The 72,089-nt window shown below is 44.0% G+C and overlaps 1 protein-coding gene across 1 annotated transcript; it reads left to right on the forward strand.

Moving 5' to 3' along the window:
- The first annotated feature begins 4,663 nt into the window (after nucleotides 1–4,663).
- Nucleotides 4,664–53,318, forward strand: C4H1orf198 (chromosome 4 C1orf198 homolog). Its single transcript, XM_068231952.1, has 5 exons — nucleotides 4,664–5,204; nucleotides 18,113–18,163; nucleotides 39,706–40,356; nucleotides 50,490–50,542; nucleotides 51,979–53,318. The coding sequence occupies exons 1-5, from the start codon at nucleotides 4,854–4,856 to the stop codon at nucleotides 51,992–51,994; spliced, it is 1,122 nt and encodes a 373-aa protein (XP_068088053.1). The 5' UTR covers nucleotides 4,664–4,853; the 3' UTR covers nucleotides 51,995–53,318.
- Nucleotides 53,319–72,089: the final 18,771 nt, after the last annotated feature.

The following is a 72,089-nucleotide window of genomic DNA, read 5'->3' on the forward strand; positions in this document are numbered from 1 at the left end:
TCTTCAATGTATTTATTAATGACCTAGTAGATGCAGTAGTAAACAATGTTGCTATTTTTGCAGATGATACAAAATTGTGCAGAATCATCAACTCTCAGGAAGATAGTGACATATTGCAACAGGATCTGGATAGGATGGCTATATGGGCGCATAAATGGCAAATGAAATTCAATGTTGAAAAATGTAAAGTCATGCATTTTGGTCGTACCAATGGTCTAGCACCATACAAAATAAACGGGATACAGATGGGGACATCAAACTTGGAGAAGGATTTAGGAGTACTCATCGACAACAAGTTAAATAATCAAACTCAATGCCAAGCCACTGCAACTAAAGCTAATACAATTTTGGGATGTATTAAAAGGGAAATAAAAACTGGAGATGCTAGCATAATATTGCCCCCGTTTAACTCTCTAGTAAGGCCACATCTGGAATATGGAATTCAGTTCTGGGCACCACATTACAGGAAAGATATTGCAGTTTTAGAGCAGATGCAGAGACAAGCAACAAAATTGATACGTGGGATGAAAGGTCTCACCAAGAAAGGTTGGATAAGCTGGGTTTATTTAGTCTAGAGAAAAGACACCTTAGAGGGGATCTAATTAACATGTATAAATACATCAGCTCCTTAGAGGAGATCTAATTAACATGTATAAATACATCAGAGGGCAATATAAAAGCTTGGCGGATGAGCTATTTGTGGATGAGCTATTTGTCCCTAGGCCTTCTCAAAGGACTGCGCATGGAGGAAAAACGTTTTAGCCATTTATTTAGGAAACGGTTCTTTACAGTAAGAGTGATTAAGATGTGGAATGCATTGACACAGGAAGTAGTTATGGCAAATTCTATACCTGCATTTAAAGGGGGCTTAGATGCTTTCCTTGGATTGAAAGACATCCATGGCTACATTTACTAGGTAATGCCCAGTGATGTTGATCCAGGGATTTTATCTGATTGCCATCTGGAGTCGGGAAGGAATTTTTTCCCTATTGGGGCTAATTGGACCATGCCTTATAAGGGTTTTTCACCTTCCTCTGGATCAATAGGGACGTGTGAAGGAGCGGGCTGGTGTTGTACTTTGTTCTCTGGTTTAACTCGATGGATGTATGTCTTTTTTCAACCCAAATAACTATGTAACTATGTTTAATAAGCCAGCGCTTATTCAGTAGGAGACCCTGGGCAAGACTCCCTAACACTGCAACTGCCTACAGAGCGCGTCCTAGTGGCTGCAGCTCTGGCGCTTTGAGTCCGCAATATAAATGTTCTGTGTCTGTAATGAAGAGCTATTAAACCTAGCAGGTCAAATAACTTCAACCACAAGCAGCAGATGAAACGTCATGGTTCATCCAACCAAGCACCGTTAAGGCTCTATGGTATCCAGAGCCTTCTTAAAGGACACCTGAGGCCGGCTTTACACTGCAGTTTGGCTGCAGCGGTACGGCCCGCACACCGCCATAAACAGGCCTTCAGGAATTACCGCGTTAGTATCCCTTTCTAGAATTTAGCCAACAGGAAGCAACGTTCAATTCCTGTTGGGAAATTAATGACGTGCACGGAAGCACATTTCTAAAATATGCTTCTGCGCATGCGGAACGCTGCGGCGGGTTTTACAAAGAGACACACGTTACCATAGACTTACATGACTTCTGGTCTGATGCAGATCACCGCAGGAGACGTGCACGGAAGCATATTTCTAAAATATGCTTCTGCGCATGCGGAACACTGCAGCGGGTTTTATAAAGAGACGCACGTTACCATAGACTTACATGACTCCTGGTCTAATGCAGATCACCGCAGAAGTCACACGGTAACGTTGGTATGCACTCACGTTAGATATGGAACTTCCGGCGCAGTGTACTGCAACATGGGGGTCGTGAACCCCTCATAGACTTTCATTGCCTGGAGGTGTGGTGCGGTAAATTTACCACACTGCAATGCTCCAGTGTGAAAGGGCCCTCAAGTGAAAGTCATATGGTGGCTGCCATATTTATTTCCTTTAAACAATACCAGTTGCCTGGAATCCTGTTGATCTCTTTGGCTGTAGTAGTGTCTGAATCACATACCTGAACCAAGCATGCTCTAAATCCAGTCAGACTTCATTCAGAAATATCTGACTTGCATGCTTGTTCAGGGTCTATGGCTAAACATTATAGATGCAGAGGATCAGCAGCACAGCTAGGCAATCTGTATTGTTCAAAAGGAAATAAATATGTCAGCCTCCATATCCCTCTTACTTCAGTTGTCCTATATCAAATCTGAAGTGAGTTTCCTCGATTCAGGTTCCCTTTAAAGAGAACCCGAGGTGTGTTTAAAGAATGTTATCTGCATACAGAGGCTGGATCTGCCTATACAGCCCAGCCTCTGTTGCTATCCCAAACCCCACTAAGGTCCCCCTGCACTCTGCAATCCCTCATAAATCACAGCCGTGCTGTGAGGCTGTGTTTACATCTGTAGTGTCAGTCTCAGCTGCTCCCCCGCCTCCTGCATAGCTCCGGTCCCTGCCCCTGTCCCTTCCCTCCAATCAGCAGGGAGGGAAAGGATGCAGGCGGGGACTGGAGTTCTGCAGGAGGCGGGGAGAGCAGCAGACTGACACTATAGAGATAAACACAGCCAGCTCTGACAAGCTGTTTGTCAGCAGCGTGGCTGAGATTTATGAGGGATTGCAGAGTGCAGGGGGACCTTAGGGGGGTTTGGGATAGCAACAGAGGCTGGGCTGTATAGGCAGATCCAGCCTCTGTATGCAGATAATATTCTTCAAACCCACCTCGGGTTCTCTTTAAAATTTGCTTCAGAATTACTTTAAAGTGTACCTGAGACAAAATTAAAGCGAAAATTATGAGATAAGGATATGGGTGGGTATGGCCTGACTGAACACAAACAAAGCTAGGTATTTCAAAAGAATCAAATCAAATTAAGTCTTTATTAATCCAACCATACAATGGTAAAATGTCATAAAACATGCACCCCGGACACGCAAAACATTACCCCTCCCTCCTCCCGTATCCCGAACCTCCCACAGTCTATATTCCCCACTGCCTGATGTTGTACACCAATGAAAAGTAGCTCATATATTATGTCAAATCCAGTTTGTAACAGATGATATTTCACCAACTTGATGGACAATGGAGCAAAGTGGATAATTATGCACGTTGCGTTACACAGTAACGCTGCACGTTCGGGCAAACTGCAGCGCACTGTGCATTCTGAGCGGCTTAAGCCGCGTTAGACTGTTTGCACATGCTCAGTGGGGGGGGCGCGAGAGGAGGCGGGGAGATGCCGCTACAATAGCCGCGCACATGGCTACTTAATATGCACTGCACTGGCGGCTGCAGATTGGCCGGCGGGACCACGTGATGCGGAGTGTCTCACTCCGCATCACGAGGTCCCGCTGGCCAATCAGAGCCACTCTGGTAGACCTTATACGGATAGAGCCGCCTAACGCGGCTCACTCTAACGTCCTCTCCCGCACCACCATACGTTGCGTTAGGTGCACATTATGCGACCTTAACGTAGCACCTAACGCAACTTTGCTTGTTTTGGGAAGAAATTCTGTCCCGCAGCCTTACTGTTACACCGTTACATTACAGTTAGCTCCGCCCATGTGATGTCATGACCACACCCATTTTTCTTTCGTAGCCTCACTTATTCACTCCCCCCCCCCCCCCCCGGCGGGTTGGTCACTGTAATTAACCTCCTTGGCGGTTATCCCGAGCTAGGGTGGGGGCGGAAAACCGCAGCTAAGAGTAAGTAATCCCGGCCTCTGCTCGGGGTAGCCGGCGGAGGCTGTATGCAGAGCAATGCATGCAGCGGGAGCATTTCTACATACCTCCGGGGATCCCGACGTCAGCTGGTATTTCTTCTTCCTCTCCTCCGGGGCTCTGCTTCCTGCTGGTGAGATCGCTGGCTGTCGTCATGACGACAGCCGGCAATTTCACTTTAGAGTTGCAGCACCACCCGAGGATGGAGGTCTAACTGCAGTGCTGGAGCCAGGGAGGTGAGTGATTATGGTAACTGCTGCAGATCTCCCTGGCAGCATGATTTTTTCCAGGTTTTAGGGTCTGAAAGGGTGCAAAAAAATTGCTCCTAAAATCCAGAAAGAATCATAACGCCAAGGGGGTTAATAGAATGTGAGCAAGATACCACTTTAAATAGATTTAATTGGGCATGTTTGTTTCAGCAATCAGCACACTTTTGAATAAAAATGGCATTGGCGTTACAGGTGTTCCCTCCCCCTGTACTGTAAACTCAAGCAGTGTTGCCAACTCATCCCTTTAATTACTGACACATGAATTATACAGGTTTTGTGGCTAGGTAGATGCAGTTAAGGCACTGATTATGTGCAAATAGCCCCAGAACCTGCATAACTTAGATGTGTCAGTACTTAAAGGGATGAGTTGGCAACACTGAACTCAAGAGCACTAAAGGTGTTCTTGCCGGGCTCATGGCTAGCAATTCCTTGGAACGATTCAGCTTCATCCATCCAGAGAGAAAGCAATCACAGCCTCCGCTTCATCTCCTGGACAGAAGCAGAAGCCTGAAGTTGCTGGTCCTGCAGCCCAGGAAGGGAAGGAGGAGGCTAGCTGTACAGCTGGAAGGAGGATGGGTAAGAGGTGGTTCTTGTATAAGAGGAAGTACAGAAAAGGCTTGCTAGAGGCTGGCATGTGTCTGGGAAGAGGCAGGTTAGGAGAGAGGAAGTGACTGTGCTTGGCTTGCACACAGGCTGGTAGGGAGGAGGAATGTGAAAGGTTGGCTTCTCCCTGTCGGTTTATGCCAGTGTGGCTTGAGGCTGCCAGGGACGTACTATTCGAGGAGGAAACCTCAGCACACAAAGGATCCACCACAGGAGCCGAGAGATGGCTTCTATGGCGGCTGCAGTAGCCGCAGCTCGGACTGCCGTGTCCTGTAACGTAAACCGACCTCTAGACGAAAAAGAGAGAAATCGTTTTGCATATTTCTCTTCTCTGAACTCCATGGCCAAAAAGATCATGCAGGATAAAGAACGGATCCGTCAGCGCTACGGCGCCCAGTGGGAGAAAATGCCGCCCAAAGAGCAGGATGAAGCGATAGACAAGAGTCTGGTGGAGCCAGAGCTGCAGAAGAGATATGTTCTGCATAGAGAAGCCACGGACGCCCAGCCTACTCCTTGCTGCTACCCGGCGCTGAAGGTTCAGAGTGGCCAGAAGGTGGTGCACTTCGGGGAGGAGGTAGGTGCCCTGCCACTGCCTGCAATGTACCAACTGATGTGCAAGGGGCATTTCCACTACTATCCTATCATTTGTTTTCATACAATATACAGTATACGCTTTATAGTAATCTTTAATAGTAAACCTTTGGTTATAGTAAACTAAAAATCCAGGTCCTGGCCAGGCACCGTTATTTGTAAATGGCAGTAACATAGTAAACCCTGATATAATAGAACTGTTATAGTAAACCTGTTTCTGGCTCCTGCCTTATTCTGTATCCGGTGCTCCAACACTTTATCCTACACGTCGAAATAACCTACATCCCATAGACTTTTACTAACCCTAACCCTCCTGCTATACGTTTGATAGTGGATGTAGGCAAATTCGACGTGTAGGTTATCACGTCGGAACACCGGCTGCAGTGGAAAGTGGTGGGCACATGTGAGCTGTGGTAGGTTGGTTGGCAGGCTGGCAGCCACTTGTAGCATGCTCATTATCCCAAAAGTACCAGCCAGTGAAACCTATGCTTTCTGTGTAAGCTGCTCCTGATTACTGAGGGAATTTCCTGTCATCTGTGACTTGCTTGTGCATGACTGCAACGCTACACTCCGTATCATCTAGGTTGCACAGAAATGTGGTCAGAGGAGCACACTATGGGTACTGTGCTTCTTGTGTAAAAAAACAAACAAACCAAAAACTGTTGCCTGATTATTGCATGTGAATCCGTGCATATTGAGCACTGTCATTTTGATCTAAACATTCTGTGCTTGCTTGGTGAAGCACTGGAAAGAAAAATGACTCACAATTATTGACTGATTTACTATAGTATACTTTATGTGCTTCAGCATAGCTCCCCACTGTCCCTCTTTTGGATGGACAGTCCCTCTTTGGGAACCCAATCCCCTGTCCTTCTTTCTTCCTCATTTGTCCCTCTTTCAGCCTTGAAAATGTGTTCATTTGACTCTAAACTTTATTTCCATCCTTTATATTGACATATTTCTTATTTTCAAATGTTAATGCGAAGGGAAATGAATCAGGATAGAATGGACCAGTGTTGTATAAAAATGTAAACCCTATTTCTTCTGAAAACTTTTTATTGTATGCTTGACTAAGTGTGTGCTGGGGGCTTGATTAAAGCGTGTGATTGGGGCATGGCTTAAGTGTCCCTCTTTCTTATCTCAAAAAGTTGGGAGGTGTGGCTTGAGTATGGCAATTTCTGATCTAGTAAACTCCTTTGCTTGCAACAGCCTCTGACCCATCTCGCCAAGCGATCCTCCTGGCAGATCTCTTCGGGCAAGTGACAGCCGAGAGCATTATTCTCTCCACTTACCCCATCCGCCATGTGACGTTGTCACACATGCTGCTTCGACCCCCGCATAGGAACAGAACATTTTGTTAGCCTGCAGTCTAACGATGTGTCTGTCTAGCCTCGGATTAGCCACGCCGCCTGATTGATCAGACACCAATCCCCAAAGGCTGACATACCCAGTTTGTGTACAAGGCCGACCACTTTGAAGAACCCAGTCCCTCTGCCCCCCACCCCACATGCTGTACACATCTGTACTGACTGGCCCAGCAATGTCGCCTAAATGCAACAAAAGTCAGCAGTGTGTATGGACCTTTTTAGGTTCTGATTAAGGGCTGCATGATTTTCTTTTTTTAAACTGAAATCATGATCCGGAGCAAGACTATTTTTAAATTGTCAAAGCTAAAGGTGCTGCGGTTTTCCCGTGCCGCCGCTGGTACCTGCTATGTTCCTGACCCACTCCTCCAGTGCATCCTGATCCCCCTCGCTGCACCGCTGCATGGTGAGCCGCTGTGAAGTGGTGGCGAGTGTTACCTAGTAACGTGATGTCACTTCCTGTTACAGGCTCCGTCTTTACTGGCTGAACACTCGTTGCCTCTTCACAGCAGCGAGGGGGATCGGGACTTTCTGGAAGCAGGGCAGGTACCAGCGACAGGAAGGGGGAACTAGAGGAGATCGGCTTATATACACTAAAGAGGGGGGGGGGGGTCTGACCATATGCACTAAAGGGGGGGGGGGTAATGTGCCTATATACACTAAGGGGGAGGGATCTGCCTACATACACTAAAGGGGGGACCTGACTATATACACTAAAGGGGATCTGGATTGCTAACCTGTACGGCGGCACCTATACTGGCTAACCTGTACGACGGCACCTATACTGGCTAACCTGTGCTGGGGCACCTATAGCTGGCTAAACTTTACTGGGGGCACTCATAATCTCCATTGGTGTGCTGATCCATTGTTGTGTATCGAAAATCTTGAATCAAATCAAAATTGCAATTTCTGGCAGGAATCGTGCAATTCATTCTTTTCCTAAAATCAATCAGGCCTAGTTCTGATGCAGATTGTGAGGTCAAAGATCACTTTTTGTTTGTTCTTTGTGGACATTTTGCTGCAAACAGTTGTAAAAGTTGGTAGCTATCCGCAATAACAGTTGTACAACCCTGAACCATATTCTTATCAAGCTGTGAGATAAGCCTTGCAAAATAATCTTGTTCATGGATGTTTGTTACTGCTTAAAATATTCCTGTGACCAGTTTAATTAAGTTAAAACTGGTGACTGAGCTCTTTTTTAAAGGACCTCTGTCGCGAAAATCTTAAAATTTAAAATACATGTCAGTGTTCTCCCCAGGGCTAATTAGGCACGCGGGCCGCCCGGCTGTTTTGAAACCCCATCCGCCTGTTTTGAAACCCCGCCAGCGCCAAGTATTTATCCTCTCTGCTGAGCGCCGATCCTCGAGAAAATGGCGGCTGTGCAGCCTCGAGCCGGGGACACTTTTCGCCGAAGTTTCCTCACAGTGAAGTAAGCCTCTCTCCCAGCCTCTAGCAGCGATGAACTGGGCGAGATGAGTCGGTGCCCTCCACCAATCAACACGCGACCACCCCGCCCACCGGACAATAGGAGGCTGCCTTGCCGTGGACCCGCCCCTCAGTGGTTGGCATGTGCGCCGCTGGCTGGCAGAGATGGATAGTGGGATATCAGCAGGGAGAATCAGCAGGGACAAGTGCCGCGACCTGCGCCCTGTCTGACAGCAAGGAGCGAGTGCTGCAGCTGGGGGACGCGCTCAGGGAGCATCCGAGGATCGGATTTTCACACCACACGATGTAAGGAGCAACCTACTGCTATGCTATCTGAGAGGGAGAGGGCACCTACCCACCCACCCTACAGACCTACCCACCCTTCCATCCACCAATCTGACCTACTTACCCACCCACTCCACTAGCCACCAGCTTGACCTACTTACCCCCCCCCCACTAGCCTGACCTACTTACCCACCCACCCCACTAGCCACCAGCCTGACCTACTTTGCCCACCCCTCTAGCCTGACCTATTTACCCACCCACCCCACTATCCACCAGCCTGACCTACTTACCCACCCCACTATCCACCAGCCTGACCTACTTACCCACCCCACTAGCCACCAGCCTGACCTACTTACCCATCTCACTAGCCACCAGCCTTGACCTACTTACCCTTCCACCCACCCCACTAGCCACCAGCCTGACCTACTTTGCCACCCATCCACCCCACTAGCCACCAGCCAGATGTACTTACCCACCCACCTACCCCACTAGCCACCAACCTGACCTACCTACCTACCTACCTACCTACCACACCACTAGCCAGCAGCCTGACCTACCTAACACACTAATCCACCTCACTAGCCACAAGCCTGACCTACCTACCCACCCCACCAGCCTGACCTTTTTGAAATTTTGATCAATGGTTTCTGCATTGGACATCTGGGGTAATGGAAATGCTGCCTTATTATGTGTTTTTTGGTGGGGGGAAACTAGTGTTTTAATTTTTAAAACCTTTATGGACAATTTGCCTAACTCTGTTTTGGGGGGAAAAAAGGGCCCCTTTGAGTTACACTGTTACAATACAGTTGGCTACGCCAATGTCATGGCCACACCCATTTTCCAGCACGTCATGGCCACGCCCAGTTTACACCACCCGGCTAGTTTTTCATGCCACCCGGCTGGAAAAAAATTCTGGGGAGAACACTGCATGTAAACATATACAAATAAGTACATTTCTTATAGAGTAAAATGAGCCATAAATTTATTTTATGTTGCTGTCACTGACGATAAGTAGAATAAATCTGACATTACTGACAGATTTTGGTCTAGCCCATCTTCTCATGGGGGGGTTCTCAGGGTTTTCTTTATGTTTGAAAGCACTTAGTGAATAGCAGTTGCTCCGTCCAACTGCAAAATAAGTGTATAGTGAGCAGGGAGGCTGGCCAGCATCTTTGTTTAAATCTTTTTCAGTGGATGATAGCATCATAGGAGAAAAGTAATGTATGGTTCATTTTACTCTGGAAGAAATGTACTTCTTATTTGTATGTGTCTTAAATTTTAAGATTTTCGCAGCAGTTCCTCTTTCAGTTAAAAGGACCGTTTTTCAATGCGTTGTCTTTCACCATGAAGACCAAGTCTAGGCAAGGGGGATGTTTTTATTTGCAGTGCAGACTTCATTTTTAATGCGGCTTTCTAAACCTCAGCTGTGACAAATCTTTGTGGAGCTGCAAACCAAAGAGAAATAATGACATTTTGACACTTTCCAGCACTAAAACTTTACCAACAGCCCTTTCTCGGTGAATATTTACTTCTCAGGAAAAGGACTGAAATCCACAAGCTGTTAAAGAGAACCCGAGGCGGGTATTTGAAATCTTAAGAGACCACAGAGGCATGTCCTGTGCATAATGACATGCCTCGGTCTCGCTGTTGCTGACTCTAGTGCCCCCGGCCCCCATTCTCCAGGGCCCACCGGTAAAAAGCGCCCGGCTAGCGACAGTCTCCTTGTTGCTAGCCGGCTATTTACCTTCTTTATGTCATTCAATGCTTGCTCTCCTGCCGCTGCCCGCCTCCTGTGAGGAAGATAAGCCGCGACCCAGGAAGTACCTCCCAGGTCACGTCTTAGCTTCCGATTGGAGGAAGCTCACAGGAGGCGGGCAGCAGCGGGGACAGTTGTGGGAGCGCACATTAAATGACAGAAGGTAAATAGACGGCTAGTGACATGGAGACTGTTGCTAGCCAGGCACTTTTTACAGGGGGGCATAGGAGACCCCTGAGGGGACTAGAGGCGGCAATAGCGAGACCCAGAGGCATGTCATTATGCACAGGACATACCTCTGTGGTCTCTTAAGATTTCAAATACCTGCCTCGGGTTCTCTTTAATAAGATAATTTGCATAGATAACTAGTTTTTTAAGAGCTTGTACACATGCCCAACTAATGTCGCTCCTGATCCCCTTGGGCCACATTGCTGGGCCGGGCTGCACACACGCATGTCAGCTGTGTAGCTAACGACACGCTGTTTTTGCTAAGTGGGGGGATGACGAGCGACAAATGCGTGACATCACGCGGGGAGTGGTGCGAACAATGGGATCAGCGGAAGGATCAGTGTTAATAGGGTTGAGCAGATCAGTCTGACAGATCGCTCACAGGTTGGGCGTACACACACGTGATTGTCAGCTGAGGGGTTCATTATTGGCCCCCAGGCATGTGTTTGAGGCTTAAAACATGCTGTACTGCAAAACAAAAAAGGACTTCAGACATTTTTCTTAGTAGGACTAGTACTATATGTATCTATGGTTATCCTGTCACCTCACTTATAGGACTACTATCGTAAATATCATAAAGTTTAAAGTACATGTAAGCATAAACAAACAAATAAGAAATCCATTTCTCCCCGGGTAAAATGAGCCATAAATTACTTTTCTCATATGTGGCTGTGACTTACAGTAGGTAGTAGAAATCTGACAGAATCAACAGTTTTTGGACCAGCTCATCTACTCATGGGGGTTCTCAATGTTTTTTTTTTTTTTCATTTTCAAAAGCTCTTGGTGAATGGCATTTGCTCAGTGCAACTGCCACAATAGTGTGCAGCTATCTGGGAGGCTGAGGAATTTATATTTGTATAAATCCTTTTCAAGAAGTGTCTTTATAAAGAATAAAGGCCATGCTGAGAATATTACATGAGGACTCTATTCTGTCAGACTTCTACTATCTACTGTGACAGCACCATAGGAGAAGTAATTTATGGCTCATTTTACTCTGGAAGAAATACTTATTTGTATGTGTTTACATGTATTTTCAATTTGACACGATAGTGGTCCTTTAAGGTGTACTTTAAACGTCATACACATGCTAGATGGCTTTTAGCTGAGAATGGTGTGCGTGTGTGTGTGTGTGTGTAGTGTATAGGGTCCCCAGTGCATCAACGAGAGATCTGGCTTGCTGAATCTTCTCCTCTGAGTGCAGACCAAGGTTGCTGATCTCTTCCTTCTGTTTCACATCAATAGGAAAACATGTGTGAGCAGCAATAGAGATGACCTGAATATACTATCTGCATTGTGGCCTAGTGCACACCAGAACGGTTCGGCAGCGTTTTGCGATCCGCTTGCGGCTGCAGATACGCTTCGGTAATGTATTTCAATGGGCTGGTGCACACCAGAGCGGGAGGCGTTTTGCAGAAACGCATACTCCCGGGGTGAGGCATTTTTTGGATTGCGGATGCGTTTCTGCCTCAATGTTAAGTATAGAAAAAAGGCAAACCGCTCTGAAAAACGCCTGTTCAGAGCGGTTTTGCCGGCGTTTTTGTTACAGAAGCTGTTCAGTAACAGCTTTACTGTAACAATATATGAAATCTACTACAACAAAACCGCAAAACGCTAGCTGAAACGCTACAGAAAAAGAAGAAAAAGTGTTTCAAAATCTGCTAGCATTTTGCGGATCTGCTAGCGGTTTTTGGTGTGCACCAGGCCTGTGTTTATCACTCATTACGGGCACACCATACAGCCACCTTAAGTACATCTCAACCCCTCTCCCAAATTACTTTTCACACTCTCTTGTTCAGTCTGTCTCAAGATGCGTACACACATTGGATTTTTCCAAACAACCAGTAGTTTGGACGTCTGTATGACTTGTTTGTTTGGACGTCAAATCGTGCGTGTGATAAGACTGGTTTTGACGGAACTGCTTGGAGGATCGGTCAAATCCAGTCTTATCAGCTGAATGACCGTTTGTACACACGCCCGATTTGTCTTCCAAACGACCGGTCATGCAGACGTCCAAACGACAGGTCATTTGGAAAAATCCGACGTCTGTATGTACCTTTAGTTTCATTAGATAGACAGATATGGAAGATATAGCAATGTTAAAGTGTAACTGTCAGGCAGAAAATCCTAAATCAATTCTCTATTTGTATCTATCAAATAGGTAAGAAGAAGAAGAAGATGCTAACCAGGCAATTAAAAAGTTCATAATCACTCTTAGTTTTCTTTTCCGATATAATTTAATTCCCCATATCCCCTTGCTCTAATTTCGTAATCTGCCGCACAAAGAAAGTGGCAGTGCATGTGTTTTTTTTTTTTTTTCTTCTCCTTCTTTACTTTTCTTCCCCTTCTCCTCAGACACAGCTAATTCAGCCTTATTGGCTGAAGCTTCTAGCCCTTCCACACCTGCTCCTCTCTGATTGGCCGCCCCTGTTCTCCACTATGCCCGTGTTATGTCAGATTGTGCTGACCTAACAAAGGTCAGCTCCTGAGGCTGCTAGGGTGCAAGGAGGGGGGCTGGAACCTGTCCTCCGTCTTTGGCCCCCCTCCTGTAGTGTTTCTTTGTCCGCACTCTCTTAGCATCCCCCCCGTATACCGTCTCCTCCCCGCAGCATTACAGAGCGCAGCGGGGAGGAATATAGGTAGGACACACATGTCCTCATGGTTCCAGGCGATGGAAGTTCCTGTCTATACTAGGTTTGCTGCGGTATACCAGTATGATGGTATACCACAGTTTGATTGTGCATGGTAATCATAGAGGCGCCTAACGTTGTCGGGACCTTCTGCTGTTATATGCTCCATTACTCTTAATTGCCTGAGGAAGCAGGAGATTACCTGCGAAACGCATTGCAACCTTTTGTGAAGTATGCCAATAAATTATTTTTCATTAATTGACAGTTGCTAGTGTCTGCTTATAGGAGGTAAGTCCACCACTACCTCTCAAGCATTTTTAAAAGTTTAAAAGTTTGCTTTTATTCTTCTGGCGCCTCTGTTCTTGTTCCTGAGTCTATATCCCCCCCTGGTGGAGGGGGAACCCCCCTATTTTCCTATCTACAGAGAGACAATCTCCCCACCTGCTTACACAGCAGTTGCCTTGGAGGTAACCCTGGTTTGTGAGTATATAATTTTTGTACTCTTCATATTATCCACATTCCAGTACATACTACACTATATTGGGCTCTCGGTGTCATTTCTTTACATGCACAATCCCGTTTTACTGGTTTTCGGTGGGCAGAGATGTGACGTAGCGGCGGGGATGCAACATAGCGGCGGGTGCATAAACAACGGCGGGGATATATAAAAATTCTCGTTGGTGCGTCCTGCAAGCTGTACTGGCTTCTTCCTCCTTCCTGTTCTTGCGTCCCATTTCCCTGAAACAGTGCCCTCGGGCGCTGTTACAAGGAGATGAACGCAAGGACAGGAATCAGAATGAAGCCAGTACATCGTGCAGGACCCGCCTGCAAATGAGTATTTGTACCCCCACCCCTGGATCTCTACTGCGGGCACCTATCCTGCCTACGCCTATCCCTGGCTACCTATGCTGCAGGCACCTATCTTGGCTACACCTATCCCTGGCTACCTATGATGCGGCCACCTACTACTGACTACACCTATCCCTGGCTACCGATACTGCGGCCACCTACTACTAGCTACACCTGTTCCCAGGCTACCTATGCTGCAGCCAACTACTGCTGGCTACACTTATCCCTGGCTATCTATGCTGCGGCCACCTACTACTGGCTACACCTATCCCTGGCTACGTATGCTGCGGCCACCTACTACTGACTACACCTATCCCTGGCTACCGATACTGCGGCCACCTACTACTAGCTACACCTGTTCCCAGGCTACCTATGCTGCAGCCAACTACTGCTGGCTACACTTATCCCTGGCTATCTATGCTGCGGCCACCTACTACTGGCTACACCTATCCCTGGCTACGTATGCTGCGGCCACCTACTACTGACTACACCTATCCCTGGCTACCTATGCTGTGGCCACCTATTACTGGCTACACCTATCCCTGGCTACGTATGCTGCGGCCACCTACTACTGACTACACCTATCCCTGGCTACCTATGCTGTGGCCACCGATTACTGGCTACACCTATCTCTAATGCTACCAGGACTTTTGCAGGAGCAGGGTGAGCCTTTTTACAGTTTTACCCGGCGCCCCATATCTCCCGACGGCTTAATCATATGTATGCCGAGGGAGTGGGGCACCCCACACTGGGGTGGGGCCACATTATTTAATGTAAGGAGGGGGTCTGGTTCAAATAATTGTATAAAACCTTATACCATAATACCATGGTATTTTTTTAGACCGTTGCCAACCCTAGTCTATACTCTGACTACTGCCAGCGGTAGTGCAGAGTATAGACGGGAACTCCATTGCCTGAAAACATTAGGAGGTGAGTCTGTGTGCGGTGCACTGCCTTTATTCATCCCTGCTGTGTTCTGTAATAATGCAGGGGGTGGGAGTTAATGCGGGGGAGTAAGGGCGGAAATTACATTAGGCTTGACTTCAGCCTGTGGTAGCCAAGATGGCCCCTGCCAGGAACAATATTCTTTATTTACTATATATAATTTACTGAAATAAAAATGTGGACAGTGCAATACATAAGTATGTAGAGCAAGTAGTTATTTTTATAGGTGTGTGTGTGTGTGTGTGTGTGTGTGCTTTTTTTTTTTTTTTTTTTTTTTTCTCCCTCCCTGATTTAGTATGGCTAACAGCTCAGAAATCAGGAAGATGTACAGCAGTTCTTGGGCTTGATTCACAAAAGCGTGCTAACAGTTAGCACGCTGGTGAAAAGCCCCTTATCACGCCTAAACTCAGTTTAGGCGTGATAACTATAGCACCAACTGGGTTAGCACCGCATTATACAGCTGATCAAAAGTTTTGCGCTAGCAAAGATATATATATATATATATATATATATATATATATATATATATATATATATATATATATATATATATATATATATATATATATATATATATATATATATATATATATATATATATATATATATATATATATATATATATATATAATTAATTATAGCAGACCAAAAGTTTGGACACACCTTCTCATTCAAAGAGTTTTCTTTATTTTCATGACTATGAACATTGTAGATTCACACTGAAGGCATCCAAACTATGAATTAACACATGTGGAAGTATAGTACATAACCAAAAAGTGTAACAACTGAAAATAGGTCCTATTCTAGGTTCTTCAAAGTAGCCACCTTTTGCTTTGACTACTGCTTTGCACACTCTTGGCATTCTCTTGATGAGCTTCAAGAGGTAGTCACCTGAAATGGTCTTCCAACAGTCTTGAAGAAGTTCCCAGAGATGCTTAGCACTTGTTGGCCCTTTTGCCTTCACTCTGTGGTCCAGCTCACCCCAAACCATCTCGATTGGGTTCAGGTCTGGTGACTGTGGAGGCCAGGTCATCTGGCGCAACACCCCATCACTCTCCTTCCTGGTCAAATAGCCCTTACACAGCCTGGAGGTGTGTTTGGGGTCAATGTACTGTTGAAAAAGAAATGATGGTCCAACTAAGCGCAAACCGGATGGAATAGCATGCCGCTGCTAGATGCTATGGTAGCCATGCTGGTTCAGTATGCCTTCAATTTTGAATAAATCCCCAACAGTGTCACCAGCAAAGCACCCCCACACCATCACACCTTCTCCTCCATGCTTCACGGTGGGAACTAGGCACATAGAGACCATCCGTTCACCTTTTCTGTGTCGCACAAAGACACGGTGGTTGGAACTGAAAATCTCAAATTTGGGCTCCTCAGACCATAGTACAGATTTCCACTGGTCTAATGTCCATTCCTTGTGTTCTTTAGCCCAAACAAGTCTCTTCTGCTTGTTGCCTGTCCTTAGCAGTGGTTTCCTAGCAGATATTCTGCCATGAAGGCCTGATTCACACAGTCTCCCCTAACAGTTGTTCTAGAGATGTGTCTGCTGCTAGAACTCTGTGTGGCATTGACCTGGTCTCTGTTCTGAGCTGCTGTTAACCTGCGATTTTTGACGCTGGTGACTCATATGAACTTATCCTCCACAGCAGAGGTGACTCTTGGTCTTCCTTTCCTGGGGCGGTCCGCATGTGAGCCAGTTTCTTTGTAGCGTTTGATGGTTTTTGAGATGGCACTTGGGGACACTTTCAAAGTTTCCCAATTTTTCGGACTGACTGACCTTAATTTCTTAAAGTAATGATGATGAACTCGTTTTTTCTGTACTTGGCTGCTTTTTTCTTGCCATAATACAAATTCTAACAGTCTAGTCAGTAGGACTATCAGCTGTGTATCCACCTGACTTCTCCACAACGCAACTGATGGTCCCAACCCCATTTATAAGGCGAGAAATCCCACTTATTAAACCTGGCAGGGCACACCTGTGAAGTGAAAACCATTTCAGGTGACTACCTCTTGAAGCTCATCAAGAGAATGCCAAGAGGAGTAATCAAAGCAAAATTGCCTACTTTGAAGAACCTAGAATATGACCTATTTTCAGTTGTTTCACACTTCTTGGTTATGTACTATACTTCCTCATGTGTTAATTCATAGTTTGGATGCCTTCAGTGTGAATCTACAATGTTCATAGTCATAAAAATAAAGAAAACTCTTTGAATGAGAAGGTGTGACCAAACTTTTGGTCTTACTGTGTGTGTGTGTGTGTGTGTGTGTGTATATATATATATATATATATATATATATATATATATATATATATATATATATATATATATATATATATATATATATATATATATATATATATATATATATATATATATATATATATATATATATATATATATATATATATATATATATATACACACACACATCACTTCCTGGTTAGCGGCCATGTTTTTTGTTTGTAAACCCTGCCTAAAACTGGCGATTAAAAGCCAGGATTGCAACGGCAAAGAGGGATCCAGGAGATCACAGTGACTCGATTGATATGTTTTGTTTTGTTTTTTTATTGTACAGATTCTCTTTAATCACCCAATGTTGCGAAAAATTTTAAAATTTGTGTTTACACATACTTTTGAGATGTACATTTCGCCCAGCGTAAAATGCACTATAAATGACTTATCTTATTCCTGTCGCTTGCAGCAGGCAGTACAAAATTTGACATTACAGGTTTTGGACTAGCCCATCTCCTCATTGGAAATTCTTAGAATCCACTTTATTTTTTACTAAAGCTCTCACTGGAATGGATCAGTACTAAGGTGCTGGCCATCCTGCCTATTTATATGCACACTATTTTGGTAGTTGCACTGAACTGCCATTCGGTAAGTGTTTTTGAAAACAAAACCTGTCCGATTTATTTTACTGTCTCCTGTAAGTGAAAGCAACATAGGAGACACATCATTTATAGGGCATTTTACTCTGGGGGGAAATGTACTTCTTATAAACCTGTACTTTTAAATTTTACAATTTTATGTGATAGCGGTCCATCAAAGAGGAACCATAATTACATAATGTAGAATGCAATGGATTAAATCAGGATACCTACTTTTATATTAAATATATCTTAGATTATAATCCTAACATTGGCTTATGTTTCAGCCATACCTATACTACCTTCTCTTTTCCTTCCCTTTTGATCTTCATCAGTAACTGACTTCTCCAGGAAGTTCCATCTAGTGTTACATAATCAACAGTCTTGGAATCTGGCATAAATACAAATGGGAATATGTTAGATTAGGGCACACATTATACAGTAATTGAGTTTAATCAGTATTTCAATATGAGTGTTCTATATGAGCATACTATTTCATGTGGTGTTTTTTTTTGTTTTGTTTTTTCTCCCCAGGATATAACTTGGCAGGATGAACATTCAGCACCATTTTCATGGGAAACTCGAGTACGTTTTATGTTGTTTAAGTGTAAGGTGTTGGATTTAGTATATTCCGATAGTTACAGTAACATGCAACCACAGTAACTGTATGTATCGTTCTCTCTCTCTCTCTCTTTCTCTGTCTGTTTGATTAATCTTAAAGGACAACTGACCTGATGCAAAACCTGTAAATAAAGATATGTACGTATATACATAATACTGATCCCCTGCAGACTCCATCTGGCACCTAATGACATACAGCAAACACTTAGTCAAAAGGACAGGCCCTATAGGTACATAATATAGCAAGTGTATTACTTGCACATAAATAAAATCATGCATAAGCGAAAGAGGAGGCACATAGTTAAGTAGCTCCACAGCAAGGTGCTAAATAGTTTAGTGAGGACCAATCTCTATATGGAGGTCTTTGCTTATCCCCCACACACTTTAAAGTCGTATGAAGGTGTGGTGTAGCTATTCCACACTATGGTCACTATAAGCCCTTACTGTACTGGACAGGGTGTACCAAGACATGCACCTACAATGGCTAAATAGCCCAGACTCAGCTGTCGACAGGTGCAGTACATCTTATTCAGTATAAACCTACAGGAGGTATACCAGAGGAGTGTATAATGCTATTTACAAAAGTGCTGCAATATGAGACTCTAACATGTTTAACCCTACGGCTTTTTCAAAGCGTGCTATAATTATTTACAAAGTGCACCCCCCCACCACCACCAACAGTATTTCCCCCAGCAAATAGCCCCAGTCAGAGCTGCAACGCCGTCTCTGGCATGTGATTAAATACTTAGAGGGTAAGTAGGTACTGTCTATACTAGGTCATTATACCTGTTCCAGGGTGCGCATCATGGATGGTCAGTGAAGGGCAGGGCGACCAGACGCCACGCTCCCGGTATTCACAAACAGCGGCATATTGTGAGTGGCGCGATGTCCGCGTCACTTTCGGTAAGCACGTGACGTCACTTCCTGTTTTTCCGGCGTTGGTATGGTAACAATTCGCCGAGTATTCACCAGCTCGCTCGTGTTTCTATGAGTTGGCATAGTAACTGGAGCCATCTTGAATGTTTTGTATATAAATAAATGGATAAATAAAGTCATCCGCATGCGCTAAGATAAATTGGAACATATGGTGACCATACAGATGTATCCGTATATTGTGCTAATGTCTAGAATCTAGAAATAGGATATATATATAACGTGTAATCATGAATCCTATATTAAAAGGACACGTGAGAACCAATCATTCATCCAGAAATGTGTGCATACACATACATGTGGACCAATATACATCCGTAAAACTCATTGTACACTGTTATATGCAATATTGTGCGTTGGTTATGCAACGTGTCCATACATTATGATCTACACATTAGATTGATTATTCGGTCGGTATCCAGATCAGGATAAGGGCCATATCACAGAAAGCACGCCAAATTAAAGTCTTCATTCAGACCATTGGGGGCAATTGTATCAAGACGAAAAATCCTTTGTGATTCAATCTGTGTTAGTTTTTTTTGTCTAGATTTCCCCCTCTCAGATGTTTTTTCCATTCCTGGATGCCCGAAAATGACAAATCAAACCTTGACTGCGGGTGTATCTGATTCGTATGTCTGGAGATAGGAGTGTCATTTTTATGTTTAATATCCCCAATGTGTTCTAACAATCGTTCTTCTTTCAGTGATCTCATGGTTTTCCCCACGTACCAGAGATTACATTTGCATGTGGCAGCATATACTACTGCTCTTGTGTTGCTATTGTGACAGCAATCCGGCTCCTCCCCTATAACTTCTGGCAGCCGCTATCCCCTAGCTACCTTCTATCTCCCCTTGCACCCCGTTCGTCACCGCGGCCAAGAACTTGGAGGAACAGGCATGCTGCAGACATTGCTTCTGCCAGCACCCGCTCTGGTGGCATGAATCCCTGCTCCTTGCACTTCCTGCAGTGATGAATGGTAATGTGGAAGATACAGGTTGGGTAGGGATACCAGCTGCTGCCTGTCAGTGGTGAGAGGAGAGGGCGGGGAGGAACTGGAGCCGCAGGACTATGGATGAATAGTGAGAGGAGGGAGACTGGGTGGATCCGGACAGGGCATCTAACTCATTTCTGACATTGGCCGCTGCAACACGGCCAATTCGCATTCTTACCGGCCAGAAGCCAAAGTGGCCAGACTTCGGGTTCTGGCGGTAACATTAAATTGCGCTTTTATCCTGGCAAACTCAAATGTTTCAGGGCTGCAGCCAATTAGGGTGCGCCACGGGCGGCCAGGACCATTAGGGAGCCTTGCCCAAAGACTTCTTATGGTTTTACCTGAAAAAAAAAAAGTTTGACCCAGGCACTGTAAGTTTACACTATTGTGTAAACACAACAGTTTATATAAACTAAACAGAATTAAAACTTAATGGAATACTGTACTGCTTAACCAGTGCAGATGATGGAACATATTGAACACTAACACAAGTAATGTATAGCTCTCCACAATCTCTCTCCCCGGTACATATCCTCACTAATTTCTAGATACAAACCCAATTGCAATCTCAGATCTGCACACGCTCTTCTGTTGTCCTCCTCTAGAATCACCTCCTCACATTCACGCTTACAAGATTTTGCACAAGCTTCACCCCTTCTCTGGAATCCCCTCCCACAACACATCCGTCACTCGCCAACCTTTGTTACTTTTAAACGGTCTCTAAAAACTAATTTGTTCCGACAAGCATATGCGCTACCTTAACCACTTATGGACCGCCCCCAGCCGATAGGCGGCGGCAAATACCGGGCCCAAACGACCGCAGTATGCCCATCGGCGGGGGCGGCTGCGGGCGTGGTTATGCGGCGATTGCGTCATTTGTGACGCGATCAGCCGCCGGCGACTGGCTCCGCCCCCCCTCGCGCTGTAACCCGCCGGCCGTTCGGAAGCGCCGGCGGGTTACTAGCACCCGGATCGCCGCATGTACTTCGTATAATAAGCTTTGTAATGTATATAAAGCCTATTATACTGGCTGCCTCCTGCCCTGGTGGTCCCAGTGTCCGAGGGACCACCAGGGCAGGCTGCAGCCACCCTAGTCTGCACCAAGCACACTGATCCTGCCCCTCCCTTCCCTCTGATCGCCCACAGCACCCCTCAGACCCCCCCCCCCCCCTGCCCACCCCCTAGACCCCTGTTTGCACCCAATCACCCCCCTAATCACCCATCAATCACTCCCTGTCACAATCTGTCAACACTATTTTTTTTTAATCCCTAAACTGCCCCCTGCTCCATCCTGATCACCCCCCCCCACCCCTCAGATTCTCCCCAGACACTCCCCCCCCCCCCCCCCCCCGTGTACTGTATGCATCTATCCCCCCTTATCACCTGCCAATCACCTGTCAATCACCCCCTGTCACTGCCACCCATCAATCAGCCCCTAACCTGCCCCTTGCGGGCAATCTGATCACCCACCCACACCAATAGATCGCCCGCAGATCCGAAGTCAGATCACCTCCCAAGTTCAGTGTTTACATCTGTTCTCTACCCTAAACACTCACTAATTATCCATCAATCACCCCCTATCACCACCTGTCACTGTTACCCATCAGAATAGACCATAATCTGCCCCTTGCGGGCACCCAATCACCCGCCCCACACGCTCAGATTGCCCTCAGACCCCCTCTTATCAATTCGCCAGTGCAATATTTACATCTGTTCTTCCCTGTAATAACCCACTGATCACCTGTCAATCACCCATCAATCACCCCCTGTCACTGCCACCCATCAATCACCCCCTGTCACTGCCATCCATCAATCAGCCCCTAACCTGCCCCTTGCGGGCAATCTGATCACTCACCCACCCACACCATCAGATTGCCCCAGACATACCCTCAGATCACCTCCAAAGTGCATTGTTTACATCTGTTCTGCCATCTAATCACCCACTGATCACCCATCAATCAGCCCCTGTCACTGATACCCATCAGATTACACCCTAATCTGCCCCTAGGGCACCCAATCACCCGCCCACACCCTCAGAACGCCCTTAGACCCCAGTCCTGATCACCTCACCAGTGCATTGCTTGCATCTATTTCCCCCCTCTAATCACACCTTGAGACACCCATCAATCACCTCCTGTCACCCCCTAGCACACCTACCCATCAGATCAGGCCCTAATTTGCCCTGTGTGGGCTCTTGATCACTCGGTCAAACCCTCAGACCCCCTTCCGATCACCTCCCCAGTGCATTGATTGCATCTATTTTCCCCTCTAACCACCCCCTGAGACACCCATCAATCACCTCCTGTCACCCCCCCCTAGCACTCCTATCCATCAGATCAGGCCCAATACAACCTGTCATCTAAGAGGCCACCCTGCTTATGACCGGTTCCACAAAATTTGCCCCCTCATAGACCACCTGTCATCAAAATTTACAGATGCTTATACCCCTGAACAGTCATTTTGAGAAATTTGGTTTCCCAACTACTCACGGTTTTGGTCCCGTAAAATGCCAGGGCAGTATAGGAACCCCACAAGTGACCCCATTTTAGAAAAAAGACACCCCAAGGTATTCTGTTAGGTGTATGACGAGTTCATAGAAGATTTTATTTTTTGTCAACAGTTAGCGGAAATTGACTTTTATTGTTTTTTTTCACAAAGTGTCATTTTTCACTAACTTGTGACAAAAAATAAAATCTTCTATGAACTCACCATACACCTAACGGAATACCTTGGGGTGTCTTCTTTCTAAAATAGGGTCACTTGTGGGGTTCCTATACTGCCCTGGCATTTTAGGGGCCCTAAACCGTGAGGAGTAGTCTAGAAAACAAATGCCTCAAAATGACCTGTGAATAGGACGTTGGGCCCCTTAGCGCACCTAGGTTGCAAAAAAGTGTCACACATGTGGTATTGCCGTACTCAGAAGAAGTAGTATAATGTGTTTTGGGGTGTATTTTTATACATACCCATGCTGGGTGGGAGAAATCTCTCTGTAAATGGACCATTGTGTGTAAAAAAAAAAAAATCAAACCATTGTCATTTACAGAGATATTTCTCCCACCCAGCATCTGTATGTGTAAAAATACACCACAAAACACATTATACTACTTCTCCTGAGTACGGCGGTACCACATGTGTGGCATTTTTTTGCACCCTAAGTGCGCTAAGGGGCCCAAAGTCCAATGAGTACCTTTAGTATTTCACAAGTCATGTTGCGACATTTGGTTTCAAGACTACTCCTCACGGTTTAGGGCCCCTAAAATGCCAGGGCAGTATAGGAACCCCACAAATGACCCCATTTTAGAAAGAAGACACCCCAAGGTATTCCGTTAGGAGTATGGTGAGTTCATAGAAGATTTTATTTTCCTGAGTACGGCAATACCACATATGTGGCACTTTTTTGCAGCCTAACTGCGCTAAGGGGCCCAAAGTCCAATGAGCATCTTTAGGCTTTACAGGGGTGCTTACAATTAGGCACCCCCCAAAATGCCAGGACAGTGAAAACACCCCACAAATGACCCCATTTTGGAAAGTAGACACTTCAAGGTATTCAGAGAGGAGCATAGTGAGTCCGTGGCAGATTTCTTTTTTTTTTTTTTTGTCGCAAGTTAGAAGAAATGGAAACTTTTTTTTTTTTTTTTTTTTTGTCACAAAGTGTCATTTTCCGCTAACTTGTGGCAAAAAATAAAATCTTCTATGAACTCCCCATGCCTCTCACTGAATACTTTGGGATGTCTTCTTTCCAAAATGGGGTCATTTGGGGGGTATTTATACTATCCTGGAATTTTAGCACCTCATGAAACATGACAGGGGGTCAGAAAGTCAGAGATGCTTCAAAATGGGAAAATTCACTTTTGGCACCATAGTTTGTAAACGCTATAACTTTTACCCAATCCAATAAATATACACTGAATGGTGTTTTTTTTTTTTTTTTTTAATCAAAGACATGTAGCAGAATAACTTTCGCGCTCAAATGTATAGGAAATTTTACTTTATTTGAAAAAATGTCAGCACAGAAAGTTAAAGTCATTTTTTTTTGACAAAATTCATGTCTTTTTTGATAAATATAATAAAAACTAAAACTTGCAGCAGAAATCAAATAGCACCAAAAGAAAGCTGTATTAGTGACAAGGAGGTAAAATTCATTTAGGTGGTAGGTTGTATGACCGAGCAATAAACCGTGAAAGCTGCAGTGGTCTGAATGGAAAAAAAGGCTCTGGTCCTTAACCTCCCTGGCGGTTTATTTATTTTGCCAGGGAGGCTGAAATGGGGTTTTTTTTAAATTAAAAAAAAAATATTTCATGCAGCCAACTGAAAGTTGGCTGCATGAAAGCCCACTAGAGGGCGCTCCGGAAGCGTACTTTCGATCGCCTCCGGCAATCGAAAGTAACAAGATCGGCCGCAATGAGCGGCCTATCTTGTTTCGCTTTCCTCGTCGCCATGGCGACGAGCGGAGTGACGTCATGGACGTCAGTCGACGTCCTGACGTCAGAGCCGCCCGATCCAGCCCCTAGCGCCGGCCGGAACTGTTTGTTCCGGCTGCGCTGGGCTCAGGCGGCTGGGGGGACCCTCTTTCGCCGCTGCACGCGGCGGATCGCCGCGGAGCGGCGGCGATCGGGCAGCACACGTGGCTGGCAAAGTGCCGGCTGCGTGTGCTGCTTTTTTCAGAATGCAAATCGGCCCAGCAGGGCCTGAGCGGCGACCTCCGGCGGCATACCCCGAGCTCAGCTCGGGATTACCGCCAAGGAGGTTAAGGGGCAAAAAAACTGTGGTCCTCAAGTGGTTAAGCCAATTCCCTTTGTCCTAAGATCAAATTGCACTCCTACTAGCTATCCTAAAACACACTGCCTTTATATATTTTATCGTATACTACCCCTCCTCTTGTCCCCCCCCCCCCCCCCCATTCCCTTTAGATTGTAAGCTTGCAAGGGCAGGGCTCTCTCCCCCTTTTGTGTCTTGGAAATCATTATACATTTTATTCATCATGTTGTTTTTATCACTGTCATTACCACTTCTGTATTTTGTATTCTGTATGCTGTATCATTTTTTTTGTATTTTGTCACTAATTATGTATCTTGTATATTAGTGTACACCATTGTCTGTATTATGTCCCATGTTTATTTCTTTGTACAGCGCCACGGAATATGTTGGCGCTTTATAAATCAATAATAATAATAATGTATAAGTAACATATACATGGAATAGACAAAAACAGAATTCTAAAAATTACATCATATTGGCTAACAGTCATTGCTTCTGGAAGTGGCCTTAATGGGATAAACTGTGTGCACTTAGCAGATCAATTGCATCAATTATGAGTTTTGTGACATGGCTATTGATCATGCCGAGAAACCCTGCAAGGCTGACAACACAGACTGCCTTTATTTGCAGAACGAAATGTGAAGGATTCAAATCCTTGAAAAGCTGGCATAGTAGTCCTTGTCACCTACAATTATAGTGAATCATCATTTCTCAATATCAATGAATCCACCCACTGTCCAAAAAGCTCTCTTGATTTGTTTACTATTTCAGTGTTACAAAGTGCATTAGTGCAGGTTAAAGCAGTAGCATCAGCCATAATATGCCAGGGAAAAAAACACATATATAAGTAGATAACTACTTGATCTACTTACATAACACATGCATTATACTGTCCACGTTTTGATTTCAGTGAATGTTATATAGTAAATTACGAGAATTCTATTCCTGGTGGGGGCCATGTCTTTTGCCCACAGTTAAGGCTAACTCGTGATGTCATTTCTGCCCTTTACTTTTTTTCTTGTCTCCTCCAATCGCTGAGTCTCCTCAGCCTTGCTTGTAAACACAAGTGAGTAGGGGATTAGGTTTCAGATAAGAAGCTGGCAGGGAAATAAAGGGAAGAGGAGGAATAGAATATAGATACAAATAACCCCCAGCATGCAATTCTTTGGCACGACTACTAAAGGGCCAATGTTCCTCAAGTATGTGATAACTCTAAATCATAACAGCAGAAAAAGTTTTTTGAAAGTTTTGAATGCAGGCTTAGCATCTTTATCACTTAATACACTCAGACCAGTTGATGTTGAAATTTGATTTTTATGGTGACGATACCGCTTTAAGGGTGTTCAACCGGTGATGGGTGCAGACTAGCATGTGACCAAGCCTCTCCCAGTAAAAAAACTGATGTAGTGCTGCTCTGTCTTCCCCTTGCACCCACCAATGTTGTACTCTACTAGACTGCACAGATGCAATTTGTTACAATGGAATAGTGGACAAATAAACAGAGCTGGACTCCATCTCAATTGATATTGATTGAACTGCTTTTAATCCAAGAGCACGTCCCTTGAAGGCCGCAGTGCTGACTTCAGCAGTTTACTCTTACGCAGTGGAATCTTCTTCTTCCCCATGCACCAAGTTTTGCTTGTCTTTTGCCCCTTCATCATTTCTTTCTTCAACCAGCTACTGTCATGCATGCTCAGACACATAGGCCTGGTGCACACCAAAAACCGCTAGCAGATCCGCAAAATGCTAGCAGATTTTGAAACGCTTTTTCTTCTATTTCTGTAGCGTTTCAGCTAGCGTTTTGCGGTTTTGTGAAGCGTTTTTGGTGTAGTAGATTTCATGTATTGTTACAGTAAAGCTGTTACTGAACAGCTACTGTAACAAAAAACGCCTGGCAAACCGCTCTGAAGTGCAGTTTTTCAGAGCGGTTTGCGTTTCTCCTATTCTTAACATTGAGGCAGAAACGCATCCGCAATCCAAAATCTGCAGCAGCCCGGGAGTATGCGTTTCTGCAAAACGCCTCCCGCTCTGGTGTGCACCAGCCCATTGAAATACATTACCCTAGCGGATCCGCACCCGCAAGCGGATCGCAAACCGCAGCAGAACCGCTCTGGTGTGCACTAGGCCTTAGACTGTATGGCAGGGATGACTTCTAAGAGCCTATTCACACTACACAACATATGCACAAATGCGATTTTATGCATAGATCCCCAACGCACACCATGCGTGTTGTGATGCGTTATTGCGTGGACGTCGGCAGCCGCAACACAGTAAAACCTGCGGCCAAAACACAATATAAAGTCGTTCTCTTTCTACCATGCAGAATGCACACTTAGGGGTTAATGCACAAAACATTGGCAATACTGCCATGCACACACAGTGCATGACAATATTATGTACATGTAGTCCCTGGTTAATGAATGAGATGGGGACTGCAGGTTCGTTCTTAAAGGGATACTGTAGAGGTTCGGGGGAAAATGAGTTGAAGTTACCCGGGGCTTCTAATGGTCCCCCGCAGACGTCCTGTGCCCGCGCAGCCACTCACCGATGCTCCGGACCCGCTTCCGGTTCACTTCTGGAATTTGAGACTTTAAAGTCTGAAAACCACTGCGCCTTCATTGCCGTGTCCTTGCACCCACTGATGTCACCAGGAGCGTACTGCGCAGGCCTAGTATGGTCTGTGTCTGCGCAGTATGCTCCTGGTGATATCAGCGGGTGCGAGGACATGGCAACGCAGGCGCAGTGGTTTTCAGACTTTAAAGTCTGAAATTCCAGAAGTGAACCGGAGGTGGGGCCGGAGCATCGGTAAGTGGCTGCGCGGTAGTGTTGGGCGAACAGTGTTCGCCACTGTTCGGGTTCTGCAGAACATCACCCTGTTCGGGTGATCGAGTTCGGCCGAACACCTGGTGGTGTTCGGCCAAACTGTTCGGGTTCGCCCGAACTGCTGAATGCCCGGCCGAACAGGGCCCCTGTTCGGCCGAACAGGGCCCTGTTCGGCCGAATACGGTCCCCCTATGGGGTCGCAGGCATAAGGGGGGGAGCATGCCCCGATCGCGGGGGGGGGGGTCGGAAATTCCCCCCACCCCCTCCGCTAGCGCTCCCCCCCCTCTGCCCGCTTCCCCATACAAAAGTTTGACGAAAGTAAAATAGTACCGGTGGTGGTGGCTGGCTGCTGCAGTGGCTGGCTGGCACTATGAAGTGACTGAGGAGGAGGAGTCGGAGTAGGAAGCGTTGAGGGAGGCCGGGCAGTGGGCGGTTCAGCGGTAGTACCCTTGTGGTACTTCCGCCCTTTCTCTGACCTCACGTCCTCTGCGTGATGACGCATACGAGGGTACGTGTGACGCGTACCCTCGTATGCAGAGGACGTGAGGTCAGAGAAAGGGCGGAAGTACCACAAGGGTACTACCGCTGAACCGCCCGCTGCCCGGCCTCCCTCAACGCGTCCTACTCCGACTCCTCCTCCTCAGTCACTTCATAGTGCCAGCCAGCCACTGCAGCAGCCAGCCACCACCACCGGTACTATTTTACTTTCGTCAAACTTTTGTATGGGGAAGCGGGCAGAGGGGGGAGCGCTAGCGGAGGGGGTGGGGGGAATTTCCGACCTCAAATAACCCCCCCCCCCCCCCTTATGCCTGCGACCCCATAGGGCCCCCAAAAGCGGGATGTTCGGAGAGTTCGGGGTTCGGCTCGAACATGCCGAACATCGCGGCCATGTTCGGCGAACGTTCCCGAACCCGAACATCCAGGTGTTCGCCCAACACTACTGCGCGGGTGCAGGACGTCTCCGGGGGACCATTAGAAGCCCCGGGTAACTTCAACTCATTTTCCCCCGACCCCCCCCCCCCCCCCCCTACAGTATTCCTTTAAACTGAATCTGTTCTTAAGTTGGAACACTGTGCCGTCTCTGCCCCCTGTGCCTCCAGTGTCCCCCTCTGTGCCACCTTTGCCCCCTGTACCTGCTTGTGTAAGTTTAAAAGCCATTTTTCTTAATTTTTAAAATCGGTTTTCTCAAATCTCTTTTTTTTTATACTTAATCCCACAAAATCACAGAATTCATGCCGTTCATATCGGCGGGTCGTTCGTAAGGATGTTTGTAAGTCGTGGACTACCTGTATAGGCAAAGTGGATAAAGTGCCAAAAGGATAAAGATTGCTAAAAAGTTTAAAATAAGAGGAGGTCAAGGTGGAATTACCTCCTCCAAGCAGACACTGTTGATGTTACTGTTGATGATGATATTCAACAAAAATATTTACATACTCCAGAAAGTTCAACGCGTTTCGCAGGCATATCCTGCTTTTTCGGGCTATGAACAGAGCATATAACTGTAGGATAGAGAAGGCTAGCTCAGTACACATACACGGTAGCAAATAATTGTTATTTCCTTAATATTAAATATACTTTAGAGTATATACAGTACATAGAGTGAACAATGTTAAACCACGTTTTTTTTGTCTATTTTTCCTGTCAAAACTGCACTAAGTGGTCACCCGCATAATTTCTATCACCCACACCAAACTTGACAGCTATGCCTTGATCTTATTGGCGGTCATCTCCCATGATGTAGATTGTCTTTCTTGGATACTTGTCGCAGTGCTTCCCGGAGGTCGGAATAGAATTCCGACTATAAATAGGCCTTTGATTGTGCCAAACATGATAAGCTGTGGAAAGCCTTAGGCAAACTGGGCATGCCAACTCATCTGGTTATGCTGATAAGATCACCATATGACGGCCTAGAAGCCACAGTGCGAACACTTCATGGAGACACTGATTAGTTCAAAATTGGAAAAGGTGTGGGGCGAGGTTGTATCCTGTCCCCCTTCCTGTTTAATCGATACGCCAAAGTAATCATGAGAAAATTGGCATGAAAATCGGTAGACGGAACATCAATAATCTTCGGTATGCTGATGATGCAACTCTTTTCTCTCACACGGCGGATGGCCTACAGCATCTGATTAATCAAATTAAAGATGAAAGTGCAAAGCTCGGCTTCCTCCTGAATATCAAAAAGGCCAAGATCATGACAACAGTAGATGATGGCAATATCAAGATAGCAGTTGACAATGAAAAGATTAAGTGTGTAGGAATTCATCTTTCTCGGTTCTCAGATCGATCAAAATGGAGATTGTAGTCATGAAATAAAACGTTGCATAACCTTGGGCAGAAACGCGATGTTAAGTATGAGCCAAGTATGGAAAAGCAAAGACATTAGCATTACGAGCAAATATAGAGTAACAAGCTACCCAGCAAGCTCATGGTGAACCAGAACTCTCCATGAGCTTGCTGGGTAGTCTGTTAGGCCCAGTGCACACCAAAACCGCTAGCAGATCCACAAACCGCTAGCGGTTTTGGGAGCTGATTTCAGAGCGATTCTAGGTATGTTTAGAGAGGTTTTCTAAACATACCTAGCGGTTTTGGGTGCGTTTTTGTGTAGCAGATTACACATATTGTTACAGTAAAAGCTGTTACTGAACAGCTTCTGTAACAAACATGCCTGGCAAACCTCTCTGAAGTAGCGTTTTTCAGAGCGGTTTGCGTTTTTCCTATACTTTACATTGAGGACGAAACGCTTCAGAAAAACGCAAACGCGCAGCAGGAGGCGCGTTTGCGGCTTGGCTAAAACCTCAAACCACTGGTGTGCACCATCCTATTGCAATACATTAGCCAAGCGTTTTTATAGGCGGATGCGGCCGGCGGATCGCTCCAAAAACCGCTCGGTGTGCACTGGGCCTAACTCTGGGTGTTTGGAAGTCCTACACCATAGAGCCCACATTAATCCATGCCATGCACTGATGAGGATCAGTATGAGCATTAGTAACATCTACTGACTTTTTTTTTATATTTCGCTTCAGATTCTCTTTAATGCACTGGTTTAAAGAGTAACTGTTAGGCTTAAAAACAAAAATCAATTTCCTATTTCTATCTGTAATACAGATACAATGGATGCTAAAAAGGCAATGCCTAACTTAAAAACAAATCTCACTTTTTTTTTTAATCGTAGATAAATCCTCATGTCCCCAGCTCTAAAGGCCGCAGCAAGAGGCCACATAACAGAAGATGCAGTGCAGGCTGGGGCGGGAGGGAGTTCTTTTGCTTTGTTCCCCAGACACAGCTAGTTCAGCCTAATTGGCTGCAGCCTGATTGGCTGCAGCCTGTGTCACTCACGCCTGTCCCTCTCTCATTGGCCGCCTCGCGTCTGCACTGTCCGCCCCTCCCCGCACTCTGTCGGCATCTCCGTCCCTTTATTCTGCAGCGGGCATCTCCGCATCCATGGGGACCCCCGGCCCTGCTACTATTTACAAAGGGATTCCCCCTGCATTATCCCTCCACTCTGTAACATCCCCGTTCGCCCGCAGCATTATAGAGCTTAGCGTAGCGGGGAAGAATATATGCAGCGCACACAGATTCTCCTCTGGTGCTGGAGCTGCATATATTCTTCCCTGCTAAGCGCTGTTATGCTGGGGGACGAGATGGACGCTGCAGGGCTGAGGGTAAATGCAGGGGGAATCACTACTGATATAGTAGCAGGGCTGGGGGGTTCTCATGAATGCAGGGGTGTCACTAATATAGCGCTGGCAATTGCTGTGGGTAGGAGGGAAGGGGGTAAGGGAGGAAATGACCTCAGCATTGGCTTCGCTGGAGGGACTAAAGATGGCCCCTGCCAGGGAACAGAATTATCTGCATTTCCATATGTTTGTTTTATAAAATTCACTGAAATGAAATCGTGGACAGTGCAATACATCTGTCATGTAAGTAGAGCTAGTATTTATCTACTTATATGTGTGGTTTTTTTTTTATCCTGGCATAGTATGGCTGACAGCTCCTCTTTAAACAAATGTTTTACTTTCTCTGTTTAGCCTGGATTTAAATGCAAGTTGTTGTATTTTTCATTCTGTCATTCTGGTGCATGTCTGTTATTGTTCAGGTACAGAGGCAGAAGCAGATTCCTCTCCTTCTCCTACTTAAAATTCTTCGGGCTGCCAAGTTAAATGGCTTCTTCTGGTCTCAGGAGGCCTTGCATGCCACTGAAATAGTATACATTCCTACCAGCTGAATAACATGTAAAAATAGACTCCTAAAGGCCCTGCCTTCTGCATTTAAGACAGTCCGGTTTAATTCAGTAAAACATCTCTTTTCTTGCATGTTTGGAAAAATACATTTTTGTGAAAGAGCGTGGAAATGGGACCATTTATTTTTAATTCAATCTCCTTTATGTATAAACACTATTCAGTGTTCTGTTCTTCCAACTGATAGAGGTTCGTGACATATAAAATGCCTCTTTCCATGGCCCTTGCATTTAAAAGCCAGCAGTACCCAAAATTTATTTTTCAATGAGACTGGTAGGTTAAGCAGAAAGTCCTTTGACATCTGTAGTGGCTGAATAGAGTACTGGTTAAGGGCTCTGCCTTTGACATGGGAGACCAGGGTTCAAATCCTGGCTAGGTCAAGTACCTATTCAGTAAGGAGTTCAAGGCAAGACTCCCTAACACTGCAGGGTGGCCTCTTGAGCGTGTCCCAGTGGCTGCAGCTCTTGAGCGCTTTGAGTCCAACAGGAGAAAAGCGCTAAACAAATGTTCGGATTATTATTTTTATTACCAGTCGTTCCCTCGTCATGTAGATTTTTGGAACCTGCCAAACGCAACTTGCAAGGGTCACAATGTGCAGTGTCCAAACAATTTTGATCCACCGCATTGTTCACATAATCACAGACAAAAGATGGCAATTGCATTGAGGTGAACACTTCCATTCATCTCAATGATGATTCTTGCATGTTAGCGTGACGACAACAAGCCTAGCTAAGGGAGAACTCTTCTGGATGTACGTATCTGTAATTATTATTTATAATTAAAGGAGAGATCTGCCTGTCTGTTTCACATGTCACATCTCATGATCACCACCTGTCCTCTCATGTCGCCTCTCTTACAACATTAAAAAAAAATGCCTTTCTGTAGTAAAGGCCTTGCCTTTCTGTAATTAAGAATTCCTCTACGACCACTGCTTCACATATTTTACATCTGGTACTGATTCATGGAGCCAGAATTCCTGATGCATGGAGCCATTATTTCCCCCAGTAAGGGCAAGGGCACTAATATATCCTTGTTATGTTATCCTATTGTCAATCTCCCCACAACTTCAATACATCATCCAGATACAAATGTAAAAGCCGCACAAACTGGATTTCTTAAAGTGGACTTGAACTGTTGCACAGGACAGAAGGAAAACCTAGAGAAATGCACCCTGTACGTATTTAGAGAGTTTAACATGTCTAATTCCCCCTCATCTGTGTCTAATCACAAGTTGTAATTTGATCTCACCCCATGTCACCTTACTATCGCGGCAGATAAGCTCATTTGAAAGCATAGGATGTTAACAATATGTCTGCTTCCACGAAAGCAGAAAATAGAAACACTGGATATTTATTTTAGGATTTGTATCAGCTGTAACAAAGACATTTTTTCTTCAAAGTTTATTATACTGTTGCGTATCTTTTAGTGCAGAGAAGAAGTTCTGAGTTGAGGTCCGCTTTAAGCAAAAAACATTCAGTTCCTTGTCTTTACTGATCCCGGTATACATTGGTTTATACATTTGCATTCCTATCTGGCGTCTTTTGCACGGTAGGAAAATTCTTTGGCTTCATGTTGTAGACAATACAAATTTAATTTTTTTACTACACAATCCTGGCTTAGTTCTAATCCAGGATCTAACCTCTGGTCTTTAAAAAGTAAAATACAAAATATTTAAACACTAGTCTATTGCAAAATTTTTAATGAGGCACCTATATTAGTAACCGCATGCTAAATAAAAATGTGATGCATTTTCTGTGCCCTGCCATCTGAGAAGTAGGAAAAGGAATGAACAGTTTGGAGTCAGAGAAATAAGTGTTATTATTATTATTATTTATTAGATTTATATAGTGCCAACATATTACGCAGCACTGTACAATAAATAGGATTACAGACAATGATAACAGGGGTGACAGAACAATACAGGTAACAGACCATAGATACAACAATACAGGTAATAGCAATAAGATACACAACACAATGCAGATAGTAGTACAATGCCAGATCATAAACTGGAATGGTAGTGGTAAAAAATTACCAGTTCCAAATTCTGGGTACAGTGCACACAGTCAAGTATGATACACAAGGGGAAAGGGCCCCGCCAAAGGCTTACAATCTAGAGGGAGGGGTTGGTGACACTAAAGGAGGGGGTGCATCAAGAAGTTATGGGCAGAAAGGATTGGGGTGGTGTTGAGTTGATGTAGGCCTCCTTGAAGAAGTGAGTTTTGAGTGCTTTTTTGAAGGTGGGAGCGAGCCTGATGGGCAGTGGGAGAGAGTTCCACAGGATAGGGGCAGCTCTAGTGAAGTCCTGCAGTCTGGCATGGGAGTGCAAGATGCGTGGGGTGGTTAAGAGGAGGTCGTTGGAGGAGCGAAGTGGGTGGCCAGGTGTATATCTGCTGACCAGGTCAGAGCTGTAGGTTTGGCAGGACTTGTGTATGGATTTGTATGCCAAACATAGGATCTTGAAGCTGATTCTGAAGTGAATTGGAAGCCAATGAAGGGATTTGCGTAGGGGAGTCGTGGAGACAGAGCGGTGGGAGGAGTAGATGAGTCTGGCTGCTGCGTTCATGATGGATTTTAGGGGAGCGATGCGGTTTTGAGGAAGGCCTGACAAGAGGGAGTTGCAGTAGTCCAGGCGGAAGATGATGAGGGCATGGACAAGGAGTTTGGTAGTGTCTGGGGTCAGGAAAGGCCGGATCTTGGAGATGTTGCGTAAGTGGAAATAGCAGGTTCTAGCTACGGTTTGGATGTGGGAGGTGAAGGAGAGGGTCGAGTCCAGGGTGACACCCAGGCAGCGGGCTTGTGTGGTTGGATGAATGATTGTGCCATTGACAGTGACATAGAGGTCAGTGGGGGGTGAAGCAGCACGAGGCGGGAAGATTAGGAGTTCAGTCTTATCCAGGTTTAATTTGAGGAACCTGGCAGACATCCAGGATGAAATAGCTGAGAGACCAGAGGATACCTTCTCCATGGTGGTGGTGGAGAGGTCAGTGGTATGGAGGTAAATCTGGGTATCTGCATATAGGTGATAGTTGAAACCCAGAGAGGAGAGGAGTTTTCCAATGGAGGCGGTGTAAATGGAGAACAGCAGGGGACCAAGAACAGAGCCTTGGGGGACCCCAACTGAAAGTGGGAAGGAGGTTGAGGAGGAACCATTGAAGGAGGTCATGAAGGAGCGATTTGAGGTAGGAGGAAAACCATCTAGGGAAAGGTCTTTGATACCCACAGATTGCAGGGACTGGAGAAGCAGGGAGTGGTCAACAGTGTCAAATGCTGATGAGAGGTCTAGGAGGAGAAGAATAGTGTATTTTCCTTCGGCCTTGCCGAGCGCAAGGTCATTGACGACCTTGGTGAGAGCAGTCTCGGTGGAGTGGCCTGGCCGAAATCCTGATTGTAGGGGGTCAAACAGGGAGTTGGAGTCAAGGTAATGGGTCATGCGTTGGTGGACTAGACGCTCCAGGAGTTTAGATGCAAAAGGGAGTAAGGAGATGGGGCGGTAGCTGGATGGAAGTGAGGGGTCTAATGAGGGTTTTTTAAGTAGGGGAAGTACAGTGGCCTGTTTGAAGTCAGAGGGGAAGGTACTCGTGGAGAGGGAGAGGTTAAACAAAGTGGTGAGGACAGGAGCCAGAACAGGGAAGTGAGGACGGAGGCATTTGGATGGCACAGGGTCTAGGGGGCTGGAGGTGGCAGGAGAAGTGGCTAGGAGACGGCTGACTTCGTCCTCTGTGATAGGAGTAAAGGCAGTGAGTGGTAGGTGGGGTGGTAAATCGGTATTGGTGGGAGAGGAAGAGGTGGTGAAGTGAAGGCATGAGATTTCCCGTCGGATGCTGGCTATTTTGTCGGTAAAATGGGTGGACAGATCAGTGGCTGAGAGGGCGGAGGTGGGGGGAGGAGTGGTGGGGTTAAAGGGGAACTGAAGAGAGAGGTATATGGAGGCTGTCATGTTTATTTCCTTTTAGACAATACCAGTTGCCTGGCAGCCCTGCTGATCCTCTGCCTCTAATACTATTAGCCATAGCCCCTGAACAAGCATGCAGCAGATCAGGTGTTTCAGTGATTCAGACTTATAAGTCTGATCTGACAAGACTAGCTGCATGCTTGTTTCTGGTTTTAATCAGATACTGCTGCAGAGAAATAGACCAGCAGGGCTGCCAGGCAACTGGTATTGATTAAAAGGAAATACACAAGACAGCCTCCATATACCTCTCTCTTCAGTTCCCCTTTAAGGAGGGAGTTGGAAGGTGGCGAAGAGGCGCCGAGGGTTGGAGGCTTGGGATCCGATCAAGGCAGCAAAGTATTTTTGTTTAGCATCAGTTAATGCGGAATAGAACAGCTGCAGGTTGGCCTTGTACGCCAAGAAGTCGGAGTTGCGGCGGGATTTCCTCCATTTGCGTTCATAGGTGCGTGTCTGTTTTTTGGAGGTTGCGAGTGTGTGCATTGTGCCAGGGCTGGGGGTTGATGGGACGGCTGGGGCGGAATGTGGGGGGTGCAGCAATGTCTAGGGCTGCTGAAAGGGCCTGGTTGTATTTGGCCACGGCTTCGATTGGGCAGGTAACGTTTGGGAGGGTGGATGTGAGGGAGTGGAGGGGGTTGGCTAGTGCAGTTGGGTCAAGGTTATGCAAATCTCTCTGCCAACGTGTTAGATGCAGATAATATGTGGAGCTGGGTGTAGAGGACTGCACCCTAAAAGGAAAAAAAACAGACAACAGAAGCCCAAATGGTGCAGTACGTCACGAGTTCAGAAAGGGATGGTTGGTGGTTGGATGATACTCACAAGGGTGGGTTGCAGAAGGGCAACCGACCACAGCAGACAGGTGGAGATGTATAACCCTGACTCCACTCAGGTATCCAGGTCAACTGGAAACTGTTACACTCATGTAACTAGTACACACACTCTGTTGACCTATAAGGTAGTGGTACTACCAAATGAGGTCAGGTGTGGATGGTACCCCTCCTAAAGGTTTTTTGCACAAGACAAGGGGGAAAAGGCGCCCAGTGGAAATTAGAATCCGTTAAAAACAAATTAAAAAAAAAAAAAAAGCCGTATATACTGTAGAGCGCCTCTATAGGTAACCGGATGTATTAGCACTTTTATTTGGCCTGAGGAAGTTGGCAGAGTCCCACGAAATGCGTTGCCTGTGCTTTTATAATAAATTCCCATGCATCACTTACATATGAATTGGTCTTCATTGAGGTAAGCCACCTCACATTTTTCAGAAGTAGATAATGCCAAAGTAAGATGGCAGGCACCTGAAATAACATTTGGCCATCAAAGTTTGATGAGAGTGGAAAACAAAAGGTTTTGAGGTATGTATAAAAGGGCAGACTGAGTAAAGGAGAGTTCCTAATTTATTTATTTTTTGTTTGTTTTGTTTTAGTTTTTTTTTTTTAATGCAGTTTGTGGCCTGGGAGGGATCAGGACTCTATCCTTCAGGTGACAGTGCAGGACTGATGCTGGACTGATGCTGTACAGATGTTGCTGCACAGGGGGAAGGCTGCAAAGTGGCACAGAATGGGTGGGGTGTGTGGGAAGAATAATGCCCTCAGCCAACACAATCCATTAGGCTGATTGATCAACAATATTAAAGAGAACCCGAGGCGGAGTTCTGAGAATAAAATCCCCATACAGAGGCTGGGTCTGTCTATAGAGCCCAGCCTCTGTTGCCATTTAGATCGCCCCTAAGCCCCCCCCCCCCCTGCGCTCTGCAATCCCCCCCATAAATAACAGCTGCGCTGCTCTCCCCGCCTCCTGCATCGCTCCGGTCCCCGCCCGCATCCCTTCCCTCCCCGCTGATTGGAAGGAAGGGACGTGGGCGGGGACCGGAGCACTGCACGAGGCGGGGGAGAGCGGAGACTAACGTTACAAAGGAAAACACAGCCCGCACAGCGCAGCTGTGATTTATGGGGTCTCCCTGAGCGCAGGGGGGATTTAGGGGCGATCTAAATGGCAACAGAGGCTGGGCTCTATAGGCAGACCCAGCCTCTGTATGGGGATTTCGTTGTGAGAACCCCGCCTGGGGTTCTCTTTAAATTAGTTTGTAGATAGGTAAACAGATGCGCCAAAAAGGATAAAAGCGTTTAAAAACTGTTTAAAGGGGGGGCGTTTGGTGGACTTGCCTCCGGCCTGGTGCACAACAGAGGAGTTTTTCTGAGCGTTTTGAGTTTTTAAATCTGCTGCTAATGTTATCCTATGTGTCTGTGCACACTGGAGCAATGAGGTTTTGTAAAAAAAAACTCATAGCATTACATTGGGAAGAGCTTTTGAAACCTCTAAAAGCTCTTCCCAATGTAATGCTATGGTTTTTTTTTTACAAAACCTCATTGCTCCAGTGTGCACAGACACATAGGATAACATTAGCAGCAGATTTAAAAACTCAAAACTCTCAGAAAAACTCCTCTGGTGTGCACCAGGCCTCCCTCAAGGAAAAAACAGACTGTGAGACATTTCTATGCTTAACAGTAACATTTATTATATACTCCAAACGTGCAACGTGTTTCACAGGTCAAAATCCTGCTTCATTAGGCAGTCAATTGGAGAATGCTGGGGGAGAAAGAACAGAGTGCCAGAGGAGACTTCGCTCAGGATTTCTACGCAGTGGTGTATATACAAATTACCAACAATGATTCTGCTAAACAGGTGTCATAAGTATGCTAACCTACTTGAATTATGCGACTGTGCATAAAATTTACAAATCCCTACATAAACAACTTTCATAAAAATGAGTGATTGAATGGAGTGCATATCCTATCACTATAATGGTGGCTAATCTATACAAACCATCAGTATATATCCCATACATATCATAAATGATTTTCAGTAGTGCATATTGCTATAAGGGTGGCTAATATGTACAAACCATAAGTATAAATCACATGTATATCATAAATGGTTTTCAGAAGGCGAGTATATAGAAGTGCATAGAATATTGCGAAAGTAATGATCCAAAGTGAATGTGAAAAACACTTTATCTTGAGTGAAAATGCTAATAATGAAAGCTGCAGGATGGAAAATGTGTACAGTTTATGTATAGCCTGATGCAGTAAATAATAGGTCGAGCATGTAGGATGAAAAAGGAATGGAATAAAGAAAAAATAATTATCACTTACCAAGAACGGATCTGTAACGTGGCCAAAAGCCTCTGTGCTGTTGCGTGTCGCTTGGCCATTTAAATACACTCTGAGGTGGGCTTAATTAGTGTTTCATTGGGGGCGGATCAGTAAGGTGAGCGCGACCCGAAGGTCTCATCCCGTAGCGTGTATGGGCGGGCGCACGCGTGTGAGCTCACACGCATGCGCTATAGTATCGTTTGAGGGCAAACGCTGTCTTGTTTGTTCGCAACTTGGGCGGGGTTGGCAACAAGACGGCTTTCGCCTTCAAGCTATACAATAGCATAGTATAGGATCCTGAGGCTTCCCTCTCTAAAGGTACGTATCTGATTTTGTACCCGGGCTTCAGTTGGGGCACACTTTATGGTAGTTTATATTTCATTGTGCAGTATAAAGCTGGTGGCGGAGGTGGCACAATCAATACAAACATTTCTTCTAAAATTCTGTCTGTGATTCTAATGGTATAAAGTGCTAGAACAGCTAGATAATTGATATCAGGAAGATATCAATAGTTTACATGATCTATGACTAATTGACTACCATATTTTCCCTTTTACAGGGATCTGGAATTTAATTATTTTATTTTAGAAGTCCTACTATGTGGTTTTTCTTGCCCACTTGTGAACTTGTCTAATTGTGAGATTGTATCTTAACAGAGCCAGATGGAGTTCAGCATTGCTTCCTTATCTGCTCAAGAACCAGCGACTGTTCCTGCACAAGTTGAAACAAAGCAAACCCCTAAACCTGCTAATCAAAACAATCAAGTTAAGACCCCTCTTAGTAATCCTCAAGTTAAAAATGCCCAAGGAACCAGAACAGCCTCCTGTGAGGTATCAACCCCCATGAGAAAAGAAGAAGAGTCAGCCTTTTGGAAAATAAACATGGAACGATCTAGAATTGAAGGGACACAGTCAGAATTTCATTCTTTAACACCCAGTCAAATAAAGTCCTTGGAAAAGGGAGAAAAACCGCTTCCTGTCTATAACCGTCAAGACTCTTTCCAGAAAGAAAAGGAGGCGTCAAAGGAAATGGAGGTGTTGAAGGAAAAGTTAGTATCAAAGCCTGAGAAGCCTGATAAATCGGTAATATTGTTGACTGCTCAGGGAGCTGTTATTACCAAACAGCCAAAGACCACCAATCCAAGCATTGTTCATCTTTCTCTTGAGAATCCCAGACCAAGCCAGTCTTCTGTCAGCACTTTAGATGAGGTTTTTCTTCCAGAACCACAAGCACCAGTGGAACCAGTTACAAGCAAGGAACCGGAGAATGAGGAACCTCTTTCAACGGGACCTCAACTGTTTTCACAGGTCTGTGTTTGAATTTCGAAGTTGCATTACCTTCTGTCAAAGACCAGACTGGTCATAAACAGTATTTTTTTTTCTTCCCATTGACCAACAGGACCTGAATGTTGTGAATAAAATCCAGTATCCATTGTAGAATAGGGGGAAACCAGTATCCAGTATCCATTAAATGGGGGATATAGCTTTTTATCCTGGGCAACTTCCTTGGCAAGTGCAGTAACATTTTGTGGTGGATAGTAATGAGATAGGTGAGAGTCAGAGGAAGAAAATAACTAGAATGAGGATGGAATACATACATTATAAATGTAGGTAACTTTTTTTTTTTTTGGGGGGGGGGGGGGGGGGGGGAAGAGGAATACCACCTGATAGCTACTTACGATCTAAAAATGTCTATTACAATAGACTATGTGAAATCTATGGATGGACATAGCAGATCATGTATCATATCTGCTGTGACTACCGACATTGTGGCTGTGATGTTGTGCGACCACAAATTATCCGTATTTACTTAAATATCGGTCAAGGTGCTTTTATTTTTTTTTATTTTTTTTCCCCTGAGAAACTAAAACATTTTCTTGTACAAACTTAGGTTAGAAACCCTGGAGGCAACTTTTTAAAGGGACCTGAGAACCTATATGTACGAAAATATATAAAATTAACCTCCAAATATTGGAGGTTTGTAACAGTGTGTCATTGATGAAGGTGACTGGCATTAATCTATAGGGAGCTGCTCCTTAACACCCCCCCCCCCCCCCCCCCCCCCATGAGATCTGCCATCTTCCCCATGGAGAACTGCAGATTTGAGCTCCTGGCAGTGTTGCAAAACTCTGACCACCACAATGCATGCCAGGTGATGTGATCCTTCAATGTAAGAGCATGTTTGCGGCATGCACTGTGGCAGTCTGGGGCGCACAACACCGCCAGAAGCTATGGAATGCTGCAGCTGTGCTTCCACCTGGGGAAGATGGTGAATCCTATATGGATGGGGACAAGGGAGCATCACCGACTTGGTAAGTAATATCCCCCACCACCAACACACTATATAACCTCCCCATAAGGGATGCTCGCTAATTTTTGTACATTTTCCTACAAAGTTGCTGAGTTGCTTTTAACATCCTTATATTGCTTTTCAAATGATCCTCCTCCCTCTCCCATATACAGTAGCTTCACTGGTGGTCTAGCTATCCCCATTCTGCTTCTCTTCAAGTGGACACTCTTCCTTCCCCATATAGCTTCCCTGGTGGCCTAGTGGCCTCCTACCTTCCTCATATAGTTTTCCTGGTGATCTACTGCCCCCCTCAACAAGCCCCTAAAAGCGTAGTGGCAATGGAGGTGCTGCAAGAAAATTCTCTTGCATGATCCATTGCTGTTATGACTCTGCAACGGGTTTCCCATCTGATTTGTCTTCCAGTGGCCGCAGCTCGCTGTGTGTGCATTGACCACCGGTATGTGGTAAGTACTTGCTGGGCGGGAGAACTGGGAAGTAGATCTCAAGTTGTTGCCGCTAGAGGATGGATAGGATGGGAGATGCGGCGCAGTGTCGTACCAGCACTGGATCAGGTGAGTCTGGTCTTAAAGGGATACTGTAGGGGGGTCGGGGGGAAATGAGCTGAACTTACCCGGGGCTTCTAATGGTCCCCCGCAGACATCTTGTGTTGGCGCAGCCACTCACCGATGCTCCGGCCCCGCCTCCAGTTCACTTCTGGAATTTCTGACTTTAAAGTCAGAAAACCACTGCGCCTGCACGCCCGTGTCCTCGCTCCCGCTGATGTCACCAGGAGTGTACTGCGCAGACACAGACCATACTGGGCCTGCTCTGTGCGCTCTTGATGACATCAGCGGGATCGAGGACACGGCAACGCAGGCGCAGTGGTTTTCAGACTTTAAAGTCTGAAATTCCAGAAGTGAACCGGAGGCGGGGCCGGAGCATCGGTGAGTGGCTGCGCCAACACAGGATGTCTGCGGCGGACCGTTAGAAGCCCCGGGTAAGTTCAACTCAGTTTCCCCTGACCCCCCTACAGTATCCCTTTAAAGCACCACCACCACTAGTGGAGGGAGAAAAGAAGTCTGCCCCATGTGCTCTGCACTGGTCAACTGAGCTAGACTTGCGTATAAACCCCCCCCCCCCCCCCTTTTTTTTTTTCCTTTTTTTTGGAGGCATATTAGGAGCAAAAAAAGAAACCCCCAGTCTATACATGCATTCATAGTATACAGGCAGCCATGAAATGCTATGTAATATGTCAGCAGGTGGGGAATTTTAGGCTGCCATATTTATCTCCCTTTAAACAACCCAAATTGCCTGGTTGTTCTGCTGATTCTCTGGTTTTAATACTTTGAGCCATAGACGAAATAGATGATGCAGATCAGATGTTTCTTACTGAAATCTGACAAGTAGTTGCATACTTGTTTCAGATCAGCGGAATTCCAGACAACTGGTACAGTTAAAAAGAAAATAAACATGGCAGCCTCCATATCCCTCTCTGTTCAGGTGTACTTTAAAGGGAACCTGAAGCGAGTACAATTATTTAAAATAATTGCCGTAGCTGCAAATAAATATTACATACTTACCTCACCGTCAGTTCCTCTTAGAAGCTCACCATTTTCCTCTTACAGTGATCCCTTCCAGTTCTGACAATATTTTGTCATGTAAGGGATAGCGGAGATGCCGCCACATCAGGGAATGGCATGGCGGCTATCTCTGCGTCTCAGCTGGCGGTTTCCGCCGCACGGATACATGATGGGATTGTGGTGAATGAGGAGGAAGCCGCCGCAGCGCCGAGTGGCATGGCGGCTGTCCCGCGTCTCAGCCAGCGGCTTGTCGCATGATGGAACTTTGCCTGCTCCCTCAGTCGCGCGCGCGCACAGACAGGATCTTTATGCAAGCAGAAGGGGAGTCAGCTGATCAGCCGGTCAGCTGACTCCAACACTGATTCTGATTGGCTGAGTGACTGGGGCGGTGCTTAGGAGAGCTCCTAGTATATATAGAACAGGCCTGTCAGTTGTTCCTCGTCTGCTGTTGCATATGCTACGTGTTAGCACTCAGACCCATAGTCAGATCCGAAAGTGTGCCTAGAACCAGCAGGAGCTGGGGATCCACACTTAGACAGATTCTGTTGATAGCTTAAAGTACTAATTGAATTGTATTTGTTATGACCCTCTGCTAGCCTTGACTACTCTTCTGTCCTGTGATACTGTGCCTTTGCCTATCTGATCCAGTTGCCGACTTAGCTTATCCCTCACTCTGATTCTGTCTACTGCCTTTGTACCGTATCTGTCCGTGTGTTGCCGAACCTGCTTGTCTGACTCTTCTCCCCTCTCCAGGGAGCTTAGTCCTGGTGAGGGGCTCTCAGTTTAGTTATCACCTGCTCCTCAGGTAGATAGCTGCAGTATAGTCTGAATCACCTGCTCCTCAGGTTGATAGCTGCAGTACAGTCTTAATCACCTGCTCCTCAGGTTGATAGCTGCAGTACAGTCTTAATTACCTGCTCCTCAGGTGACTAGCTATTATAGTGCTGTCTGGATCTCCTGCCCCCCAGGAGATCGCCTGTTGCAGTACAGTCTGAATCACACGCTCCTTGAGTGATCTCTCAACATTATCTTACTGTGCATCACCCGCTCCTCGGGTGAACCTATCATTACTCCTCTGAGTCTCCAGCTTGCTGGAATACTGATTACTGTGTTGTTTAGACATACCACTTTACCAGCTCCTCTGGACAGTGGGTATCTCCATCTATATTTACTGTTGCACCAAACACTATCTTACATCTTAGTATCCTGCGTGTCTTGCTATACTTGTATTATTGGTGATTCTGCAGATCACCAATAATCAGAAAATCTGTTATTACTGACACCGATCGTTACATGTCAGAACTAAAATATACCAGTTGCTGTCAGTTATATATCAGCAGCTGTCAGTTACAACTGAATGTGCAAGATAATGTCCATGTTTCCCTATGGCTCAAGTGGGTGATATTACAGTTTCAACAGTGTGCTGACCAGGAAGCTGTTATAGGGTAATGGCCATTTTTAAAATGGAGGACAGAGAATTCCATTGATCACAGTGGACAAAAGGGTCCCAGGAGAGCTCAACAGCTCAACTGTCAATGTTTAGGTTTTTGTTTTTTTTTTTTTTTGTTACTGAACACCCAATTAATGGGCACCATGGCGAAAAATTTTAAAATTTAAAATATGTGCAAACAAATAAGAAGTACGTTTTTTCCAGAGTAAAATAAACCATAAATTACTTTTCTCCTATGTTACTGTCACGTACAGTAAGTAACAGAAATCTGACAGAAGTGACAGGTTTTGGACTAGTCCATCTCTTCATAGGGGATTCTCAGGGATTTATTTATTTTCAAAAGCACTTAGTGAATGGCAGTTGCGCTGTCCAACTGCCAAAAAACTGTGTAGCGAGCAGGGAAGCTGTCCAGCATCTTTGTTTAAATCGTTTTTAGGGAATATCTTTATGAAGAATAAAAGCCTTGCTGAGAATCCCCTATGATGAGATGAACTAGTCCAAAACCTGTCGCTTCTGTCAGATTTTTACTACCTACTGTAAGTGACAGCAACATAGGAGAAAAGTCATTTATGGCTCATTTTACTCTGGAAAAAAGCATACTTCTTATTTGTTTTGTTTGCACATATATTACATTTTACAATTTTTCGCTGTAGTGCCCCTTTAAATACTAATGACATTAACATAATGGTGTACTCGTAAATTCACTTGTAGTGTTTTTTAAAAACACAGCGAACATTTCTTAATTGGCAATACAGGAACAAGCAATCAGCAAGGCTTATGACCCTTCGTTGGAGTTGAACTAAAGGTGCATACACACATTAGACTATAGTCTTTGGAAAATGAAAGATCACAGACCAATCTTACCACCCTTCGTGTAGTCTGAGAGCCATACTCTACACAGTCTTTTCTATGGAGCTGAACTCCCTATCAGAAAAAAATCTTTGCAAGATGCTGCACACAAACATGCTGCACACACTCAAAAGATCAGTATCTGCAAAAGATCTGTTCCTGCCAAAAATCCATTCCTGCAAATTGCAATGATAGTCTATGAGATCTGCAGATCATCATACACACATGATTTAACTGACATTTATCTGCCGATCAAGCAATCATCCGCAGATCTGAAAATCCATCCTGGTGGATCTGATCTGCAGATGAATGTCAGTTAAATAATGTGTGTATGATGATCTGCAGATCTCATAGACTATCATTGCAATTTGCAGGAATGGATTTTTGGCAGGAACAGATCTTTTGCAGCTACAGATCTTTTGAGTGTGTGCAGCATGTTTGTGTGCAGCATCTTGCAAAAAAAAAAATTCTGATGGGGAGTTCAGCTCCATAGAATAGACTGTGTAGGCATGGCTCTCATACTACATGAAGGGTGGTAAGATTGGGCTGTGATCTTTCATTTTCCAAAGACTATAGTCTGATGTGTGTATGAGCCTTAAATCCGGCATGCCTAAACTACATCTGGGCATGTGAGCTTTCTGCAACTTCAATTATTTCAAATGAGCGCTGCAGAAAGGTTTGAAAGGGAGTACACATTGCAGCCTTGCCCTTGATGGGGATGTTGTAAAACTTAGCACAGGTTCATTTTCAGAATATAAGTTCTGGAATAAAGAGCTGCACTAGAAAAGCTTTGTTATACTTTCATACTAACTGATTTCTTTCTTTATTGCCAGCTTTTGGTTTTTCTTTTTTATTTCATTTATAATCTTTAAGAGCCTCTGTGATTTCTAAAGTTCAAGATCTTTTCTCCAGAAGAAATTCAATTTGTTGAGTACAGATCATAAATGGTAGCTTTTTAGATAGCACTTCTGCAAATAATTAGTGCACATACCGTTCATCTACGATCATAGACTACAATGGAAAGCCGATAAATCATGAATTTGTGCTCTTCACCTCTGTTCATCTGCCTTCCACAGTGTTTGGTGATACCCATTTACAATACTAAAGAGGTTTAAATAAATTCTGCAACAGTTAATCATGGAACCCACACAAGGTTCTGACTGGACTGCCATGAGGGCAGCTGACAGCATAAGGAAATTATGTGGCTGTGTGGTCTTATTTACACATGAGCTGCTCATTCTTCCACAGTAATTTATTTTCATTTTAATAATTCGATAAGTGTATCAACATATACATTAAAACTGTTTTTAATTAGCTCTATTAAAGCTAAAATGGACAATTTGAAATATGCGCAATGCTAATTGGACATAAAGCAGTGGATGTGTAATGATGTTAACAAGCTACAGGATGGACATATTTACATTATCAAATTATCCGATTGTTATTTTGCCATCTACTCAGGCTGGCTTCATAATTCAGTCATCTGCGCACTACTTCAGTATTTATGGTCCATCAAATCTAATTACCTGGAGTTTTGTTTTCTGCTAAATAAATACATAGCTAAAAGCAATTGTCTCAGATAATTGGCAGACATCCCTTTGAAAGGAAATGACAATTGATAATTGGTAGATCAATCTTAAAACATTGAAAATGAGTGCATTTTTTTTTTTCTACAATGTTCCCCATCAACCTAGGCTTTTGTAATGACAGAATTATTCATGTTGAAACAGAGATTTTCTTGTATTTTTAAACCTGCTCCAGGCAAAGCATTTGTTTACTTTTGAGTTGGGAAGGATTAGGAACTGCCTGATGTTTGCTGCTGTCTGTGTCCCCATTGGTAAGACTTCCTCCTAAATTTCTGGCTCAGAAATATGAATGCAGCAGAATTTAGGGGAAGAGAAAGTCACTCTTGTGGCAGTTGGCAGGCACTGTCCTCAACTGGGACTATAAAGTGTAATATGCCAGGGAGGATAATAGCTGGAGCAGTTGCAAGGTTTTAAATGGATATCACAAGTAAAAAGTATGCATCCCCTTTGAGAAATTAATTTCAAACTCCTTCTTAAAGGACCTCTGTCACAAAAATCCTAAAATTTAAAATAAATACAATTAAGAAGTATGTTTCTTCTAGAGTAAAATGAGCCATAAATTACTTTTCTCCTATGTTGCTGTCACTTACAGTAAGTAGTAGAATTTGACATTACCAACAGATTTTGGACTAGCCCATCTTCTCATTGGGGTATCCCAGGGTTTTCTTTATTTTTAAAAGTACTTAGCGAATGGCAGTTGCTCCGTCCAACTGCCAAAAAAGTGTGCAGCGAGCAGGGAGGCTGGCCAGCATCTTTGTATAATCTTTTTTAGGGAATGTCTGTATAAAGATTAAAGGCCATGCTTAGAATCCCCCATAAAGAGATTGACTAACCCAAAACCTGTCAGTAATGTCAGATGTCTACTATCTTCTGTAAGTGACAGCAACATAGGAGAAAAGTAATGTATGGCTCATTTTACTTTTGAAGAAATGTACTTCTTATTGTCACAGAATCTAGTTCTAGTCCCACCTTAGGTTCCATTCCCACCTAAGGGCCTAACGCTTCCAATGACTTGCATTAAAATCACGGCAAAATTGATGCGTTCTCATTTATCAATTGTAATGCAATTTGGAATAAGGGTTTTTTTTTTTTTTTTAAATTAAAACTGAAACCGCAAAATGCTCTCCAATGTGCCAGGGCCTCTTAGACAAACAAGTAGAGGGGAAATCTTCTCAGTAGGCCTGCACAGCAACATAATGCTTTGCCTGGACTTTCACTTTTGTTCAATTATTTGTATCAATTATTTCAAATACTTTGAATTCTCACATACATTTACTTAGTACACATGCATTATTTTATCTTACAGATTTTCATCAAAGCAGTCATTTGACCCTTTGTATAGGTTATGTACCTTACCAAGTGACAGATGGGCTTATACTATACTTAAAGGAATTCTATCAAACTTTAACTATTTCTGTAAGCAGTATAAGAGCTGGTCCACACTAGGTCCGGGAACGTATCCGTGGCTGCGTTTTTCAAACCTGATGAAAAACGGAGTCCCGGATACTAATGTTGAAAATAGCAGCCAGCCTCACCCAAGTAAAAAACGGATCCGTCTGCGTTTGCGGGGATCCGTTTTCAAAACCTGAACGGAAGGTCCGGATCTGCTGCATTTTCACGCAACGGATCAGGACCACGGATACACGCAGGGGGTAGTGAAAGCAATGAGAAAACGCATCTCCAGCTCCACTGGCAAAAAAACGGATGTTAAAACGGATAGCCTGAGCTTTATGATTGGCCCAAAAAAATCCTCCCACTCCTTCCTAATGATGGAGACGTTTTCTGTCAGGGAAAAACCTGAACGGAAACTGATGCAAAACTGATGCACTTTCATCAGTTTGCAGTACGGTGGGTACTTCCCCTGATCCGGACTGCAGGGTCCGTCCTGCAACTGTGTCTAGTGTGGACCTAGCCTAAATCAATGTGCCAACAACAGTGAGTATGAGCAAAGCATATATTTTTGCTGTGCAGCGTGTCATAGTCTTTATCTAACTACTGTCGGCATCCCCTAATAAAACTGACGGCGACGGGGAATTGGGGCAGTCCATTATACAAGAGGGGAATCCTCTTGCTGCGTACAGCAATGCTTTATTCTATTCTGATTCTCCCCACACAGAATAGCAAGTTATGCAGCATGTGAGCCGGCTCATAATGTTACTGTGAGGAGCCTCTCTCAAGCCTAGTCTGAAGGAGACTCCGTGCTGAGCTGCCATTGTGTGATTACTTGTTGCTACACAATGGTAAGCATATGAGCTGGAGGAGGGTGCGTCATTGCTCTGTAGACGAGCCGTAGAGAAAGATTTATACTATAATAAATCTTTCTCTACGGGACTGCGGCTCGTCTACAGAGCAATGACGCACCCTCCTCCAGCTCATATGCTTACTATTGTGTAGCAACAAGTAATCACACAACGGCAGCTCAGCACGGAGTCTCCTTCAGAGTAGGCTTGAGAGAGGCTCCTCACAGTAACATTATGAGCCGGCTCACATGCTGCATAACTTGCTATTCTGTGTGGGGAGAATCAGAATAAAGCATTGCTGTACACAGCAAGAGGATTCCCCTCTTGTATAATGGACTGCCCCAATTCCCCGTCGCCGTCAGTTTTATTAGGGGATGCCGACAGTAGTTAAAGACTATGACACGCTACACAGCAAAAATATATGCTGTGCTCATACTCACTGTTGTTGGCACATTGATTTATACTGCTTACAGAAATAGTTAAAGTTTGATAGAATTCCTTTAAGGAGAACCGGAGGTGGGTTCTAAGAATGCTATCAGCACACAGAGGCTGGGTCTGCATATAATGCCCAGCCTCTGTTGCTATACTTCTCCCCCCTAGGCCCCCCGTGCTCTCTGCTATGCCCCCATAAATCAAACGCTGTGCTAGCGACACACAGCGTGTCACAGCCGGCTGTTTACCTTTGGCAGTGTCAGTCTCGCCGCTCCCCGCCTCCTCCATAGCACCGTTCCCGCCTGCGTCCCTTCCCTCCCCGCTGATTGGAGGGAAGGGATGCAGGCGGGGAACGACACTATGGAGGAGGTGGGGGAGCGGCGAGACGGACACTGCCAAAGGTAAACAGCCAGCTGCGACACGCTGTGTGTCGCCAGCACGGCGTTTGATTTGTGGGGGCATAGCAGAGCGCACGGGGGGCCTGGGGGGGGGGGGGGCAGTATAGCAACAGAGGCTGGGCAGTATATGCAGACCCAGCCTCTGTGTGCTGATAGCATTCTTAGAACCCACCTCAGGTTCTCTTTAAAGGAAACCTGAGTTGGTGGCAAAGCAAAAATGTATACATACCTGGGGCTTTGTTCGGCCTGATCGCTCCCCTGCCGTCCTCTGTCACTTCCTCTTTCATCTGCAATTTCTCCCGGTAACTTCGAGAGTCGGGGCTTACTGCACATGCCCAGCCTCGCGCGCCACTTCACACTCCCGACCGCGGTAGTGCACGTGGCCACACTCGCCTGCACCGGCTGGCCGAAGTTACCAGGAGGATTACGGACTGGAGGAAGCCCCAGGTATGTATACATTTTTGCTTTGCCGCCATCTCAGGTATACTTTAACATGGTAAAATCAATGACCACTATGTCTGAGCTTTTTATTTTTTTTCCTCTACTTGACTTTTTCTCAGAGATTTTTTTTTTAACAACTTGTCTAACTCAAACTATATTCTCTTTTTCTTTACAGATAAACACTAGCAGTATGCTGTTGAAGTCCGGCTTTGACTTCCTTGACAACTGGTAACAGTGATTTTTAATGCAGCCATTCAGACCAGTTGGCATCACGTGCAAATTGTTTTCTTGTAACCTGCAAATCTTTGCCTTCTTAGATAGCTTTTTGTAAAATTGTGTGCATTGTTTTATATTCTTTTGTGATGTCTTTGTTAGTTTAACATCTGCCTGTCGGTATATATTGTTTTGGCAAAGTCGAGCTCTGTTTAAAGGTGCATAGACGTTCCTAAATCAAATTTGTAAACCATTTTGCAGCATTTTACTATTGCCCTGAAAAAGAAGCTAAAACCAAAAATGCATGTAACTGCCCATTAATGCTACCTGATATATATGTTAGACTTCAGTCAGTTTGCAGTTATAGTTCAATCAACCTGAAATTTAAATGAAGGGTTGTGTCTTTAAATTAATTTATAGTACCATAATAGAAAATATTCCACAAGAAATATCTTTTTACTAACCTTTGTAAGGACCACTAAGAATTCAGTTTTTTGCATGAAAACTATTGGAATATGAGAGTACATCCAACATTTTTCTTTCTTTGCAAACATCCTGCTTTATTTATTTTTATTTTAGTCCAACATTGCACTTTCCATGTCAGAATTTTTATATAGTCTGTTGCTTTAAAACATCCACTCACCCAAAGGCTTGACTTTGACTACGTACAGTTATATCTTTGTGATAGAGAGAGAAAATATATTCATTACATGTCACAGAAATTATCCTTCCTGCAGAGAATTTTCAAAGACAAATACAGAAGCCATTATGTGGCAGTCAACCTTGCTGTTTTTTTTTTTTTTTTTTTTATCACTTGAGGACTCTTTACCCCCCCCCCCCCCCTTAAGGACCATTTTTTCCCCACTAGGGGGATGATGTGCTGGTGGGGTCTGATCACTCCTGCCTGCATGTGGCTGGCGGGGGGGGGGGCACCTCAAAGCCCCCTCCACCGCAGGATTCCCCCTCTCCCTGCCCCGGAGATCGGAGGCTGCACAGGAACGGATCTGTCCTGTGCAGCCTCTAACAGGCTCCTGCTTGTCATGTGACCGCGATCCCCGGCCGCTGATTGGCCGAGGATCGCTGATCTAGTACAACGCTGCTGCTATAGCAGCGTTGTAAAAATGTAAACAAAGCGGATTATTTCCGCTTGTGTTTACATTTAGCCTGCGAGCCGCGATTGGCGGTCCGCAGCCTATTCACGGAGCCCCCCGCCGTGAATTGACAGGAAGCACCCGCTCACGCGAGCAGCTGTTTCCTGATTAATTAGCCTGCAGCCGGCGACGCAGATGTGTGTCGCTGGTCCTGCAGCTACCACTTTGCCGACGCGCGTTATGAGTGCGCGGTCGGCAAGTGGTTAAACATGTGCTAATCAAAAAGCACAATGTTTGCCTGTGTTAGGGGAATCTGTAGTGCTGTTTATATACATTACTTTTCATATCCTTTTTTTTAAGGTTTGAGAAAATGTGACCTGATCGAATACTATTATAATGGCCATACATGGTAAAAATTTTATACCAGAAGCGTGAATCTAGTTGTACATAAGATTACATGTTTGGCATATAGAATATTTGCGATCAATTAATTGTTTTTGTTTACAAGAGCAATAGCAAAATATGTGAAATTTTTATTATTTAACATTGAAAACAATTCCACTTTTAATAGTTCTGTTTAAATGAACTATCATTTTAGGAATCAATTCGTATTCACTATTAAACATTTTCTGGTGATGTTTTAAGCACAAGTAAAGTTAGGTTGAGTTCACACTTAATAGCTGTGGACAGTGACAGCATACACACTGTCCATGACATGAAATGAAAGTCCTGTTTAACAAAACGTTGTTGACTGGGACATATCATACATGGCATGCTATGACATGATAAACTTCCATCCAGGGTCTGTAATTGTGACGTAGGCAGTGAATTTGTGTTTTATCACTGCAACGGACACCAGACATGTCTGAATAGATACTGTGCTTAGAGTACCTGCAGTTAAGATTTAAATACAAGTAATGTAATCCTTATTGTATCTTCGGTAGCTTCGGCAATTTAATGGGTATAGAACTAGCCCAATCACCGAGAACTGGACACGATTTTAATAACACATTACACCCCCCCCCCCCCCCCTCCGTCAGCAAAACCACTTTGGCTGTGTATTCCCATAGCCTCTCTGAGGTCTGGAGCTCTGTGGCAACCCCCACCCGTGTTTCAGCCTGCCCCCGGCTTAGTAACTGCAGCCTGATAAGTGGCTGCTGAGCTGGGGGCAGACCACGGCAACACAGAGAGGGGGTGGCCACAGAGTTTTGGACTTCATTGGAGAGGCTTCGGGCAAAAACTGGCAAAGCAGTTTTGCCAGCGGTGGGGCGAGGTTTAACAATAATGCCCATTTCCTAGCCAAAAGGTGAGTTTTAAAAAAATCATTCAATCGTTGACGCTGCCTTCAGTTACAATAAGGATCAAATTAATTGTATTAAAAACTTCACTTCAGGTACTCTTTTTAACATAGAATCTGTCGACACATCAGTTTGTCCATTGTGTTCCATTCCATGAAATTTCTCAATCCGAGTGTGAACATAGCCTAATAAAACAATAAAATAAATGGTATCCTCTTTATTCCAGACTTCTTCATTTTACTGACGGTTAAAGAGAGTCTGAAGCAATTTTTTTTATATGTTTACCTTTTAATTCGCTTCAGAACTCTCATTAGCCGCAAATAACAGCATCCCGGCTGAAAAATGAGGGCTGCCGACCCCCCAAATCCCTGGGAGTGGATCTGGCCGGCGCTTCCTGAAGAGGCAGAGCTCTCTGCTGTAGCTCTGCCTCTTCTGATGTGGATCGCCGCCTCTCCCCGCCCCTCTCACTCTTCCTTCATAGAGAGGGGCGGGGAGAGGCGGCGATTGATGGCAGAAGAGGCAGAGCTACAGCTCATAGCTCTGCCTCAGAGCAGCAAAATCCACAACCAAGTTGGTCGTGGATGTTTGCCTGGGGATTTGGGGGGTCTGCAGCACTCGTTTTTCAGCTGGGATGCGGCGGTTTGCGGCTAATGAGACTTCTGAAGCGAATTAATAGGTAAATGTAGCAAAAAAAAATGTGCTTCAGAGTCTCTTTAACACAACACTATGTTGTAGTTTGTAGACTTGTAAGCATTCCAAAGAAACCATTTAAACAAAATCAACTGAAAACCAAGTCAACCAAAACATAAGTACTTTCCCTTTAAGGTAAGCTTTATGGCAATGGTGCTGCTAAATGTATTTATTATAATTATGTACATACAGAAATACACATTTAAATTCCTTGAAATTTTCTCTGTAGAAATAACTTATTTCTTATCTGTAGATAGTGTCTGAATGCTGGGTAAGTTAGCATTTCCATCTGTGTTCATCTTCAATTACATCATTATTTGTGCTCTAATTCTGTTTATCATTTACATGCCCCCCAATAGCCCTATAATTTCACCATTGTACACTGGAAATCTGCACAATTGCTCCCAAAAGCACACCTGCCATATTATAGATGCAATCCCTTTAGCCCCATACAAACGCGTAACACATTAAAGCGGTTTAAAACCCTGACATAATATTCAATAAAAACCTGTTTTCCTACTTTTTATATGCCATACGGTTATCATATTTGCATTTGTGCATAAGTATTATTCATTTAGAAGTTATAAGTTCCCAAAAGTACAGTTTTTTTGCTTTGTGAGCTGACTTTGCATTTCATTATTAACTTATTTTAATCATTCATTCATTCAGGCAGACATGCTTTGACTCTGTCTGTGTTGAGCAGCTTCTCCGCAGTCAGAGAATGTGTCACATTCCTCACTTGATACATTTAAGAAAACAAAAGATAACATTATCTAAAGTTCAGATGCGTCTGCATTTCACTGCACTGAACTTTCAAGCTCTGTGTGTAACCCCTCCAATGCTGGTCTAGTAAAAAAAATTGCTGGTTGCATACAATATGCTGTAAATAATGTTTTAGAGCAAAGATGAAATGCAGGGTTATATTCCGCTTTAAATGTCACACTTGAAAAATCTTTGCTCAGTTATTAGGGCAACATTTTGGGGCAAGAGTGCTAGAAAGACACTACCATTCAGTGGGAAGGAGACGAAAGCTGCCGGGGTGCATGAGTGGAAGGCATCTTATGGTGGGGATAAGTAAGGAGCGCTGCATTCTTTCATTGAGTTGGGGATCCGGATCTGCTATTGGCATTTCATCCAACTTCCAGGACCTGCTGCGGCCCCTTTAGTCAGTAAGCTACACTGCTAAAGTGGTAAGACTGTACGGTATTCAGCTTTGCCATCTGTTAGGATTACAGGATTGCTTTAAAGAAAACCTGAACTGAAAATTAAAAGTCAAAATAAACATACACAAGTCATACTTGCCTCCTGTGTAGTCTACTCCTCAATCTCTTTCTCCTCTCCCGCGTCCTGTTTGTCCACTGTGATCAATGGAATTCTCTGTCCTCCATTTTGAAAATGGCCATTACCCCATAACAGCTTTCTGGTCAGCACACTGTTAAACTGTAACATTGCCCACTTGAGCCATAGGAAAACATAGACATTACTTGGCACATGTGTCGTCCTCTTAGCTATAACTGACAGCAACTAATAAATAACTGACAGCAACTGATATACTTCAGTTCTGACAAAAGTTGTCAGAACTGGAAGGGATCATTGTCAGAAGAAAATGGTGAGCTTCTGAGAGGAAATGATGGCAAGGTAACTATGTAATGTTCATTTGAAGTTACCTTGTGTTTATTTTAAATATTTTTACTCCGTACAGGTTCCCTTTAAGATCAGATCTGGCTGTACCAGAATAGAATTTCCAGTCCCACATATAAAATAGCATGTGTAAAATGATGTTCCTATGCATATACCACTTCTGTACAAAGTACCATTCTGCAATGTATCACCTGCATCTGTCCCTCTTTCTTTCCTCCATATCTCTTCAATCCATCCATCACGCAGGTGATGTACATACAAGCCCCAACTTAACTGTTTATTAATAAGGTTTTCCGCAAGTTTAAAACTGCTGTAAAGAGATAATCGTTAAGCTCATCTTTGTATACCGTGTGCATAATGTCCCCCTGCTGGGACTTTAATTTCCGTATGGCAACAGATCTACCACTTGGGATAAAATGGTACTCCGTGCAAAATCCCTGGATTATATGTTGTCCTATCTAATGGCAATGAAAACGAAACAAGCAAACCTGTTAGGCACACCTGTTCAGCTGTGGTTTTGTTTTCTGTATTCTAAAGTATCATGGGCTAATAGTAGAGGCTTGTACAAGTACACTTTACCTTCTATGCTGGACTAGTCATAGAATTATTTTACTTGCATATCCACCATAAGTTATGTTAAAGTATTCACTATGTATCTGGATGCATTCCACAGTCAGATCACGTATCCCCTGTCTGTGCTGCATTTATTGTATAATGGCAAAGTGCTTGTAAATAAGCTATAGCTTCCACATATCTGGTATCAATGTGTGAATTACGTATTTACAGGCCCACTATTTTTTTTTTAATTATTATTTTATACTGCTTTTGATATATAAAATGTATTTTATATCCTTGAGCAGGTTTCTATATTTTGAATTTTTATTTGTACATCAACTTTTAGTGGCCAGAAAATATCGAGAGACATTTATGAAAAAAATGGTTATTTTATAGACTGTGTTATAAATTTATTAACATTTGTTAAAAATGTAAACAAAATGCTGTTATACGATTTTAAGGCATGTACAAAAAGTAAGTTTGTGCTATATAGGTTGAGTTATTGATCTAACCTTTCGATGGCTCCACATAAACTATTACAGGGTTTTTTTTAATAATGAAGTGCAGAGAACAGTTAATTGGATTAAACAGCTAAACTGCTTAAAGGGGTACTATGGCAAATATTGGTGACTTTAGATAATTAAATAATGTGCACAAGAGGTCCAAGTTATAAATAAAAAAAAAAAAAAAAATGTCTGGTGAAAAGTAATGTGGTGTATGACTGCACACATTGCTGCAGCTAGGGGGGATGGGAATACACAATTAAGTGATGGAGTTAAGAAGAGCTCATTAACCATGTGGGGGAGAGCAACTTCCGTTCTAGCTACAAATATCCTCTCCCTGGATAAGAAGTTACATGCTGCTTGCAATGTTGTTGTTTAATCTCTGCAGCGTCTCTGGCTGAGTCTGCCCCACCTTTCTCTTATGCTGGGTACACACGGTACGATTTTCCCTGTGATAGATGGATCCGATAGATAAAATCCGTCATGTCTGATATTGCTTCCGATCGTTTCCGCGCTTGATTTCTCATAGCAGTGAGTGGAAAAAGATAAGAAAAACAAATGAAGATAAGAGGATCGAGTGCGGAATCGTGCGGGAAAAACGATTGGGCCGCAAAATCGCACAGATAATCTTACCTTGTGTACTCAACATAACACAGACTGTGCATATGTCCTCTGCAGAGCCAGATACGCTGCAGAGATTAAACACATCACAAGCAGTTTCTTTGTAGCAAGAACAGCAATTTCTCTCCCCCACATGGTTAATGAGCTCTTCTGAACTCCCATCGCTTAATTGTGTATTCCCATCCCCACCAGCTGCTGCAATGTATGCTGTCACACACCACTTTACTTTTCACCAGACATTTCCTTTTTTTAATATAATTTGGACCTCTTGTGCACATTATTTTATTAACTAAAATTAGAAATATTCGCCATAGTGCCTCTTTAAGGGTCCTTCTACACAGAATCAGTTGCTGTCAGTTATAACTGAGCAGACAACTGATGTGCAGACCAATTTTCATGTTTCCCTATTCAGTTCATGTATGGATTTTAACTGAAAGCTTTTCAAAATGCACTGCTGTAAAACAACTGTTGCATGTTTTTTGGTGTTCAGTGTGAAAGAGGTCTAAAGTGAATGTGTATGTTGTACAACACAGAGAGGGATGAAAAGTCAACAATTCTCCAGCTGTGGTTGGTGTTAAAGGCATTTGCAAACAACCATGCCATATTATCAGGAGCTTGTATCTACATGGAATTCTCTGTGGACCATAGAACATAGACCTAAATTATATGGAATTTCTGTTTTCACTGTCCCTTTAAACTGGCCCCCCATTGGTTTTGTATTTTATCAATGTGTAGAGGTTTTTGATTGAATTGGCATTTTGCACAGTACTGCTTGATAACTATGTTTATTAATCTTAAAGTTGACCTGTGTTCATTATAAATGTCTAGTAAGGTTGAAACATGTAGTTAGAGGTATTTTTATGTACAAAGTCTTTCATATTACCAGAGTTCTGCTCAGTGCAGGCTGACTAGGATTTCGGAGCATTAACTCGCCTTCATCTTCAGGGCCTATAGAAACCCAATTGTACTACATTCCGGAAAGCTACCATTTAACACATTCTCAGTGCACTGGATTTACCTCTGGGTGCATTCTGATTGGTCTTACTAGCAGTTTAGCACTTTTATAGTGAGCACAGTTTTCAAAATTTGAAATTGGTAAGGTACAGAATATTTGAAACCAGGGCTGAGGAGTCGGTACGAAAATCATTTAACTCCGACTCCAGGCACCCAAAATTGCTCAGGCTCTTCGACTCCAACTCCACAGCCCTGTTTGAAACTTATGAGAGAGAGCCAGTATCGTAGCATATTCATACAGACAGTAGTAGTGTATGTTACATAGTTGCGCAAAAAAAGTGGGATCAGCGCATCACCAGGCCGCCTCTGAATGGCCTCAGCTCAGAGATGCGCTGAGCCCCCCCAGAAACTGCAAACGCACCTTGAACCCAAACAGAGGCTCTGCATATACACCAAAGGAAAACTATTAAGTGGGAGCAGCTGACCAGAAATAAATCAATCAAACATAGCAAAGAAATGAACAGCGCTACTTAAAAACAGATGAGTGCTTACCTGCAAAAAAGTGCACACCCCACTCATGGGATTCAAATACACAATGAGCATACACATGACCTGTTTACCACTTGGAGGATGTTAGTTTCCGCTAACAATTTGCAATTTGTTAGGTACTTGTCCCTCCCACTGTCGAAGAAGTCTTTCCTCCATGGGAGGGGACCTAACACTAACTAAATTCTACCTATGCATATGCATAGACTGGGCGTGCTACCAGTAAAATTGAGAATTGCGCAAAAAAAGTGGGATCAGCGCATCACCAGGCTGCCTCTGAATGGCCTCAGCTCAGAGATGCGCTGAGCCCCCCCAGAAACTGCAAACGCACCTTGAACCCAAACAGAGGCTCTGCATATACACCAAAGGAAAACTATTAAGTGGGAGCAGCTGACCAGAAATAAATCAATCAAACATAGCAAATAAATGAACAGCGCTACTTAAAAACAGATGAGTGCTTACCTGCAAAAAAGTGCACACCCCACTCATGGGATTCAAATACACAATGAGCATACACATGACCTGTCTACTACTTGGAGGATGTTAGTTTCCGCTAACAATTTGCAATTTGTTAGGTACTTGTCCCTCCCACTGTCGAAGAAGTCTTTCCTCCATGGGAGGGGACTTAACACTAACTAAATTCTAAATAACACTAACTAAATTGCGCAATTCTCAATTTGACTGGTAGTGCGCCCAGGCTATGCATATGCATAGGTAGAATTTAGTTAGTGTTAGGTCCCCTCCCATGGAGGAAAGACTTCTTCGACAGTGGGAGGGACAAGTACCTAACAAATTGCAAATTGTTAGCGGAAACTAACATCCTCCAAGTGGTAGACAGGTCATGTGTATGCTCATTGTGTATTTGAATCCCATGAGTGGGGTGTGCACTTTTTTGCAGGTAAGCACTCATCTGTTTTTAAGTAGCGCTGTTCATTTCTTTGCTATGTTACATAGTTATTTGGGTTGAAAAAAGACATACGTCCATCGAGTTCAACCAGAATGGGTGGTGGTGTATATAAATTTTGTGCAGGCTGAACATAGGGCAACTTTTTGTTTTCCTTAACTGATTCAAATAACACTTCACTTTGAGAGGTAGTGAGAAAACCTAAATCTTTACTACATTTATTTACTAATACTAATCTTATATGCAACCCTCATTGTGCTGTAAATCTCTCCAAGCACTTGATAGTAGTAGATATCCTGGACACTCTCCCTCTTGCTTTTATAAGATTAAGGCTCTTTTCCCAACTTGTGTTGCTCTATGATTCTCCCCAATGTGGTTATGATCCTATTAATGCAATCACACTGCATTTGCATAGAATTGTCTGCAAATATGCATTGTAATGTCATGCTGAATTGCAAAATGTGAATGAAAATATTTGGCAGTGCAGTCTATGCACTTCAGATGACCTGCGGATCAAATATAGTGCGCAAGGCTGAAAACATAATCAGCAACATGTGTGCCAGAAACACACTGGTGGAGAAGGGGACTCCCTCTGCTCAGGCCGAACCTATATAATCTCTGAATATGTCAATGGCTGCCACAGTTGTGGCAGTGTTTATGGCCTCAAGTCAGGGGCCCTAAAATATTTTCAGCAAATGGCCCCCATTAGTCTTTCTGCTATTACCACCAAAATTGTGAGTAAATGGTTGATGGCCTGAAGTGTTCTGAAAAATAGAAATAAAAAATAGAAACTTGAAATCTGTTAATTGTTCCAGTAAATTAAATATTCTCTGAAAGTTAACACAATATTATAATACAGTATAATTCCCCAGTAGCGAAAAATGAGTTAATGTTAACAAGGATCCATGTTGCTAGGCAATGTCTGATATAAATGGAACTGTTTATACTCTGTAATGCTTGAATGGTCTGTAGTTTGTAAAAATAATGTGCTTGCATATGTTCTGTAAACCCATTGGTTACTGTGAATGGTCAGTAAATATACAGCCTTTGTTTTACCAGTTCAAAGTGTTGAAGATGTTGGGAAGTGAGAGATAAAGTGTTACCGGATCAGCAATCTCTCCTCTACTGCCTTTGTAGTTCTGTTACAGTGTGTTGGGGCAGACAGTGTTGTCTGGGTCCCCTTAGCCCCTTTTTATTTTGACTTTTATGGATTTCTCATCATATTTTATATTGTAAACTGTAACATTTATTAAAGTCGGTGAAAAAAAAATAGCATGGCTTTCTATTCATTTTTAACTGTTTTTTTTTTATCAAGGTTTCATCATTTTAAAATAGAACCTGTAACCAAAAAAGTTCCCCTGGGGGGTACTCACCTCTGGAGGGGGAAGCCTCCGGGTCCCAATGAGGCTTTACCCTCCACTGTAGCTGCAGGCAGTCCAGCGCTGGCTCCCCCGAAGTGGCCCAGAATTCTCCCTCGACTAGCCTGACAAGCGCTGATTTATTTACCTTTCCTGGCTCCAGCGGGGGCACTGTTGCAGCTGTCCTACACATATATTATCTATTATTACAAACATTATCTCATAAGTTTATTTTCACTTCAGATTGTCTTTAAAGAAAACCTGTAACAAAAAAAACCCTCCCCTGGGGGGTACTCACCTTGGGTGGGGGAAGCCTCTGGATCCAATCCAAAAAAAGCTTTATTGGCAGGACCAAATACATTTAACATTGCCAAAGCAAAGCAAAACAAAACAGTAACATGGGGAGGGGGGATTGTGGGAGTAGGGGAAGGATATAGAGGGTTGGGGTATATAGTCCATAGGTGTGTGGAGGATGTAAGGGACAGTATGGGGGACTGGGATATACAGTCCATAGGGGGTATTGGGGGTGTACAGTCCATGTGGTATCATGTTCCTCTCAGTTGGTGGCAGGCTGTGACATTTCGGACAGCTAGGATGTAGAGTTTCATCTCCTCATCTGTGGAGGTAAAATCCTGGATCTAGTCAGAGAGTCTCTGGAAGTGGACAGTCCTCACAGGTGAGTATTTGCTGCAGGCGCAGGAGAGCGGCCCGACAGCAAACGGCTATTTCCGAGTGGAGAGCCGATACTGCGCTGGAGACGGGAAGGTAAATATTTACATCCCCGCTGTTCGGGGTGCTTTATCGCCGCCGCTGTGGGGCCGAGGACGATGGGGGAAGCCTCAATAGGATCTGGAGGCTTCCCCCACCCGAGGTGAGTACCCCCCGGGGAGGTTTTTTTTGTTACAGGTTTTCTTTAAAGACAATCTGAAGTGAAAATAAACTTATGAGATGTTTGTAATAATAAACAATGTATGTGTAGGACAGCTCGGAAATAGAACCGTAGCCGCACAGATATGAGTCTCCTATTGTTTCCAGTACCAGAAGAGTTAAGAAACTTCAGTTGTTAACTATGCAAAAGAGCTTATCTGAGCTCTCTAATTTAGTCTGAGAGCAATGCTATTTTCTGAAGCAGTTATCTCAACTTGTCTTTCACTGTTTCTTGTTTTTGTTTAAGGTTTTTCTGCCAGGAAGTTCAAAGGGTCATTAGCTCTGCTCTTTTTTCCCAGTTTCAAACAGAGTGTAATTTGTAAACTGCAAATATTAGAGAATGATGAAACTTTATAGAAAAACAGCTTTATAACTGAAAATAGAATATGAGACTCTTTTTTTCTTTGATATAATGAATTGTATGTGTAGTACAGATAATAGAACATTAGTACCATATGTCTTTTTTCGATTCAGTGTGACCTTAAAGTCCTTTGTATGAGGTTTTATTGCAAAAGGCTTACTTCCCCCACCCCACTGAATAAAGGTTTTACTACTCCCTTAGCAATCTTTCTAACTGCCAGCTAAGTCCTCTGGAATTGCTGTAGACTGATTATCTGGAATGCTAGACTGCTGGAAGACCTGTCAAAATGGAAACCTAATTTCAAATGTATTAACCTTGTTTTACCTGCAGAGTAATGAAAATCTTTTCAGTATTTGGCCTCCTTCTGGTGACACTGTACTGAAAGACGTGAGAGCAGACTGCATAAAAAATAAAGTAACTCAGAATAATATGCATCTTATTGACCATCCCTAATTGCAGCCTATAACTATAGAAGACAGGGGGAAGTGGCTGGTTTAATGGAGTACCGAGGTGAAAAATGCTATACATATTTCCTTACCTGAGGCTTCTTCCAGCCCCTAGAAGTCTGCATGTACCTCGATGCAAGTCCACTATGGGGCTGAGAGCAGGACAGTGGAGCTCAGCGGACCTGCGGCAAGGGACACACAGACTTCTGTGGGCTGGAAGAAGCCCCAAGTATGTACATTTTTTATTGATCAGTTGCTTTGCAGAATAATTTTGCAGGTAACCTCGCTGCCTATACAAATATATGGGCCTGTGTTCACAGTACTGCTTTGTAACTGATCCCGTTTTTCTAAATTGCTGCATGCAGGCTTTGTATTAACGTTATGTCCAGTCTCCATTGCAAACTTGTAGGAGAAAAAAGAAAGAAAACACATGGACACCAGGAGCCCAATCTGTGTAGTATGTCAAATGGTGTTGGAAAGAAATTAAGAGTATTTAGGGTACTCACAAGTCTGGGTTGCTGATCTTGCAACCACTGTATGTGCATATAGAGAGATGCCATTTCCCCTTAGCCTTCCCGTATTATACAGGTTGCAGCTCCCAACAGGTTAGTTTATGATGTGGTCATAAATTATACCCCCGGCCAGGTGTGAGGAACAAACAAGTGTAGGAGGCACCCTAGTAATAATCACTGGTATAGATATAACAACCATGAATGTTGGTGTCAGTCTACCTTAATGCAGACTAGTTAAACAACATGGAATACGTACATTTTATTTTGCCGCAGTGGACAACGTGTTTCACGGTTTAATGCTGCATCATCAGGTCAATGATGTGCCCAATGAAAGGGATTATGAAGCCTGGAGCGCCATTGCAGTTCACCCTCAACGCGTGTGTTATGCAACTTAGCACTGTGAACCTAGCCTTAAAGTGGACCCAAATTAAAAATACAAGATTTCAGAAATGAAATCTATTTTCTAAATTATAATAATAAATATCAGCCTTTTTTCAGCTGCATGATGACAAATATAAAATATTTTACATTTATTAGAGGAACCCCTCCCTTCCTTTCAAATTGCCGGGATTTTTCCGGCAAACTGGTGGAGTAGATGGTGTCTGGCAATGGAGGAATTGCTAATGGCTGCCCCCAGTATAACCCTAGCTATGAAAAGAGAGGGGTGAAAAGCATGCACTGAAATGCTCATAGGCTTGAAGGAGTGTTTATTTATCTTTGTAGGTGTCAGTGGTGCAACTTAATATTTTTAATTTAAAAAAATGTTTGGTTTGGGTCCGCTTTAAGGATTTATGAGCAGCCATTTTAAAACCCTAACTGAAGCTCATTATTTTGTATCTTCATTTTTATGAAATACAATGATAAAAATGTAAAAACTTTTTATATTGTAAAAATTAACTTTGCAATATAAGAATCTGAAGTTCAAGCTGCAACTGTCTGTAACTGCGTCAGCTTGCTGGTCTCTGACACTAACCCCTTCACCTTAGCTGGCTGTTCCAGTCTCCAGTGATTAAAGACATGCATGTATGGAAAGATGTAAGAACTAGAGCTTTAACCACTTCAGCCTACAGGTGTTTTCACCTTCAGGGCGCAAGCACTTTTCCCCAGTCAGCACTCCTCCCATTCATTCTTCAATAACTTTTTTACTACTCATCACACGTAAATGATCTATATATCTAGTTTTTTTTCGCCACAAATTAAGCTTTTTGTGAGCAATACTTTTTTTTCAGAAATTACTTTATTTTCTATGCATTTTATAGTGAAAAACAAGGAAAAAAATACACAATTTCTCTAATTCCATCCCCTATAGTTTTAAAATAAACAATATTACTATAGATAAAATCCATACATTTTATTTGCCCATTCATCCTGGTTATCACAACATATAAATTATGTCCCTAGCACAAATTATGGTGACAATATATTATTTGGAAATAAAGGTATTTTTTCTATGCTGTGTTTTTTGTTCTCTCATTGTACACTACCAATTAATAAAAGCCCTTATTTGCATAATTAACAGTAATACGCCCTCATGGCATACATAATTAAAAAGCTGAGTCCCTAAGGTAAGGATTTATGTATTCTTTTTTTCATATCTGTCACTTTTGGGTTTTAGTACAAGTGTTTTATTTTGGTACAGAGTATATGAAAATAACAACTTTAATGCTTTTCATTCATTTTCGCAGTTAGAAAAATTCATGTCAGAGCCCTCAACTTTTGAACTTCCCAAATGCTATTCTCTTGCTTGGAGTGTCAGAACAACCATTCTGAAAACTATACGCCCAGGCCTACTCGGGGATATATATAGATAGATAGATAGAAATATTGGGCCTGATGCAGTTTTGCTGAAATTCCACCATAACTCTGAAAAAACTGTTGAAAAATGCCAATTTCAGTTTGGCAGTGGGAAAAATTCACACTACGTAGGCCTCAATCTTAAAACACACCAAAATCTGTTCTACAGCTTGTCTTGTTTAAACTTATACCCTATATACATAATCACATAGCGTTTGGTGCACACAACACACTGTTAACCACAAGTAGCGCCAATGGATTTTTCAAGGTCATTTTTTTTCCAACAAATGTAACTGTCATTCTTTCTTAGCAAAGCCCCTGGAGTGTCAGAACATTCAATACATATCATAAATGTTACCATTCTGAAAACTAGACACCCAGGCCTACTCAGATACACATATTTGGTAACACTGGGATTTACTCGGTTTAGCTAAAATTGCAAGATAACTGAAAACGGCATTTTTTTTTTTCAGTTTGGCAGTAGGAAAAAAAAATTACATGACATAGGTTTCAATCCTAAAACCCATCAAAATGTATTCTACAGCTTGTCAGTTAAAATTATTAAACATATGCGTCATTTAGTAACAAACAGTTGGTGCAGCAATCCATTATATCCAAGGTGCACTATTTTATTGCACTAATTGTTAAAGTGCCATTGTTTTTTTTTCATAGTCTCAGGAGAGATTGGAATCATAAAATGACTGCAAATGTCACCATAATTGAAGGCCAACTACCAGGGCTATTCAAAAGTGGGTGTTTTGTGAGCTACCTGCTCATGTAGTGTTCCTGAAACTTTCCCAAGTGTCATTATAATTTGAAAAAGACATTAAGTTGGATTACCATTGGATGTCTAGCAGGATTGGACAAAAGTCAGAGGTCAAAAGTCAGGTGTCAGAAGCCAAAGCAAATCGGAGGGTCTGCATAGTTCATTCCAAGCAGGTGGCTAAAGTTCAATTTGGAAGCAGGGTCCAAAGTTCAATTTGGCAGCTTGTATGTGTTCCTGGGATTCCCCCAAGCATCCCGTTTCTTCCAACACCCCAGGAACACAGTGGTGGGCCAAATGTGAGCTCCTTTGAGGGACAGTAAGTGACATGAATATACAGGAAATGGGAAAATGCCAGTAAAATATGTCCAGGTTTTTAAAAAGATTAGACACAAAAAAGGAAGAAAGTAATAATTGGGAAGAGTGTGGTATGCCCTAAAGCAAGTGGCAACAATGCTGGAGCTGAGGGGCAATCCTGGCAAAAATATCTGGACTCCCTCCTCCTCTTGTGTTTCACACACACTCTGCATCTTCTCACGAGGGTGGCTTTCACTTCATTAGGGGAGATCAGCTCAGGAAAATGTCTTTCTTTTAGTCTGATGGTATTCTCCAAATGAATAGGATCATTTTGCTGAGCGGTTTGGGTAGGGCCAAAAATGAGGGACTTGTGGACTTCCTCCTGGAACTTGACAAAGCTGTGCTCTCCGCCTGCTTTTACATGGAGGATAAATGCATTATGCATTGCTACCTCCAGCAAGTAATAAGCTATTTTTTAATACCATGCCCTCCACTTTCTTTTTAGCATATAAGGAGCCAGCATTTGGTCTGCCAAGTCCACTGTTCCCATGTTTTTTGTGTACTCCACTAAAGCCTGTGGTTTTTGAGTGGTCTCCCCTCTTGACTTGGCAGGAACTGTGGCCTCAGTGTGGATCATTGTTCGGATCATCACCTCCCTCTTGTCATAGAACTTTAGTGCCAGGAGTTAATCACATCTAAGGCTGTAGGACTGTCCTTTATGTAATTTTTCGTTGACTACCTGTAGTGGGAGGCCTAAACAGTTGGATCTAACCATCCCACATGCACCAGTCTGGGCTGAGTACAGGTACTTGAATAAAGGTACACTTGAATAAAAGTTGTCAACATAGAGGTGGTAGCCCTGGTGGAGATGTGGGTTTATCAAATCAATGACAATCTTCCCACTGGTGCCAATGTATTGTGGGCACTTAGCTGGGGGAGTACTTGCCTTCAAATATTTTTAAGCCCCCCCTCCCTGGAGCCAGGTATAGGTGCCCACAGTATAGGTTAGCCAGGTCTAGTTGCACTCACTATAGGTAGCCAGCTATAGGTCCCCCCAGTATAGGTAGCCAGGCATAGGTGCTCCAGTATAGGTAGCGGGCTATAAGCCCCCCAGTATAGGTAGCCAGGCATAGTGCCCCAGTATAATTGCCCCCAGTATAGGTTAGCCAGGTAGGTGCCTCCAGTATAGGTAGCCAGTATAGTTGCCCCCATTATAGGTTAGATAGGAAGGTGCTCCCGGTATAGGTTAGCCAGAATAGTTGCCCCCAGCATAGATTAGATAGGTAGGTGACCCCAGTATAGGTTAGTTAGGTAGGTGCCCCCAGTACAGGTTAGCTAAGTGGGTGCCTCTAATATAGGTAGCCAGAATAGTTGCCCCAGCATAGATTAGATAGGTAGGTGACCCCAGTATAGGTTAGTTAGGTAGGTGCCTCCAATATAGGTAGCCAGTATAGTTGCCACCAGTATAGGCTAGCTAGGTAAGCGCCCCCAGTATAGGTTAGCTAGGTAGGTGCCCGCAGTATAGGTTAGATAGGTGCCCCCAGTATAGGTTATATAGGTAGGTGCCCGCAGTATAGGTTAGGTAGGTAGGTGCCCCACCCTCATAATGGAGGGGGGGAGCCACAACTGCAGGGAGGGCAGCCCGGTCTCTCCCTCCCTTCCTCTCCCCAGGCCGCCCTCCATGCTCCCCCCTTGGACTGCAGAGTTAGCGCAGGGAAGCGCTGTATACAGCTACTCACCTTCCTGGGTCAAATCGCCATTCACTTGCCGCTGGTCTTCTCCTCTCTGCACAGACGCTGATGCACACGCTGCTTCCTGCTAAACAGGAAGCAGCACGTGTATACCTGGCTATGCAGAGAGGAGAAGACCAGCGGCGATTGGAACCAGGGAGGTGAGTAGCTGTATACGGCGCTTTCCTGTGCTAACTCTGCAGTCCGAGGGGGTAGCATGGTAGGCGGCCCGCGGAGAGGAAAGGAGGAAGAGGTGGGGCTGCCCTCCCCGCTGCTGCCACCCTCCCTCTGTGCTCAGGGTAGCCGCACGGCTGCACGGCCCTAGAAACGGGCCTGCCCCATACCTTGCCCACTTGCTTGATATGTACTGTTTTATGAAAAGTCTCCCATGCAACTGTACAAGGGGCTCGTTTACCGCAATTTCACGGTTTGGGGTGCAGAGTTCCCTAAATACTGTAGTAAGGTGGGTCAGCAGGGACCTTAACTTAACCTATTGTGGGCAGGGTCAGTCCGTGGAACTTGGTTGGTGTTATCATTTAGGTGGAAAAATTTAGATAAATCGTTGCTTGGCCATTGTTGCTGCGTATAGGGGTGCATTATGATAGAGGTTCCTGGATCAATACATTCTTAAATGAGGCTTTGATATGATGCCCATGCTAAGTGTCAAGCCAATAAAAACCTTCAATTCGGGCACGGTGGTGGTCTGCTCAACCATATGCTGCCAAAATTCCTCTGTAATAAACAGCTGAATTGGTGACAGATTATCAGTAGGCACTGATGCACCAGGAGTGGCTGTAAAGGGTGGTATATTGGGCACCTCAAAATTAGGGGGTGACCAGGTGCCACTCAGAAAATGATTCGGCACCTCCTGCCTGCGAGGTACTGATGGCCGCCCAACCCGTCTGCGCCTGGCTCCCCTCTGCCAACTGCTGCTGCTGTGGTGTTGCCCACTGAGTCCCCTACTGTGGCCTCTGACAGCCCTAATGGTCCCTCATCAGGGGAATCAGGATCGTCAAGCTGTGAAATGGCATCCCTCCGGACTCAGAACTTTCAGACCCTGAATCAGAGTCGGACGGAGAGAGCCAGTCGCTACCGAGTCATCCCCTCTGCTGGAGGCAGGGGCGTAGCAATAGGGGTTGCAGAGGTAGCGACCGCATCGGGGCCCTTGGGCCAGAGGGGCCCCAAAGGGCCCTCCCTCAACTACAGTATTAGGTCTCTATTGGTCCTGTGCTCATAATAATCACTTCTCTAGATACTTTGAATATTGGTAATCATTAACAAACTGTTCCCCATCCCCTTCTTGCACCTCTGACACTGTAGTTGTCAATGGCAGATTTTGGTATGCCGTATCAATTGTTTGGTATAGAGTGCTTGGGGGGCCCCATTGTAAAACTTGCTTCGGGGCCCACAGCTCCTTAGCTACGCCACTGGCTGGAGGATGGCGGCTGCTTCCTCCACAGAATACAGCCTCCCCGCCATAGGATAAAAAAAAGATATGGAGAAAAAGTAAGAAGAAAAAGAAAGAAATGAATTGATAGTTGTTTTTTTTTGTTTGTTTTTTAACAAAGGGAAAAAAAAGAATATAGATAGAAATCGATAAAAAGAGTAGATAGAGAGGTAGAAATGTACCTGAAAGGTGCCCAAAAGGTAGTGTAAGGGGGGTTCAGAAAGGATAAATGGCAATGAGAAGGAGGATCAGGGGTTAAAGGGAAGGTCCAAAGCCATCCTGTGTCCTCATAGTCACTCACTGCTGCTCCAGTCCAAAAAATTAAATCTTCTATGAACTCACCATACCCCTAACGGAATACCTTGGGGTGTCTTCTTTCTAAAATGGGGTCACCTGTGGGGTTCCTATACTGCCCTGGCATTTTAGGGGCCCTAAACCGTGAGGAGTAGTCTAGAAAACAAATGCCTCAAAATGACCTGTGAATAGGACGTTGGGCCCCTTAGCGCACCTAGGCTGCAAAAAAGTGTCACACGTGGTATCGCCATACTCAGGAGAAGTAGTATAATGTGTTTTGTGGTGTATTTTTACACATACCCATGCTGGGTGGGAGAAATCTCTCTGTAAATGGACAATTGTGTGTTAAAAAAATCAAAAATGTGTCATTTACAGAGATATTTCTCCCACCCAGCATGGTTATATGTAAAAATACACCACAAAACACATTATACTACTTCTTCTGAGTACGGCGATACCACATGTGTGACACTTTTTTGCAGCCTAACTGTGCTAAGGGGCCCAAAGTCCAGTGAGTACCTTTAGGATTTCACAGGTCATTTTGAGACATTTGGGTTCAAGACTACTCCTCACGGTTTAGGGCCCCTAAAATGCCAGGGCAGTATAGGAACCCCACAAGTGACCCCATTTTAGAAAGAAGACACCCCAAGGTATTCTGTTAGGTGTATGATGAGTTCATAGAAGATTTCATTTTTTGTCACAAGTTAGCGGAAATTAATATGTATTGTTTTTTTTTTCACAAAGTGTAATTTTCCGCTAACTTGTGACAAAAAAAAAATCTTCTATGAACTCACCATACTCCTAACAGAATACCTTGGGGTGTCTTCTTTCTAAAATGGGGTCACTTGTGGGGTTCCTATACTGCCCTGGCATTTTAGGGGCCCTAAACCGTGAGCAGTAGTCTAGAATCCAAATGCCTCAAAATGACCTGTGAATAGGACGTTAGGCCCCTTAGCGCACCTAGGTTGCAAAAAAGTGTCACACATGTGGTATCGCCGTACTCAGAAGAAGTAGTATATTGTGTTTTGGGGTGTATTTTTACACATGCCCATGCTGGGTGGGAGAAATCTCTCTGTAAATGGACAATTGTGTGTAAAAAAAAATCAAACAATTGTCATTTACAGAGATATTTCTCCCACCCAGCATGGGTATGTGTAAAAATACACCCCAAAACACATTATACTACTTCTCCTGAGTACGGCGGTACCACATGTGTGGCACTTTTTTGCACCCTAAGTGCGCTAAGGGGCCCAAAGTCCAATGAGTACCTTTAGGATTTCACAGGTCATTTTGCGACATTTGGTTTCAAGACTACTCACGGTTTAGGGCCCCTAAAATGCCAGGGCAGTATAGGAACCCCACAAATGACCCCATTTTAGAAAGAAGACACCCCAAGGTATTCCGTTAGGAGTATGGTGAGTTCATAGAAGATTTTATTTTTTGTCACAAGTTAGCTGAAAATGACACTTTGTGAAAAAAAAAACAATTAAAATCAATTTCCGCTAACTTGTGACAAAAAAAAAAAAAATCTTCTATGAACTCACCATCCTCCTAACGGAATACCTTGGGGTGTTTTCTTTCTAAAATGGGGTAATTTGTGGGGTTCCTATACTGTCCTGGCATTTTAGGGGCCCTAAACCGTGAGGAGTAGTCTTGAAACGAAATTTCTCAAAATGACCTGTGAAATCCTAAAGGTACTCATTGAACTTTGGGCCCCTTAGCGCAGTTAGGGTGCAAAAAAGTGCCACACATGTGGTATCGCCGTACTCAGGAGAAGTAGTATAATGTGTTTTGGGGTGTATTTTTCCACATACCCATGCTGAGTGGGAGAAATATCTCTATAAATAGACAATTGTGTGTAAAAAAAAATAAAACAATTTCATTTACGGAGATATTTCTCCCACCCAGCATGGGTATGTGTAAAAATACACCCCAAAACACATTATACTACTTCTCCTGAGTACGGCAATACCACATGTGTGGCACTTTTTTGCAGCCTAACTGCGCTAAGGGGCCCAAAGTCCAATGAGCATCTTTAGGCTTTACAGGGGTGCTTACAATTAGGCACCCCCCAAAATGCCAGGACAGTGAACACACTCCACAAATGACCCCATTTTGGAAAGTAGACACTTCAAGGTATTCAGAGAGGAGCATAGTGAGTCCGTGGCAGATTTAATTTTTTTTTGTCGCAAGTTAGAAGAAATGGAAACTTTTTTTTTTTTCACAAAGTGTCATTTTCCGCTAACTTGTGACAAAAAATAAAATCTTCTATGAACTCACCATGCCTCTCACTGAATACTTTGGGATGTCTTTTTTCCAAAATGGGGTCATTTGGGGGGTATTTGTACTATCCTGGAATTTTAGCCCCTCATGAAACCTGACAGGTGCGCAGAAAAGTCAGAGATGCTTGAAAATGGGAAAATTCACTTTTGGCACCATAGTTTGTAAACGCTATAACTTTTACCCAATCCAGTAAATATACACTCAATGGTTTTTTTTTATCAAAGACATGTAGCAGAATAACTTTCGCGCTCAAATGTATAGGAAATTTTACTTTATTTGAAAAATGTCAGCACAGCAAGTTAAAAAAGTCATTTTTTTGCCAAAATTCATGTCTTTTTTGATGAATATAATAAAAACTAAAACTCGCAGCAGCAATCAAATAGCAGCAAAAGAAAGCTGTATTAGTGACAAGAAAAGGAGGTAAAATTCCTTTAGGTGGTAGGTTGTATGACCGAGCAATAAACCGTGAAAGCTGCAGTGGTCTGAATGGAGAAAAAGGATCTGGTCCTTAAGGGGCGAAAAGACTGTGGTCCTCAAGTGGTTAAAA

This window comes from Hyperolius riggenbachi, chromosome 4 (genome assembly GCF_040937935.1).
Source record: "Hyperolius riggenbachi isolate aHypRig1 chromosome 4, aHypRig1.pri, whole genome shotgun sequence".
In the NCBI taxonomy this organism is placed as follows: Eukaryota; Metazoa; Chordata; class Amphibia; order Anura; family Hyperoliidae; genus Hyperolius; species Hyperolius riggenbachi.

Bases quoted from the DNA above. Each gene is read 5' to 3' on its own strand.
- C4H1orf198 (XM_068231952.1), top strand. From the start codon at position 4,854: ATGGCTTCTATGGCGGCTGCAGTAGCCGCAGCTCGGACTGCCGTGTCC. The intron at 5,205-18,112 runs GTAGGTGCCCTG...TTTTCTCCCCAG, and splicing joins TGGTGCACTTCGGGGAGGAG to GATATAACTTGGCAGGATGA. The intron at 18,164-39,705 runs GTACGTTTTATG...GTATCTTAACAG, and splicing joins CATTTTCATGGGAAACTCGA to AGCCAGATGGAGTTCAGCAT.